At 30.5% G+C, this 72,089-nt stretch overlaps 2 protein-coding genes, 3 long non-coding RNA genes and 1 other non-coding gene across 12 annotated transcripts; 1 reads left to right on the top strand and 5 right to left on the bottom strand.

Annotated features, from left to right (window-relative positions):
* Nucleotides 1-19,273: 19,273 nt before the first annotated feature.
* Nucleotides 19,274-23,763, bottom strand: LOC112710398 (nudix hydrolase 23, chloroplastic). Its single transcript, XM_025762597.2, has 8 exons — nucleotides 23,427-23,763; nucleotides 22,106-22,237; nucleotides 20,934-21,010; nucleotides 20,629-20,764; nucleotides 20,386-20,526; nucleotides 20,240-20,301; nucleotides 19,889-19,977; nucleotides 19,274-19,679 (listed from the first exon to the last, which is right to left on the bottom strand). Exons 1-7 carry the CDS (start codon nucleotides 23,685-23,687, stop codon nucleotides 19,917-19,919), a joined length of 870 nt encoding a protein of 289 aa, XP_025618382.1. The 5' UTR covers nucleotides 23,688-23,763; the 3' UTR covers nucleotides 19,274-19,679; nucleotides 19,889-19,916.
* Nucleotides 23,764-35,943: 12,180 nt separating this feature from the next.
* LOC112710397 (uncharacterized) lies at nucleotides 35,944-39,438 on the bottom strand. 3 transcript variants are annotated; one of them, XR_003156827.2, is made up of 3 exons: nucleotides 38,283-39,420; nucleotides 38,037-38,177; nucleotides 35,944-36,331 (listed from the first exon to the last, which is right to left on the bottom strand). It is a non-coding gene; the product is annotated as an uncharacterized lncRNA (long non-coding RNA). The 3 variants fall into 3 exon arrangements; XR_003156828.2 differs by having other exon boundaries at nucleotides 35,944-36,327; XR_003156826.3 differs by lacking the exon at nucleotides 35,944-36,331 and having other exon boundaries at nucleotides 37,789-38,177; nucleotides 38,283-39,438.
* Nucleotides 39,439-49,333: 9,895 nt separating this feature from the next.
* Nucleotides 49,334-52,061, bottom strand: LOC112710395 (uncharacterized). 5 transcript variants are annotated; one of them, XR_011865406.1, is made up of 4 exons: nucleotides 51,446-52,061; nucleotides 51,248-51,360; nucleotides 51,050-51,168; nucleotides 49,334-49,554 (listed from the first exon to the last, which is right to left on the bottom strand). XR_011865406.1 is itself a non-coding variant. In XM_025762596.3 (3 exons), exons 1-3 carry the CDS (start codon nucleotides 51,835-51,837, stop codon nucleotides 49,544-49,546), a joined length of 516 nt encoding a protein of 171 aa, XP_025618381.1. In that variant the 5' UTR covers nucleotides 51,838-52,060; the 3' UTR covers nucleotides 49,334-49,543. The 5 variants fall into 5 exon arrangements, 3 of the variants coding, with proteins under 3 accessions (XP_025618381.1, XP_025618379.1, XP_072058626.1); XR_011865405.1 differs by having other exon boundaries at nucleotides 51,257-51,360; nucleotides 51,446-52,060; XM_025762596.3 differs by lacking the exon at nucleotides 51,050-51,168 and having other exon boundaries at nucleotides 51,446-52,060.
* Nucleotides 52,062-53,205: 1,144 nt separating this feature from the next.
* On the top strand, nucleotides 53,206-54,853 carry LOC112712911 (uncharacterized). Its single transcript, XR_003157967.3, has 2 exons — nucleotides 53,206-53,646; nucleotides 54,348-54,853. It is a non-coding gene; the product is annotated as an uncharacterized lncRNA (long non-coding RNA).
* A 2,150-nt stretch (nucleotides 54,854-57,003) lies between these two features.
* LOC112712910 (uncharacterized) lies at nucleotides 57,004-60,898 on the bottom strand. Its single transcript, XR_003157966.2, has 4 exons — nucleotides 60,319-60,898; nucleotides 59,730-59,771; nucleotides 58,344-58,431; nucleotides 57,004-57,397 (listed from the first exon to the last, which is right to left on the bottom strand). It is a non-coding gene; the product is annotated as an uncharacterized lncRNA (long non-coding RNA).
* Nucleotides 60,899-68,445: 7,547 nt separating this feature from the next.
* On the bottom strand, nucleotides 68,446-68,553 carry LOC112713672 (small nucleolar RNA R71). The gene has a single exon (XR_003158643.1). It is a non-coding gene; the product is annotated as a small nucleolar RNA R71 (small nucleolar RNA).
* Between the last annotated feature and the right edge of the window lie 3,536 nt (nucleotides 68,554-72,089).

Genomic DNA, 72,089 nt, shown 5'->3' with positions numbered 1-72,089 from the left:
ATGAAGTGGTTTGAAATAATTCAGCCTGAAAACGTTAAAATGGGAAAATATGAGTGGGACAATTGGACCTAGGTAGTTATGTTTAAAACTATATAACTTTGTATTACTTTACTAAATTAACATGGTTGATTAAAAAGAATATTCTTTTAAACTGTAGGACGAGGTGGACCACTATAGAGTAGAATATGCTTCCTGGATTCTATTCCATAAAATGAATCAAGATAAAACTAAAGCCATTAGGGGAAGTGATGCAATAAGATTGTTCAAGCCATCCTCATTGTTATTGAGTCCATATTGTTAAATAGATTATAATGATATTGACACTGATTAATCTAACTGTTATGTACTCTTGTAATAATTTGAACACATGCTGTAAAATTTTACCAATATAATCCAGTTTTATTATGAAATTTTTTTTCATAATTAAACTGTCTCTGCTGTATTCAAAAGGTCTGAATTATATATGCTAAAATATGAAGGAAAATATCAAATAACGAAATTTTACACCCAAAACATGAAATTTTACACCTAAAGAAAGTTGAATATACACCCAAACTTCTATCCCCTGATACTTTATCCCTTAAACCCTAAACCTTAAACCCTAAACCTTAAACCCTAAACCCTAAAATACTAAACTCTAAACCATAAACCCTAAACCCTAAGATCCTAAACCGTAAACCCTAAATCCTAAACCCTAAAACCCTTAACCATAAACCCTAAACCTTAAACCCTAAACTTTAAAACACTAACCCTTAAACCCTAAACCCTAAATCCTAAGACCCTAAACCCTAACTCTAAACCCTAAACACTAAACCTCTAAACCCTAAACCATAAACCCCTAAACCCTAAACCCTAAACCCTAAACCCTAAAACCCTAAATCCTAAATCCTAAACCATAAACCCTAAAACCCTAACCCTAAACCCTAAACCACCCAACCTACTATACACCTAAAACATGGAATTTTACACCCCAATAATTTTAATATACACCCAAACTTCTATCCCCTGATGCTGGATTCCTAAACCCCTAAACCCTAAACCCTAAACCCTAAAAACTAAACCCTAAACCCTAAACCATAAAAACTAAGGAAAATAATAATTTATAACATAAACAACAACATCTGAAAATATATAAATGTAAAATATCAAACACAAAAAAATTCAGAAACACACCCAAAAAATTGAGCTTTACACCCATATTCTGTAACTATACACCCAAAAAAGTATCCCATACTACTGGTTTCCTGAACTGATAATTCATAACATGCCCTTGATATTGGCTGAAATTTGAATGCATCTCTGATGCAGCATCAAAGAGGTTTAACTGAAAATAATAAACTCACATATTAGCAAAACTATTAAAAAGAAAATTAAACTCAATCACCACATATTTAAAGAACATCACTTTTACCTCGTTTAAAGCTTTCGTTTTCTTCTTCTTTGAGGCATTTGCAATCTATTTGTCCAACTTTGAACCTAGCCTATTTTTTGGTTGTCCTCTTGTTCGAACCCTTGGAGGGCTTTGAAGCTCGTTAACGGATTCCAAGTTGGCATCTTCGTGAGATAACGAACATGTCCCCTTCCTTTTGGCTTTCAGTTCTTCCATCTCAACCATGAGGTTATCGTACGCACAGTGCAGAATGGCAGTCAGCTCCTCCGATTTTAATACAAATTTGCAAATATTTTACCAATGAAACACCAATTCGTTAAACCTCTTGCTTCTTGGCTCCAAGAGTGGCTCGTTGTGGCTGCTCTTGATGTGTGTGTGTCGCCTCTTTACCTTCTTGCTCTATCGTTCCAATATATATCTCGGTGACACTTGGGTTACTCATTCAAAGCTTAAAACGCTTAGTGCGTGACAGCACAATATCCCTCTTGACTCGAATAATAAGCATCGGCATTTCACTTGAGCTGGAAACTTGTTATCCAACTTCGTATACTGAATAGCCTAGAGCGGAGTTCGTTAATCTTTTGATGCAATTCGCCTTCACTCTGAAATGTGCTTGGACTTTCCTAAACTTTTGGTGAGTGTACACATGTTGAAACTGAGGTTTAATAGAGGATTTTGTTGCACACAGTATGACCGTATAAAAATCTGCAACATCCGATTCTCTCTCTGCTTGTTCCCTGCTTTCGAGGCAATTATCGTATTGTTTGACAAATTGAATAAGCGAGCTGTTCTGAGTAATAAACTTGTTAAAAAATGAATGCATGCTCTCACTCCTTTGTGTGCTTCACATCCCTGCCCAGAAGTGGTGATTTAGATAAATTAGAACCCATATATGACGGTCTTTGTAAAGATCTGCAGAATACACCCAAATAAGGGTATATTACACCAAAAAACATGCAATTTACACCTTTGCTGCAGATTTTAAACATTACCTGAACGCCACTTGTTGCCCACAAGATCATACTTCAGTAGAAAATCATTCCAATTCCTATCAAATGAGTCTTTGCTATAAGAGTTCCAAACAACTTGGCTCATTTCTTGTTCAATTTCTGCGTGTCCCTTGTACCCATTTAATTTGCTTGGAATCTTCTTCGTGATGTACCAAATACACCAACGGTGAATTATTGTTGGCATACAAGCCTCTATAGCCCTTATCATTGACGCGCATTGATCGGTGAGAATCCCCTTCAGAGCATTTTCTCCCATGCAACGAAGCCAACATTGAAATAACCATTTGAATGATTCAATTTCCTCATTTTTCATCAAAGCGCATCCAAGAAGTGTAAGGCCTACATCGGTTGGGGAGGAGAACAAAGCATGCCATATAAGGGTGTGGATACCTCTTCCTAGCATGACTCGTTTTGACGAGTGAGTGTGTGGGGCCTCGGCTAGCATCCCTATCGTCAAAGACAAAACCGTGAAGCCTTGTGTGCCAAAGCGGATAATATCGTGCTAGCGGGTGGTCTGGGCTGTTACAGATGGTATCAGAGCTAGAACCCAGATCGATGTGCCAGCGAGGGCGCTGAACTCCCTTAGGGGGGTGGATTGTAAGGCCCACATCAGTTGGGGAGGGGAACGAAGCATGCCTTATAAGGGTGTGGATACCTCTCCCTAGCATGACGCGTTTTGACGAGTGAGTGTGGGGGGTCTCGGCTAGCATCCCTATCGTCAAAGACAAAACCGTGAGACCTTGTATGCCAAAGCGGACAATATCGTGCTAGCGAGTGGTCTGGGCTGTTACAAGAAGTGTTGACTGACCGTGGTGATTCACCCCGACAAAAGAACCACAAACCAAATTATACCTGAAACAAATTACGAGATTGCAGAATGAAAATCATTACGTACACCCAAATAATTATACACCCAAAAACATCCAATATACACCTATGTAGCAGATTCATAGAACAAAATTAATTTAGCATCATAAACAAGAACAGCATATTACCTGTTTGTATTGTAGGTGGTATCGAATGAAATAACATTTCCGAAATACTCAAAGGCAGCTCTATTCCTTGCATCGGCCCAAAAAGCCAGCTTAATCGACTGATCGTCCTCGAGTTCGAGCTCGAAAAAGAAATTATGATTCTTCTCTTTTATTTTTAATAAATATTTCTCGAATTCCTTTGCATCTTCTTATTGTGAAACATTCCGCACTTCTCTCGTGATGTAATTCCTCACGTCTTTTTCGATAAAATTTAACTCGCAGTGACCCCCAACTGCTGCAATAAATGATTGGTAAGTTTTGTTTGGTCTAATACCAGCTTCCTTATTATTCTCTATTGTACGACGAACAGACATGCTTAGTTTCCTGTGTTGTTTGAGCATCTCTGCTTGAGTTGGACAGCAAGGATGTGAATGATGCAACACAACCTTCGAAATGATCCAAGCACCAACATCCTTCAATGTGTGTATATAAATTCTTGCAGGACAATTTAAACCAGCTGTGGGATTTGTCTTCTCGGTCAGAGATATTTTAGATTTCTATTTTTCCTCTCTGCTACATGTAATCAATTGATTCTTAATCTCGTTTCCCTTCTTATTTGTGCTCCGAACTCTTGTAGAAAAATCTACAGCCTTGGCATAGTCCTTGTAAAATTTTGGGAACAAACTAGTCATCAACAATACATAGGGGCTGCAAAATACACCATGTTAAAAACAAGGATATACTATAGAGTTTCTGCACGTCATAAAAAAATTAACAATTCAACTAAAATACACCTAAGAATTCCTGATCTACACCCGAATGACAACAACTCAACTAAAATAACAAGAAAAGTCATAAACTGTAAATACACCCAAACTTCTCTTAAATACACTCAAAAAGTTCTAATCTACATCCGAAAGACAACAACTCAACTAAAATAACAAGAAAAGCCATAAACTGTAAATACACCTAAAATTTCCTAAAATACACCCAAAAAGTTCTGATATACACCCGAACGCCTGGTATAAAATGCAGAAAATTAATAAAAACTAGTACATTACATTCAATTCACAGATTATATTCACGCATTAAGTTCAGAGTCAATGTTCACGGATTATTCAGCTAGACAATCATAAACGACTAACTGCATCAAATTCAGATTCAATAATTAACTGAAACTAAATCACACCTCAAAAACTTCGTTCGATTCAAATTCAAAACCCACTTCGCCCTGGTTCAGCTGACAATCTGAAGTTGAATAATCCATTATTGTCAAAACGAGCTCAAAGCTTGATTTCAGAAACCATGAAAATCGAAAAAAATAAAGCAAGAATACAGACAGAGAAACTCACGTAAATGACGAAGAAGAAATCAATGATAAATGCACGTAAAACAACGAATGAAAAGGCAAAGAGAAAACACATGAAGGAGATCGAACATATTTGCCAAGAAACTCAAAAAAGGAAATGATATCTTTTGAAAAATAGAAGTTATATATTCACACATTAGGATGATTTGGATTGATTTAAAAGTCTGTTATAGAGTGCGTAAAACGTACGTAACATAAGCAACGCGTTTAGCGGGTTCGTTCTCTTCAGAACTTGTAAAGCTTGTAAGCGCAAAACACTTGTATGTAGAGATTAATCCTTAATAATAAGAAAAAGTTTTGTTAACTTAGAAACACATCTTATGCATACTATATTAGTGTGTAAGGAAATATTTATTTTCTTATTAAATTTAATTTATTATTTTTTATTCATATAAATATTAAACAAAAATACATAAAAAAATTTATAAAATAATTAGATTAATTAAAAAATGTATAATATACAATAAATTAATATTTTAATTTTTATAAGAAAATATGCATACATAATTTATTATAAACAACCAAAAATTTTATTTATGTCACCAATATTAATCACTGCACATCTCTGTTTCGGACCTGTAAATAAATTAAGATAAAATAAAAAGACAAAAGAATATAAGTAAAAAATTTAGAAAAAAAAATTACATTCAACAATATATTAAACAGGATAGTCATAATAATTATTAATAAAAATATAAATCTTAAATATAAAAGTTTATAATCATTCTAATTATACGCGATTAATTTGTAAAATTAAAAATCTACTATAGTTTTTTAATTAATAATTTTTTTATTTATGTATACGTGTATATTAATTATTTAATTAATAATTTTTATATTCTCAAAATACTTTTGTTTTGTTTAAATAATTTTAAATATTTTTTTATTTATGTATATACCTATATTAATTGTTGGTAAATATATTTAAGTCATATATATTAATTATTTTTAATTATGATTATTTCCATATATATATATATGATTACTTTTGAATCTACAATTATTTGATTATTTTTATTTTTTATTATTAATATTATTATACGTGTAATTTTCATAAATCCTGATAATTTTTGTTAATTACGAGAATCTTCAAAAATTACTACTAAAGACAATGAACTTGTATGCTAATTACTTATGTTTGATAAAAAATTAGATTAATTAATTATTATTTTAAAAGTGTATAATAAAACAAATAACATATTAATGAATAATCTAATTAATATATAATTTTTTTTAATAATGCATTCATGCAAAATAGTGGTATAATAGAAATAATAATAATTATAGATAGTATTATAATTATGTAAAATAATATTAATTATAATTGTAAATTCATTTAATAATAATAATGATAGGATTGATTTGTTTTAAAATAAAAAAAAAACAAAATTTCAATTAATACTAAATTAATTTGATATATATTAATTATAGTAATTAATTATAGTTATTAACTTTTTTTATACCTATATTTTTTTATATATGTCTAAATGTATATTATTAGACAATAAAAGTTTACCTCGATAATCCTATTCATTATAGGTTAATAAATTTTTTAATGTATGTAAAGTAGATTCTCTAGACATATTTATTTTGTTTAAATAATTTTTAATATTTTTTATTTATGTATAGATATATATTAATTGTACAAAAAAGTATTTAAATCACATATTATTATATATACTTTTTATTATATTATTTCCTTTTATAATATATATATATATTGAGGTAATACTCAATTTGGTCCTGAAATTCTCAACTCGCTTCAGATTAGTCCTCCACTTTTTAAAATGACCAAATAAGTCCTTCACTCTCAGAATCGTGAATCTTCTTTGGTCCAAAAGTTAAGAGACATTTTAACGGCGTTGAAGTGTACAGTTAAGTGCCAAGTTGGCACTTAACTAAACGACGTCGTTTAGTTTGCTCCCATAATCTATTCTCCCCAGTTAAAAATCTCCCAAATGGTCCCCATTTACCTTCCCACCAAAAGTTGCAATACGTTCTCATCACCCTCATCACCTCTTCGTCTTCCTCAAGTCAGCGTCGTCGTGGCTCACCGGCGGTTTTCCGTTGTCCCCTCATTTGATCAGTAAAACTCTTCATCTCTGTCAACATCATTCGCCTCAAACAGTTTCTACGGTGAAAAGTAAGGATTTAGGTTTTCTTATTTTTATTTTTTTCACTGTGTTGATGTTAGTTGGGTGATTAACATGATATATTGTGATTCTGTTACTTGCATTTAACTTTTTTGAATGTACTCTATGTTATTCATTTTTTTGGTGGTTGTGTTCTAGGATTTAGGGTCTCTGTTTTGGCCATAGTGCTAATTTCTTGTGGTGATATTCTGACTTGCAAAGTTAAATGTATGTGATAATGCGTAGATAACAGTTTGTTAGTTAATGGTTTGTTAGTATGTGATTGTTTAACACTTTTTTGAAAATTAGAAATTGATGTAATGGTGAATTCTGGTATATGTTGTATTTTTTCAGATGAGTGATCGACTGAGACTTATTTTTCACCATGGAGGAAGGTTCGAGACCCAAGTTTCTGATGGCAGATTTGTATACACATTAAGTCGCACTGATAAATGGCTTAGAGTTGATGCAGATTACCTGGATATTTTTGCCATAACTTGTTACTACAAGGAGTTGGGTTATGATAAAGCTGATGCTTGCTGGTACTTGGACCCTAAAGATGGTTTAGAGTACGGTCTGAGGAGGTTGAACCTGGACCAGGATCTAAGGGATATGATTAGCCTCTGCCGCCAAAATGGTAATGTCATCCATATCTATTTTGAACATGGTCCCTCTGTCTCTGAGTTTATAGATTATATGGAACTGTCTGATGATGATGGATGTGTTGGTAGAGGAGGTGATAAGAATGACTTAGAGCAACATAATTGTGTTAAGAAAACTAACATAATTCTAAGTCAATTAGTGTGCTCCATGTTCTTTTACTAAATAATATTTATGTAGTTTAGTTTAATGTAATCTTTGATTTGTTGAAGCATATTTGTTTGGAGTCTTTTTTTTTTTTTGAGTTTAGTGTATTCCATGTTCTTTTACTAAATCATATTTTTTTGAAATTATTTACTGTATTTATGTAGTTTAGTTTAATGTAATCTTTGGTTTGATAAAACATATTTATTTGGAGTCATTTTTTTATAGTTTAATGTACTCTATTTTCTTTTGCTAAATCATATTTGTTTGGACTTATTTTTTGCATTTATGTAGTTAGTTTAATGTAATCTACAGTTTGCTAAAGTCTATTTGTTTAGAGTTATTTATTTAGTTTAGTGTAATTTGATAAGCAGGTTCATTTTCGGGTGACTCTTGAAAGTCAGATGAGTTGAATACTCCACTAAATTCTGATAACGAGGTGAATTCGGTTGTGAATTCCATTTTCAATGATGCTGCCAAGTTTAGCCATGTCATGTTGGAATTAGGGATGGAATTTACAACTAGAAAAGTTTTCAAGAAGGCTGTTACAAACTATACTTTACAAGAGGGAAGAGGAGTAAGATATTCAGAGAATGACACTACTAGAGCTAGAGTTGTTTGTAAAAATAAAGAGTGTCCTTGGTTAGTCTATTGTTCTTATAACAAAAGGCATGCATGCTGGCAGATTAAGACATTTAATGATGATCATACTTGTGAAAGAAAAATAAAAAATAGGTGTGCAACTAGAAAGCGGGTTACTGAAATCCTAATAAAAAAGGTAAGGAAGTAACCTACTTTTAGGCATTGTGAGGTATTTGACTATTTCAAGAGAAAAATTGGAGTTCAATTGTCTAGGACCAACATTACAAGATCTTTAGGAGATGCTAGAAAGATTGTGAGAGGTGATGAAGCAGCCCAATATGCTAAGCTTAGGGATTATGCAGAGGAGTTGTAGAGGTCAAATCCCGAATCTACTATGAAACTAGGTATAAATACACAATTTAAGGGAGACCATATCTTTCAGAATTTTTATGTGTGTCTTCATGGTTGCAAGCAAGGGTTTGTGTATGGATATAGACCCTTTATTGGTTTGGATGCAGCGTTTTTGAAGACTTTCTATGGAGGATGGCTGATGTGTGCCGTGAGACAAGATGCAAACAATCACATCTACCCCATAGCATGGGCTATTATTCCTGTTAAGAACACAACAACTTGGAAGTGGTTTTTGGAACTTTTGCATGAAGACATTGGTTCTTATCAGGAGTATAACTGGTGTTTCATGAGTGACATGCAAAAGGTACGTATAATGTATTATATAGAAGCACGATATATGATATATTGGACTGTTTAGATTTAATGATAGTTCTGTTAGGGACTATTTGGATTTAATGAATGTATAATCAAAATATATTTTAAGCATTAGGCACTTGTGAATTCTGAACTGATACCATTCTCATGGTCATCCTGAAATCATTATTGTGGGCATGTGTTAAAGCATATACAGTTTCAAAGTTTAACAAAAATATGCAAACTCTCAAGACTATTAATGTGAAGGCATGAGAGTATCTGGACAAAATTCTTAGACAATTCTGGACCAGAGTGCACTACAAAGACACCCCAAAGAACGACAATGTATGCAACAACATGTGTGAAGTCTTCAACTCAGCCACCAAGCCATATAGATCAAAACCAATACTTATACTACTGGAGGAAGTTAGGAGGATTGCCATGACAAGCATGGCTAGAAACAAACTCAAGCTAGCCAGTCATATTGGACATTTACCTCCCATACAACAAAATAGGCTTGCAAAGGAGAGATATTTCAGTAGATACCAAACACCTATGTGGTCTGGTAATGCTGCGGAAATCATGTTTGAAGTTCATGGTGAGCCTCACAATGTAGTAGTTGATTTGGGAAATCACACATGCAGTTGCAGGTCATGGCAGCTATCAGGTAATAAATATGTAGATTTTTTGGATTTATTTTTTTAAATACTGCAACATATTCACTTAATTATCTTCCTTTTAGAATTACCTTGTCGTCATGCCATCACGGCTATTGCATGTATGAATGGTCGGCCTGAGAACTATGTTCATGCATGGTTGACAATGAGATCTTACAATAAGACATATGAGTTTCATATCAACCCGGTAAGAGGAGAAGAGATGTGGGACAAGTCTGAGTACTCTCACTGCTTACCCCCGACAAGACCAAAACCACGTGGGAGACCAAAGCTCTATGCAAGAAAGAAGGATGCACATGAGGCCCCTGTTGGAGGCAGTCAAAAGAGAAAGTCCACAAAATTAAAGAGACAATATGGCAAGTTCACTTGTGGAACTTATGGCGATGTTGGTCACACTACAAGAGGTGCGAAGTTGCAAAAACGTTAAAGGCAGAGGAGGCAGTAACAGCTGCAGAACAAGATGATGATGAAGCTGGTGAAGAAACCCCCAAAAAATGCTCAAGTTGATAATCAAGTTGGTGATGAAGTTAGTGCCTAACAAGGTATTGTTGTAGAAGATGCTGCTGCTGCTCAAGGTATTATTGTTCAAGGTGTTAGTTGCTCAAGGTGCTTCTAAGGTAATTTATGTTACTAAAATTATTTACAAGCCACAATTTGAACAAATTTATTGAGTATTATGATCAATTATTACTATTCATGTTGTAAATATTAGCATTGTGGTTGATTCCCGTTGTTATGATCGACAGTTGCCCAAGCAGAAGATAACTAGACGAAACAAACTTTCAATTGTCAGGCCATCTATTGATGCAGCTAGTTCTCCAAAGTCAAATGTTAGTGTTGCTGATGTGGTTTCAAGGGAGACAATAGAAGGAGCAAGTGCAGGAATATCTAAAAAGATGAAAGCTTTGTTGAAGTTTGTTCTAACACCTGAATTTAAAGCACCAAGAAAGAAAGTTTGATGATGTCATGAAGACTTTAGTTGTTACTTTATAATCGTCAGAACAATTTGGTGTTGTTGCTTTTAATTTGCATTGTGATGGATTAAGTATGAACTTGTATTTTGTTAGTCTTTGTTCATGGTGGTATGGCCCTAACCATAAATTTTTGGCCTAGTTTATATTTTGTATTTTGCATTATGCTATTGCATAATTGATACTATTATGTACTTTTATTAAGATAACACCATTGTCATAGTTATTATAATTATAATGATATACTATAAGTTGATTTAGTTTAAGATGTGTATTTAAGATACAAAGTTGAGAGAAACTTAACTTCATTCATTTATAATCATAAATTATTACATGATGATCATGGATACACTCACACTATGCTATTTTTTAACTAAAAATAAAAACAACCAAATACCAAAACCAAACCCAATAGTTATTACAATACACAACAGCAGCAACATCAACATCTTCAATGTGCTAATACTACTCTTTAAAGATTCTATTTTCCAATTGAGTTCATTAAAAATTTTTTGTGCAACCTGAACCACACCTTATTCTTTATATCCATCAGCCCAACGAAAGAAATTACAATGAACTCCAAACTAGAATAATGCAAAAAAAAAACATTGAACTAATAATCACCAAATCATCCTTTTAAACCCATATCAACTTAACAATTTCATTAAATAGAGAATTTTACCTCGTAGTTGGGACACCCATGAAAAGGTCTTCCTGGATTCTCTGGCGTCGTTGAGTACTTAATCATTGTACGCAACCCACAATTGCAGAATACACCGTTCTTATGCCTGGTTTGAATTTTTCGGTTACTGTAGTTTCTCCCATTAGAGTTGTTCTTGCTTGAGCTTCCTTGACTTCTATTACCACCATCCATTATGTCTCACCCAAAAGAGCGACTTTTCAGAGCTTCACAAGATGAACAACAACGAGGAAGAGAAGAGTGGAGACGAAGAACAAAGATGAACAACAATAAAGATGAGAGGAGTAGAGACGAAGAACAAAGATGAACATTTGGGGGGGGTTAGGGTTTTATAAGTGTGAATGGATCAATTTGGATATTTTATCAAATTTGGGACACCAATTTGAGTTGAACTCATCGTGTGTCCACATTAGCGTACAGTTAAGTGCCAACTTAGCACTTAATTGTACACTTCAGCACTGTTAAAATGTTTCTTAACTTTTGGATGAACGAAAATTCACAATTCTGATAGTTGAGGACTTATTTGGTCATTTTAAAAAGTAGAGGACTAATCTAAAACAAGTTGAAAATTTTAGAGACCAAATTGAACATTAACTATATATATATATATATATATATTTATTATTTTTGAGTCTATAATCCTTCAATCATATGTTTATTTTTTATCATTAATATCGTTGTAAGTATAAATTTGTAATTTTCATAAATCAGGATAATATTTATTAATAATAGTAATTTTCATAGATCAATTAAAGACATAACTTATATGCTAATTGATTGGGTCTAATAAAAAAATAAACTAATTAATTATCACTTTGTATAATAAATAAATAATTTTAATTATGTATAATTAGTGAATAATCTAATTAGTATACGATAATTTTCTTTTAATAATACATTCATGCAAATAGTAATATAATAGAAATAATAATAATTATTATGAAAAAAATATTATGATTACGCAAAGTATTATCAATTATAATTGTGCATCTATTTAACAGTAATAATGATAGGATTAATCTGCTTTAAAATAAAAAATTAATTAATATTAAATTAATTTGATATATATTAATTATAGTCATTAATTATAGTTATTAACTTAGTTTTTTTATACTCATAATTATTTCCTCATATATCTAAATATATATTATTGGACAACTACATTTTAACTTAATGATCTTATTAATTATACATTAATAAAATTTTAACCCAACTAAATACGTCATACTGGACAACTAAAATGTTTAACCTTGCAATTGTTGATAAATTTTAACCCAACTATTAACTATTTTATACAACGTTAATAAATTTTTTAGTACAACTAATAGTATCATACAAAATTTAGTTTTTGTTTGAGTAATTAATAATCTAAAAGTATTATTTATTATTAGCAGTTACTTAACTATTTTATTTTTTTGTCTTAGTAATACTGGGAGTCAGTAAAAATAAAAATCAATTTAAAACTTGAAAAAAGGAAAATTAATTTAAAAATAACATAACAAAAAATAATAATAGTAATATATAAATTGAGGTAACAATTTTAATTCTTCTAAAATTAATTTAATTAAATGTTAATATTAGAACTAAACTATTTAAATAATATTTAAACTGTTTTAAATCTCAGACACATATAGATTAAAGTTATTCTTGTAATGATAACTAATTGAAATAATGTTATTAGTTTGAACATTTAGAATCCTACAAGTTCAGACTATCCTCTTGTTAAATAAGTTTCATCATCCGCTATCTATGTACTATGACAAGATATAAAATAGCCACGACAAAAAATTAAATTGATCTTTTTTTGCATCAATAGCATTGCATTGACACACCAGAGGGTTTGTAGTTTTGGAGAGAAAAATCACAGTATGTTATAAAATTGTTTTTTATTATGAAAGTTTTAAAGAAAAAAATAAACACAGTGCCTATCTTTGAAATTGCATCTTCAAGTCTAACACAATTCTTTGAAAACTAAACTTAAATTGAGAAAACTCAATTTCATTATATACTCCACTTTAAAGATTTTCTGGTAGATATAAAAAGCATAAAGAGGATGATTGGAAGCCATTACTCAATCAAAAATTGAGCTATAATCCTCCTATGAAATTTAATTTTATCCACTTTCTATTAGGTTGGTTATAATATATAAGTAGATTCATCCATCCTTTGGTAAAATTAAGTTTACTGTCTATTTGTTAAACTCTTACGTCCATGTAATTTGAATCTGAATCTATGGATATAACTTGAAGTGGTATTTAATATATAGATGTGGTGTATTGTAAATGATTGTTAAAAAGGATAATTGTGCTGTAACGTTAAACGAAAAAAATAAGTTTGAGTAAAAAAAATTATCAAAACTATAAGAATAATATAATGACAACATAAAAAAAATCATAAAAATTGTAATTTGTACCTTGTAAAGATCAACTTCGATGAAAAATGAATAATACATTCTTATTTTATGAAGTAATCAAGAAAAAATAATAAATTAAAAATTAAACAAAATAATTTGACTCTTAAATTTAGACTCAAACTGCAAAAAGAAACATTGTATATATTTCTTTCAATAGAATAAAATTAATTATAGAAATTTATTATTGATATCAATGTCAATTTGATATTACTAGGATACACACGTGCATAACAGAGAATATTAACAAAACTATTAATATTAATATCATTTTTATGGTTAATTATGTTTGATTAAATATTATATTATAATAATAGATAATTAGAATGATTGACAAATTAATATAATTATAATGATTAAAAATATTAATGATTGATAATTAGTATAATTGTGTATTAAATATTGATTTTTATATAATTATAAAAAAAATAGTTTAATAAAACAAGTTGAAAAGAAAGGTATACATACTGGCACATAATGTATCACGTCAGGATTTTTGGTGCCAAAATGCTACTTGTTATATAATAATATAATAATTTAGCGAAATTGAACCTAAATTTAAAAAATTTAGTCTTATTATATGCTCCATTTTAAAAAATTTCAAGCAGACGTAAAAAGCATAGAGGAAATAAAATATGAACTTGTCCTATAAAGTTCTTTGGAAGTAATTGTTCAATTAAAAATCTAACTCCTCAAAAAAAAAACTAATTTTATCCACATTTCATTAAGTTAGTCATAATATATGAGTAAATTCAATTATTCTTCAATGAAATAAAGTTCGTTATCCTTCGTTGAACTCTTACATCCATGTAATTAGAACCTAAATCAATAAATACAACTCGATATGGTATTTGATAGATATGGTGAATTATAAATGATTGTGGTAAAAGACAATCGCGCTGTAACGTTAGACAAAAAGAATGAGCTTGAGTAAGATTAATTATTAAAAGAATAACAATAGAATGACTAAATAAAAAAATAATAAAAAATGTAATTTGTACCTTAAAAGGATCAATTTTAATGAAAAACGAAAAATACATTCTTATTCTATGAAGTAGTCAAGAAAAAATAATAAATTTAAAATTAAACAAAATGTTTTGACTATCAAACTTAGACTCATGAACCACAAAAGAAACATTATATATAACCTTTAGTAGCACGAAATTAATTATAGAAATTTATTATTGATATCAATATTAATTTATCATTGATTATGTTTGATTGAAAATTATATTATAATAAAAGACAATTAAAATGATTGATAATTAATATAATTAGAATAATTGACGATTAGAATTATTGATAATTAATATAATTATTTATTAAATACTAATTTTAATATAATTATAATAAAAATATTTTTTAAAAATAAATTTAGAAGAGAGAGATATGCATACTGACACCAGAATGTACCACGTCAACATTTTTAACGCCAGAATGCTATCTGTCGTAAAATATTATAACGATGATACTGATGGTCAGATTTTTAACTCAACTATTTTATTTTTTCTTAGTTATACTTGGAATAAATAAAAATAAATCTATAAACTAAAAAAATTTCATATTAAAAAAATTTAAAAATAATATATCCAAAAATAATTATCGTAATATATAAATTGAGGCAACAATTTAATTTTTTTTAACTAATATCTTCAAATACTAGTATTAGAACTAAATTATTTAAATAATATTTAAGCTATTTTAGACCTTATAGACATAGGTTGCGTTTGTTTTTGTAGATAGGACATAATACGACATTGAGACAGAAAGAGACACTAAAAGTTCTTTGTATATTGTATTTGGATATAATATACAAAACATTAATGTAATGTCCAATATTATATTTGAATACGCATAAACAAAACTAAAATATTATACAAAATAGCTAAAATAAACATATTTCTCATACCCTTCTCTCCCTTCCTGTGTCTCTCATTCCTTCCTTGTCGTTTAGCCCTTTTCCAATTGTTAAAGAGCGGTGGAGAAATTATACCTGCTATACCTATTAAACTATGCTCCCGCCAATTCAATTTTTCTTGAGCAACTCAACATTCAAAACTTTTTGGGTACAATCCATTTTTATATTTCTTTAAAATTTTTTATTTGTCTGTTTCTAAATTTTTTATTATATAAATTGGGAGATTCAATAGGTACTTTTTACCCCAATTGAAAGAAGAAAAACACAATAAAAAAACACAAAAATAGAGAAAGAGAAGGAAAAAGATAGTATTTCTTCATATTCGCTGAGTACCTCTCTCATAACCTCTTTGAGGATGACGATATAGAAAAGAAAATCAAACTAGATTTAAAAAAAAAAAAGTAATTATCTATGAAGAAAAAGGGATAATTTTTTACTAAAAATCCGTGTCTACCCTCCTAAATTCCGTGTCCATCATATTATCCTTCATTTAAAAGTAGACACAAAAATGAAGAAAATTATCCTAGAGACACGGTGTCTTCTAGTGTCTATGTCTCTCTATCCAAACACTCTTTAAATATTTATTGTCCATATTTCTGTATCCTGACCACAAAAACAAATGCGCTCATATAGATTAGAATCATTCTCGTAACGATAACAACTAACTGAAATAATGTTATCAATTTGAACATTTAGAATCCGTGTAAATTCAAATCATTCTCATATTAAATAAGTTTCATCATCTTCTATTCATGTAATGTGACAAGGTATAGAATAGCCACACTGAAAAATTAAATTGACCTTTATTCCCATTAGTGGCATTGCATTGATGCACGAGAAAGCCAGTAGTTTCTAAAAAGAAATCGTAATATGTTATAAAATTATTTTTATTATCAAAGGTTTAAAATACGAAAATTTAAATACAGTACCAATTTTTAAAATTGCATTTCCAAGGCTGACAAAATTCTAGCAAAATTGAACCTAAATTGAGGAACTCAATCTCATTATATGTTCTATTTTAAAGATTTTCCAGCAAACATGAAAAGTATGAAGGAGATGAAATTTGAACTTGGCCTATAAAGCTCCTTAGATGCAATTGCTCAATCAAAAGTTGAGCTCTTTCTAAGAAAATTAACTTTGCCAACATTCCATTAGGTTGGTCATAATATATGAATAAATACATCCATCCTTCGTTAAAATAGTAAATAGAGTTCACTGCACCTTTATTCAACTCTTACATATATGTAATTAGAACCTGGATCAAGTGCATACAACTCGAGGTGGTATTTGATGAATGTGATGTATTGTAAATTATTGTGACAAATGATAATCGCGTTGTAACGTTAGGCGAAAAGAATAAATTTCAGTAAGAATAATTATCAAAAAAATAATAATAGAATGGCCACATAAAAATAATATCGATCATAAAAAATTATAACTTGTACCTTTAAAAGATCAACTTCGATGAAAAACGAAAAATAAATTCTTATTCTACGAAGTAATTAAGAAAGAATAATAAATTAAAAAATTAAACAAAATATTTTGACTCTTAAACTTAGACTCATAAACCATAAAAGGAATAACTATATATAACTTTTAGTAGCATAAAATTAAGAGTAATTACCCAAATCAGTCTCCAAAAGATTTTAAAAGCAGACATTTTAGTTCCTAAAAAAATTAATACACAAATCAATTCTCAAAGTTTTACTCTGACAAACAAATCAGTCCCCAATCTATTTTTCGACAGAATAATTATCCAAATCATTCCCAAAAAATTTTAAAAGCAAACATTTTAGTCCTAAAAAAATTAATATACAGATCAATCTCCAATATTTTTTTCTGTCAAACATAACAGTATTCCATCTATTTTACTTTTACTATATGTCAACATTTATTATTAGCTTAGTTTTGTGCATGTGGACGATATTACTAGCATATTGATACACTCTTTTTGTTGTAACAAGCAAGGTCAATAATAATACTTTGAAATTCAAATTAAAATATTTTCTTTTAATACAAACATGTTTTTTAAAATAAGACATCTTTTGATTATATTAAATACAAAAATATTAAATAGTTTTGATCCTAAATTTTTTATAGAATAATTTTTAATAATTTTATTGAACATTATTATTATTATTATTGAGTGACTATATATATCTATATACTTTTTATATTTTTATGCAAAAAAAATTTTATATTATAAATACATATATAAGAATCTAATTAATAAATTTATCATTATTTTTGTTCAAAAAACATAAAAAATATGGTACATAATTATTGTGCAATTAATAATAATAATAATAATAATAATAATAAATTTATTTTTTTATGGACGAGATTGTTATGTCTGACGGAGAAAAATTATTGGAAATTGATTTGTATATTAATTTTTTTGTAGACTAAAATGTCCGCTTTTAAAATCATTAGGAATTGATTTTAGGTAATTACTTTGCTGGAAAATGAACTGGCTGACTGATTTATTTGTCGGAGTAAAACCTTAGAAATATTTTTGTGTATTAATTTTTCTTGAAGACTAAGACGCTTTTAAAATCGGACTGATTTAGATCATTATTCTAAAATTAATTATAAAAATTAATTATTGATATCAATATCAATTTGATACACACATGCATTAGAGTGAATATTAACAAAGCTATTAACAATTTCGATCATATTTATGTCTAATTATATTTTATTAAAAATTATATTATAATGACAATTCATATAATTATAAAAAATATATTTTTTTAAAATAAGTTTAGAAGAGAGGCAAGCATATTGATATTAGAATACGTCATGTCAGCATTTTTGAAGTCAAAATAATACTAGTTGTAGAATTATACTATAATAAAAAAAATATTTTATAAAAATTATTGTAAAAATTAAATTTTTTTATGTTTTTAATATACATCAAAAGCATTAAAACACTTTTTATTATATTTTTAAAATGTACCTTTAGAATATAAATTAGTTAAATCCTCATAAAAATAGAAACGGTCACTTATAAAATATTTTTTTATATTTTATTTTATTTTAAAATATTTTTATTCTATAATAAAAATATAAAATTTTCAATTTTTAATAATAATAATAATAATTTTTAATGATTAGATGTTTATTCTTAAATATGGTAATTAACTTTAAATAAAACTATCATATTCAAGAAAAAACGTCTAGTCATTAAATTTATTGAATTCTAAATCATGAATATTCTGACCTAATACTAAACCTTTAATTGAAGGTTGTGACATGGTTGTCATTAATATTCTAACCTAATAGTCTAATACTAAACCTGTAATAAAAATACATGTTTTTCAATTTTTAATAATAATAATAATAATATAGTAGACACTTGTAAAAAATTTATCTTAAGAACCGCCAAAAGACAATTTTATTCAAAGTTATCTACCATGTGCATGTCCAAGGGAAAACATGTAGTCATTAAATTTATTGAATCCTAAACTATAAATGTTCAGGAGTAATTGACTAAGGGGCTTGACAGGAAGAGAAGATAAAATAATTTTGAATAAAAAATATAATTACGAGAAAAATATGAAGAAATTCAGTAATTATTTTTGACATTCCTCTCTTAAGATTGTAAAGTTTTTGGCGGCAAAAAGTAAACTTGTTCTGAAATTAAAAAAGGTTCATTATTATTCAAAAAGAATCAGTTTTGATTATTTACAGCAGCTCCAAATTCCAACTTCCAACCAAAAGTGTCTGAATCCTTTCTTCTATGAGAATAAGGACACATCACTCCAATATATGAAAATAGCATATATTCATCCATTATTATAGTTAAAATCCACGATTGTTTTTTTCCCATAATTTTTTAAAAAACAGAAATAAAGAGAAGGGAAAAAAAAATGAAATTTGGAGATCCAAAATTTTTCCGTAATCAAGAATTGCTTCACGCTATCACGTCTTGAATCAAAGCAATTACTCATCAATCTTAAACCAATGGTGACATGTGATCTTGGTGTTGCAGAAGATACAAATCGTTTCATATATTTATCTTATTTAGATGTCGGCTGCAACCAAAAAAAAAAAAATTATTTGATAAGTTAATGTAACATGGAAAACTAAAAAAAAAAAAAAAAAACAATAGTACAACATTATAAGGTATAATAAAGAAAAAAAGGATCAATTTGCATTATCTTTATAAACATGAAGAAGTACACATTGTGCATGATCTTTTGTGTAATGTCATAAAGCAGTGGACACTGGACAGTGGACTTACCAGTCTGTTAGGACTCATCATCGATGAGTCATGACTGCATATGATCCTCCAGTGTAAACGCATCAATATCGGAAGGACTAGTACCCGGCCTACACATAATCATAGGACAAAATCAAACTTGAGCAAAAATAAAGGATCCGGTAACCATGTGGCAGAAATAATGAATAACTTATGCAACCTTTGCACAGACAATATATTTAGACTATCATAAGAAAATTCATGGTGATACTTTAAGGTTGGAAGAAAGGATAGTACTTATTTTGGAAAATAATTATTCTTCTATTTAGACTTTCTTCCCCCGAAAAAGACTTAAGATGAACTTTCGGATACTTACATAGGATGAAAAATTACCTTTTGTTAATAGTACCATAATGGAATTTGGGATTTCTTCCTGCCTTCATGTCCTCAACATACTGCAGCCACGACAAACATCATATAACACGAGAAACGATAGCGAACTGAGATTATGCAAATAATTTCAAATATCTGAATCATACCAAATTTAAGGTAACCACCATTGACGAGAAAGATAAAGAACTGAAAGGTATTTCATCAAGCGAGAAAAGCTTGCATTCTGATGATTCTGAACCTGGCGAAAAGTGGGGCTTCTTTAGCTTTGCCAAGAAGATTATGTAAGTCTGCCTCAGACATGCGTAATCATGACCAAAAACATGAACTTAGACATATGAATAATAACAAAAAAGGAAAATAATTAAAAGAAATTAGTGCTTCCAGCTCACTTGGCCAATTAAAGGAATATCCAATTGAGCAAAAGGAGAAATCACTTCCACATCTGCATTGGCTTCTTCCCTTGTTTCCCTAATAGCACCTTCCATAGCCGACTCTCCGATTTCCAAATACCCAGCAGGAAGCGTCCTTGTTGACACCAATGCATGAAATTACCATAGCTCAGCAAGGATAAGGTACATTTTTTATCAAAACGAGAAACTTTTAGCATCTTTGTGAAAATTTCGAGGAAAGTAATGTAACACGTATGCAACCTATACCAATAAAAATAGGCAGTTCATAAGAAGTCCACTCTTACCAAAGGCCATAAGATGGTTCAATCTTCCGCTTGCAAAGCAGGACCTTGTTATCATGTTCAATAAGACAGCCAACTACCTACTTTGACAATTTAAACTCATGTCATGTTCAAGTGTGTAGCGGCTAAGCCAAACACATTACTATCAGATTATATATTCCAGGAAAAATATTCAGAAAACACATCTCAAGAAAATAAAAAAATAACCTGCACTGTTGAAACAATAGAATGACATCAACAAATGAGGTCCGTTAGTTATATGCTAGTAAAAATACTATACAACTAGTATAATAATTTTCAAGAGAAAGTCAGAGAATACAAATAAAAAATATGATCTTGCTTCAAAACCTCCCCGTTTTTCACATGGGAACTACCATGTTTGCAAACATAGCCAATTCAGAAGATGAGATTCATTATATGCACATCAGTTTAAAACATGTTCCATGCAGAATTGCAGATACTAACATCCACATGGCCTACAAAATCAAATGAGCAAAATAAATAAAATCTTAAAGCTAATATAATTATAAATAATTCTGTTAATTTGATCAATGAGTGCTTGGCCACTTGAAGATTGAACCATTTAATTTATTTACGGAATGTCTTCTTGAAAATCATCTTATGCAATGATAAGTTTAAAATAGCAGGAAAGAACTAAAACCAAGTAAACCATTCTACTCTAAATCAACTTGGACAAGATTAGCCAATCCACAAAGCTGTGATAGTCTACATGTAGTTGTACAAACAACTGGTTCCAAACTCACCTTGTCAAAATTTCAACAGCAGCAAATAATTTTTCATAAATTAAAGAGATATAATTAGATGAGAGAGGGAGGGAATTTAAAATATAAATAGAATGAAGCCCTAACTAAACTAAGGTACAATTGTCTGATTCCTTTTTAAGTATTTTGAATTTGCTGCCAAAACTCACTTTTTTCAGCATATGACACATGAAAGAATGAGTAAACCGAATTCGTTTTGCATATAACAAGATTATTGGATAGCTTCCATCATGCACATGACAGAACATCTGACATTCAACTTAAGAACACTATGTTATTGTAAACCAGTCACATGTTGAAGAAAGTTGCTAATAAACTATAAGAATCTCTTATTTCTGCATAAGCACAGTACTAAATTAACCAAAAGCTCATTTGCATTTTTTAGGCAGTTACCATTTTTGGGTTCTGATAGGCAATCTTCCCACAAGTTGTACATATAGCTCTCAACCTTTCTTCTCCATCAGGTATATCATGCTTTGTTGTACCACCACACCACTGACAGAACTTAATCTTTTGAACATCTCCCTACATCGTAGTGGAACTCAACTATATAAGCAAACTCCAATTTTGAATATTAAGGAGGTTTTTAGAAGAATACAAGAACATCAGTTATTGCTGTTCAAGATATATCCTTTTAATTATGAACAACTTGAGCATTATGCAGAAAAGGGGGATCTTATTTGTTTCAATTTACAAAGTACTTTGGCTTAACTTTATCATCGACAAAGTCAAAAGCCAATCTATTATGGACTATTTTCTCTGGGATACTAGTTACATCCTACCTACAATGACTAACAAAAAGTAAACACCAACCACATCCACATCCAACTACCACATAATAATCAAACTTAAAACTTTATATGTTAAGTTTAAACAGAAGCACACTAAAACAGAGAATTGCATGTGCAACAAAGTAAAGAATATGAAAAATGTCTGTGGATCTATTTTTCCTCATCCACTAAGCCAACACACACACTTCCACCATTGGATGGAGTATACAATCATAGGAGATAGGTCCAACAGCACATACAATCATGGAGGGGTGTGTGTCGGTACTATGTTCAAGGAAAAATGAGTACAAATAACATATCTCAAAGAAAATAACTAAGATTGGTTTTGTATGGCTTAAATACAAATATTTGTTTTGACTAATACAGTTAATGATATGAGGATGTTCGCAGTGGAGACTTAACGATGCAATTTGCTAGTTAGGATCAAATATATGAATAAAAAATGGGAGCATTCAATTTACATTCAATATAAGTATCTAAATCTTCCTCACTAGTTCCATATATGGTTATTACAGGTTTCACTATACCTATAGTTATAGCACTATCCTCCATTAGATACACTATACTGTACCAGAGAGGCAGAAACTCTACAAGTTGAAAGTGAAAAATTACAAAATTCTCCAACACTGCTATTCCAGTCGCAGTAAATAATTGATTATAATTGTGAATTGTGTTTGATTATAAAAAGAAGAATATATAGAAGAGCGTGAATCTTCTGTGGTTGAAAGTTGTTGATTTTGTAGTGTACATAATACAATTTTTTTATTCAATCATAATTATTAACACTATAATATTATTTAAATTGAATCCAAATGAAAAGGAAACAAACGAACCTACCAAAAACCCATCACATAGAAGTAATTTCAATTTAACTTTAAACATGTAAAAGAATTGACAAGAGCGGAAGGAATTCGAAAACTCACGGCGGAGTGAAGTGACGAAGAGGGAGAAGACGAGGAGTCATTGGAGGTAGATGAGAGAGAAGCCATGGCTACGGAGGGGAAGTGTTTGAAAGAAGGGTGAAGAGAAAATGATGACGGGATTGAAAGGGAGGAGAAGAAGCTTTGACTTATACGAATACGAATACGGTGTTTCCAATGTTGAGTGGTAGCAGCAAAAGCAGATGAAGAAGGCAGGATCTCAATAGCTTTCAGTTTCAGCATCATTATTACTGTTGTTATCATTTGCGACCATCACCCTCTCAAGTAGGGCTGGAAGTGAGCCGAGCTAGACCAAGTTCAAGCTCGGCTCACGAAAATTGAGCTTGGCTCACGACTCGACTCATTAACAATCGAGCATATTTCTTAAGTTCATACTCGGCTCACCGAAAGCTCACGAGCTGGCTCGAGCTCACGAGCTAGCTCAAATAAAAGAAACATAAATACATAATCTATAATTCTATATCAGTAAATTATAACTTATATATTTTAAAAAATATTTAAAAAGATCAATTTTTTATATTGTTTATGTATCAATAAAATATAAATTTTTTATTTATGTCCTATATTAAAATTATATGTAAAAAATAAATATAAATATTAAATGATTAAGATTGTTATAATATATATATATAATCGAGCCAGCTCACGAGCTAATGAGCTGAGCTTATCTAAGCTCAAGCTCGGCTCATTTAATTTATGAGCTCAATTCCAGGCTCAAGCTTAGCTCACCAGCTCACGAGCTTAGCTTATCGAGCTGTTAACGAGTCGAGCTCGAGCTGGCTCATGAGCTGGCTTGACTCACTTCCAGTCCTACTCTCAAGTCAAGAATCAAGATTACTACTACACTTAGCATGTTAAATTGTTACCATTATACCCTTTTTTTCTTTTGAATTTTACTAAATGTATAAAATAGAAAATCTTTTATTAAAAATCAGAAATGTACAAAGGATAATATTAATTAATATTTTATTTTTATAGTATTAAATTTAAAATTTAATTATTAATATTTAAAATTAATTAAGTAATAATTAATTTGAATACTGTTTTTTAAAAATAGATCTCTCAATTTATGAGTTAAAACCTAAAGTAGTCCCTGAAATTCACGAAATACACCGATTTAGTCACTGACTTTCTAATTGCACTATTTATGTCCTCGAGATTGGAAAAAAAATGCACCTATTTGGTCCCTTCTCGTTTTTCCGTGCAAACGGATTGCCATACTAGCTAGTACTCAACGATGCTGTTCTCCCCAAACTACTAAATTCATTCAAAGCAATCTCCACCAGATTGTTATTGTTTTCATCAACAAAAGTAACAATATCTTCAGAGAAAGAAGAAGAAGAACAGTTACACTTTTTCCTCATGGCCTTTATGTTCCTCTGCTGCTTCTCAGAGCGCTTTCTTCTTGCTTCCAACCTCCTCAGCGTCTGCAACTCCTTCCTCTTCCTCCACTTCTCCTTTGTCTCCGTTCATGTTCTTATCAGATTCGTTGTGCAAGGCATTAGCATGTTATTAGAGTAACCGCCAATATCTTGATTATTATTATTGCTGTTGTTATTATCTTCATCTCTGATGAGGGGCTTTGGGAATGAGAATTCGAGTATTGATGATGTTATCTTGATCTTCTTTGCTGTTGTGTCCACACCAAAATGACCGTTCATTGAGAGACCAAGGCTCAACTCAATTTCTTGTTCTGTATCTCCATCACCATGGCGATGTTGTTGTTGTTGTTCATGATGGTGATGATGGTTCACGGACGTGAACCTTTTTAGCAGATCTCTTGGGAAATCGTTCATGCGAGTTCTGCTGTTCTCTCTTTCCTCAACAATTTGTGCCATTGAAGAATTTGGGATTGAAACAATAAAAAAGAAGGAAAAAATTACCAATTTTAGGGAAGTAAAAATACCTAAATGATTCAAAATTTACCAGGACTTGAAAATTGAAGTTTGTTTTTAGTAGGTAACTGAAGATTGGTGATGAACCAGAAAAGAAACAAGGTCGAATCAATTGATTTTTGTACCCATTCAGTGAGTAAAAACGAACCGAAAAGAAAACGACAAGAAAGAAGAAGAAGTGGTACACTACTTCTGCAGTTAGGATTAAAAAGGAGTTCAAAAATCAAATTGGGTTAAACACTTTCAATTACCACATCATGTAACCGTTAGACATTCTAGTGTGGTAATCTATTGCCACATTATTGTCGCCGAAAAATAATTTGAACAGAAAAACCGGAAGAGACTAAATAGGTACATTTTTTCAATCTCAAAGACATAAATAGTACAATTAAAAAGTCAAAAATCGAATTGATACATTTTATGAATCACAAGGACTACTTTAAAATTTAACTCCTCTATTTATCTTTTTCAATTATTACTCTAAAGTGTGTTGTTTTGCTGTATATTCTTTAAAAGTGAGATAAAAATAAGAAAGGCATTTTTTCCTCTCACACTTCATAGTTCCTCTTTCTCAGGGTCTCACCACCGCCACTTCACACCACCACATCCCCATCCCCAAATCACGTAGAACTCCCTCCTATTTCCACTTTGCTGTTCCAAACTATCCAATTTCTTCAAGTCCCTCTCCAAAATCGCGCTCTTCACCTTGATTTTCTTGTCCAGCAAATCACCCGCTTTTATACCATCCTCGTCAAATCATCAATGTCGGATATCCCGTCCTCGAATTCCGGTACATAACCACCAGCTATAATAGCTTCTTCCCCTTCGAAACGAGCTTCCTGGTTCGCCGCTCTGGTGCAGCGGTGGAATTGTCGCCTCCAGTGGACCCTTTCTTTGTCGGGACCAAATCGTTGGAAGTTCGGTGGAGGATGACGTCCGTGTGGATCGATTGGTGGATGAGGTTGAAGCCTTCTCTGGCAGAGGAAGGTTGCCTTCCTTCCGGGTAGTCCCGACGTCAATGGAAAATGCTACAGACCAAATTGTTGCACCAGGCCGTGGAAATGCTCCCCAATTTCGATGATGGTGGTAGCCTTCTTGATCAGGCGCTAACGAGCTTCCATATTCATGGCCATAATAGAGACTGGAGATGCTGACATGTGAATATGCTGAGTAGGAAGAGGAAGTGGTGGCTGTGGCGGGTGTGGTAGGAGCTGGTGGTTGTTAGACACTAAGACTGAAGAACAGAGAGAGTAAGTGCGAGAATGGTACCGTTTCACTTTATTTTTGGTAACTTCGACAGAGACAAAATCAAGCATTTCAGTTTGACTTTTTTTAAAAGGAATGAATTCGATAGGAGAATTATTATTAATGTCAAAACAAACTAGGGTAAACTATTAGTGACAAATCATAACAAAGAAAAAAAAAAGAGAATATACCAAATAAATGAAAATTTTAAATAAATGAAATAATAAATTTAAAATTAAAGAAATCACAATAATCAATAACAATAAAATATTTAAAAGAAAGAAAAAAATAGAAAAAAATACAAAGGACAATGAAATAAAAATGGGCTTCTAATACTCACGCATACTTACATTTTATGATTTTTTGTGTGTCATGGAAATTAGAAATTTTGAAAGAATTTTGGTGTGATGATCTAATATTTTTTATTGAAATCTCTTCTATCCTTTTAAATTTTTATTTATAAACCTTAAAAATGGTCTCACCTTTAACGAATTTTAACCATAATCTAGTTTTTTATTTTTTAAGGACTACATCTTACTTTTGACCCTTAAAAATTTTTTTAGTAGACTACCCATATTTTGTCTAACCTTAGGACTGGAAGTGAGTCGAGTTGAGTCGAGTTAGACCAAACGCAAGCTCGACTCACAAAAATTGAACTTGACCCATGACTTGCCTCTTTAACAATCGAACATATTTCTTAAACTTAAACCCGGTTCACCGAAAACTCACGAGCTTGCTCAAATAGTAGGAATATAATTTATAATTATATATCAATAAATTATAATTTATATATTTTAAAAAAAATATTTAAAAAGATCAATTTTATATATTGTTTATCTATCAATAAATTATAATTTTTTTAATGTCCTACATCAAAATTATATATAAAAAATAAATATAAAATTTAAAATAATCAAAGATCATATATATATATATATATATATATATATATATATATATATATATATATATATATATATATATATATATAATCGAGCTAGCTTACGAGCTAATGAGCTGAACTTATCCAAGTTTAAATTCGACTCATTTAATTTATGAGCTCAATTCCACGCCTAAACTTGGCTCCCCAGTTCATAAGTTTAGCTTATCGAGCTATTAATTAACGAGTCGAGTTCTAATTAGCTTAGGAGCTTGTTTGACTCACTTTTAACCCTAGTCTTGATCTCTAAACTCTACATTCTTACATCGTGTTCACATTTAACTACGTGTTATACGTGATTTCGACCTCAATTCTCGACTCATCTCGAAACACCAAGCTTTTAACCTTGATTATTATTCTTTTCCTAATCAAAGATAGATTTTTTTACATCTAAATATTTAAGCCGTTGATCTCCTTCTAAACTTCTTGAATTGTAGGTCAAAATTTATACCAACAATACTAAAATTAATAACGCTTTCAAAGGTTTGAGTTGATGATTTTTTTATAAAATAATTACTAATGCCACATAATTATGTTTTGATGCCAATTTAGCCTTTTAATTTCGTTAATCAATTTAGTGTTTTCTATAAACAGAAGCAACATTAGTCAATGTTGGTACGTTATTTTTTGTAGAACTTAATTCTTTCTGGGAGTAAATTTGTCTTTTACGTCTTTTAAAATTATTTTTATTAATATAAAAGTTTTTTAGATATTATTTTATTAGTTTACTTTAAAAATTAAAATTTATTATTTTTTATTAAAAGTCAAGCTACGGTTAATATAAAATTTTTTTGTATATTTATTTAATTATATATTATTATTATGTCAACAGAAATAACTATTTTTTCACATCTATCATATAAATGATAATTTAAATAAATTAATATAATTAGATAATTAATAATGTAAAAAACTTTTACATTATTAATAATCAAAATTAAAATTAAAAATTTTAGTTTTACACTCTTTAGGAAAATCTCAATAGTTTTACCTAGTGAACTAATTATTTATCAACAAATTATTAGTTTCATATATATCAGATTGAATTTTGATTATTAATAAGATCATTATAATAATTTAAAAATTTTATTAATTAATATCTAATAGTTTGTCAAGCTTTTAAGTTTTTGTATACTATATTTAGTTTTAACACTGTTTAACAAACAAGTAAAATTACTGCATGATGGTTATTTTTTTGAAATTTGTTGAAATCAAGAGGCAATCCAAAACTTAATTGAAATAATTAACTATCTTAAGACAACACTTCTATTTAACCAAAAGGTATTATTTGATTTATATTGATAATTTTTAACTCTTAGTGTAAGGAAAGGACACGAACTAAGCAAAAATTTTCAGGGTTCTAGAATTATATTGCATATAACAATATAACATGGAAGAGTTTAAGCATATATGAAACATGGTCTATATAATAAACATATGATTGCACGAGAGAAAAAAAAAGAAAAGAGAAACCTATGGCAAACAATAATGCCTATAATGGTGTTACACATGCAATAATTGCAATGTTAATAATTGGAATAGTGATGTGTTTCGCCAGTAATAAATCTTATAACACCACTCATCAATCGATTAATATTACACTCATAAGTGAGTATGTTTCAGATACTATGATATCATGTATAACACGTTGTGAAAAACGTCATCTGTTTAATCCAATAATGAGAGTAAAATGTCTTGAGGCATGTTGTGACATTGAATGTCATAAATGGTATCCAAATGATAACAAAAGGTTTAATAACTGCACTAAGATTTTTTATAAATTGTACGTTAGATAATTTAGTAATGGTAAGTATCTAGTTGATTTTTAATAAGTCTTTTTAATATTTTATTAGTATATTTTAGTTTTTGTTATGTTAATATTTTATTATATGAATATGTATTGTAGTAAAAAAAATTTAATATTCTATCCAATCATGTCTTCACTTTTTTGCAAGTGTTGTGATATATCAATGTATTATTTATGCTTTCGTATGTTCATTAATATGATTTAAAACCACAATTATAAAAGAAAATTTTAAACTAATCGTGATACATAAGAGTAGCCTAGCCTCTAATAATATATTAAAAATATAATTCAAAACTTTAGTTTAGTTTTGAACTTTTCTTTTCATTGCATTAGATGTTATACTATGTTTGTATGCATATTATTTAATTGAAGTTTATATTATAGTGTTAGTTCTACCATTAGTGTAAGGCAAATATCCGAATGTGGTTCGCATATTCCAACTTGTGTGTCAAGACCAAGTTTGCTAATAATCAAAAGTTCATTCAAGTTTAATTGAATTTAAATCATTTTCGACGTATAAAAAATTAAGCATTTAATTTCAGTCAAACTAGGAAGCGATTCATACCACTCAATTTGAGTATTTAATGTTTTCAATTACTATTTTATTCTGTTGTTATATGCTTCAATTAACCTTGAGTTTTATAAGTCCAATCGAACAAATAAGTTAATATTGACCACTTAAACTATAATCACATATATATAAAATTCTTGTGAAATGATATAATTGTCACACGTACATATGTTTATGTTTTTCCTAATTAAAATTTATTTAAAATATACATATTCTAATGAATCAAACATAATTTGAGATCTTTAAATAGACAAAATAGGAAGCAGTCCCTAAAACTTAATTTTACTCTTATTTATGATATTTACTTTATTATCACGCATTTCAATCAGTTTTAAATATGAATACTTCAATTATACTCTTTATGAGATGATAGTAACGAACCATGATCAAATTTAGTAAAATGTTGTTCTTTGTGTGAATGAATTTTTAAGGTGTAGTTTGTTTTTTGTAATGTTGTAATATGTTTTTTTTTTATGAATTGAGTATAATTGGGATGTTAACGAATATTGATGATTGGTACTTGCAAAAAATACTCTAATACTTAAGTCAATAATTGTTTAAGAGGTATATAATAAATCGGTAATACTAGAGAGATAATAAAAAAATAGCCTAAACAACCTAAATTTATTTTAAGTATTGTTTTCGTTCCTAACGTCTTGGGTCAAAATCAAAATCGTTCCCGACCTTTTTTCGTTATAAAAATCATCCTCAATGTTTAAAAACACTTTAAAATCATCCTTTCCCGAATTCTTGAACCAAAATACCCTCATCATCAACATTCTTTTCTTCACCTTTCTCACCCCACCACCTCCACTGCCACCATCAACACCAACACCACCACCACCAACACCAACACCAACACCAAGAACATTAAACAACAGTAACAACACCATACCACCACAACCACCATCAACACTAAAACCACCACCACCACCACCAACACAAACACCACCACCAACACCAACCAACACCAAGAACGCCAAACAACAACAACAACACAAAACAATACCAAACCAAAAAGCAGAAACAAAAAGCAAAAAAGCAGGAAAGCAAGAAAGCAGATGCAGATGGTGGAGGCAGCGAGGAACGGCGACAAAGACGCGGCGGCCTCCCTCCCCTATGCGCACTCTGTTCCTGACGGCAATGTGGCGTGGTGCGGCGCGATGGACGGTGGCTATGGCAAGGCGACGATCCTGAGTAACGCGGCGGTGACTGGCGCGATGGCGGCGATAGGACGCGGCTCCTCCAACGGCGGCGATCCTAAAAATGATGTTGTAATACGGCTTTTTTTTTGTAGATTGAGAATAATTTGGACGTTAAAAAACACAAAGGATAGGTATCTGCAAAAGACACTTTGACACTTAAGTCAGTAAATATTGAAGATGTATATAATAATTCTATGAATATAGAATGTTAGACATAAGAAATTATAAACTTATTTCTGACCAAATAAGAGAAAACAGAAAATTAAATTGAAAAATTTTTAAAAATGCTATTTATATACTAAAATTATCTACTGGCATGTATTTTTATACAAATATATCGTAATGTATTGTTATTTTATTTTTAACGAGCATTTTTGTATTTCAATAAATATTTTACACTAGTTATTGATTTTATTGGTTAATTTTGGTGTACACCTAATATGGTTAAAAAAATTTTATATTGTCCATAAATCGCAATTAAAATTTTATTTTTACACTTTAAGAAAACATTAATAGTTTTACCTAGGGAATCAATTATTTGTCAACAAACTATTATTTTCATATATATTAGATTGGATTTTGATTATTAACAAAGATAATTATAATTTTAAAATTTTATTGATTAATTTCTAATAGTTTGTTCTAGCTTAGCTTTTAAGTTCTTTGTATTCTATATCTAGTAGAATTAATGAATGATGGCTATTTTTTGAAATTTGTTAAATCCAAGAGGCAATCCAGCTTAATCTAAGTAATAAACTATCTTAACCAAAAGATATTATTTTGTTTATATTGGTAATTTGTAACTCTTATAGTAAGGAAAGGACAAGAACTTAGCGAGAATTTTCATAGTTATAAAATTATATTGCATATAACAACATTATGGAAGAGTTTAATTAAGCCAATATAAAACATAGTCTATACAGAATAGTTTAAGCATATAACTTAAGATTGCATGACAAAAAAGAAGAGAAACCTATGGCAAAGAATGGTGTGACACATGCAATAATTGCAATGTTGATGATTAGAATGGTTATGTGTTTTGCCAATGATGAATCTTATAACACCACAGATGAATCCATTAACATTATAGTCGTCAATGATTATCTTTCAGATACAATAAAATGGTGTATGACACAGTGCAAAAAACATCATTCATATAATTCAGTAAAGAGAAAAGAATGTCTTAAGAAATGTTGCGATGCTGAATGTCACGAATGGTATCCAAATGATAAGAAAAAGTTTGATAAATGCGCTGAGCTTTTTTATAAGTTGTACGTTATATAATTTAGAAATGGTAAGTATCTATTTAATTTTTGAAAAGTCTTTTAATATTTTATTAGTATATTTTAGTTTTTGTTATTTTAATATTTTATTATATGAATATGTATTGTAGTAAAAAATAGTTTAATATTTTATCCAACCATGTCTTCACTCTTTTGCAACTGTTATGATATCAATGTATTATCTATGCTTTCGTATGTTCACTAATATAACTTAAAACCACAATTATAAAAGAAAATTTTAAGCTAATCATGATACATAAAATGTATGTCAAATAATTTAGTAACGATAAGCATCTATAGTTAATTTTTAATTTTTTTAAAGATTTTATTAGTGTTTTTTAATTATTTTATATGAACAAAAACCATACGAGAATGTGAAATAGGCAAAAGAAAAATATTTTCAACATCAATATCATCTTCACAAAACTCAGGATCTCCTGAAACGGGTTTTGGTGTAAATATTTGAGAATGTGAAAAAAATACATACTCTCTATATATCTAGAATTACGTGCATCGAATTTAAGAGTAGTTTTCAATAACGACATCATTGTGTAGTTTTCATAATGACTAGCAAATCCGAAAGGGATAATTTGGAAAAAGTAATAGGATTATGTATGAGATATATGTACAACTTTTGAGATCATTAACTTGCTCCAAAATATTAACACTTGGTAGGAACTACTCAACTATGTGTTTGCTAATTTAGTATAAGATATACAATGAATCAATTTGATTATTAGATTTGAAGGGTGTCATAGCACCCAGTGCATTAAACCATTTGGTTTGGGAATCATTGCTCAAAAACTACTCTAAAGAGTTACTATGAATTAGAGCAACAATGAATTCAAGATAAGATTAGATTCAATGTGTTAAGCATAATTCTTGTCACTATCTCTTCAAATTCACAAATTTAATTTATATATTTTAGTATCAGTTAAAGAACTTTAATTTATATATATAAATTAAAGTTCTTTAACTGATACTAAAATATATAAATTAAATTTGTGAATTTGAAGAGATAGAATAAATTTAGATAACAGCCATGAAGAAGAAGCTACCATTTATTAAGAAATTTTTAAATTTTATTCTCCAATCATGATGGAAAAAGATCAGTCCATAATACATAGAACAATAGCATATGTTATTACTATATCTCATGTAACTTTATTAGAAATAGTTAAAACATATTTTTCTTTGTTCCTAATAACATGCATAAGGCACTTTGCAGGAATTTTTTTTAAATAAATTAAAATAATTCTTTATGTTTCAAAATAAATAAAAACATAATTACGTAATTCAATTTTTTGGACTACATATCGCTTAATACCTAGGAAAATTACATCTCAAGGTGGTCTTCACCTAAAAAAATATTTTTTTACGGATAATTAAAAAATAAAAATTTTTTAAATCATATTAATTATATAATTTAAGCTTTGAATAAGTTATATACAATCCAATTCAATTTAAATAGTAACAAATTATATCAATTTTTTTAAACTAATCCAAATATACTATAAATACTTTTTTTTATTATTCCGAGGGATATATATTCCTATACCTACAAACACCCATGTGTCATTTACATTGTAAATAATATATATATATATATATATATATATATATATATATATATATATATATATATATATATAATTATGTTATTTACACTAATATCTAGGTGAATGACATTCCGATCTAAAAAAAATAGATTTACATAGTTAAAGATGTTTCTATTTGTTTTGGAAATGAAAGAATGGTTTTATTTTTTTTTTTAAATTTCCGAACTTTGTATTCAAATGATATTTCAGTTTATATCATTTTGACTTATTTGTAACCTAAATCTAGTTTTAACACTATTTGTTATTTGACAACCAATTAGCAATACTATATGATGTTTATTTTTTCTTTTCTTTTCTTTGGTTTGAATTCAAGAGGCAATCCAACTTAACCAAATGAATAAACTATCCTAAATAACACTTTTGTTTAATCAAAAGTTGTTATTTTGTTTATATTGGTAACCCTTAATATAACGAAAAGACATGAATCAGGCAATAGTTTTCATAGTTCTGAAATCATATTTCATACAACAATATTAAGGAAGATTTCAAGCCTATATAAAACGTGCTCCGTCATAAACTTATCATTGCATGGAAAAAGAAGAAAAAACTATGGCAAAGAATGGTGTGACACATACAATAGCAATGTTGATAATTGGAATGATAATTTGCTTTGTTAGTGATGAATCTTATAACACCATTGGTAAATCGTATAATATTGTAACAGTGTATTATTCTCTTTCACCTACGATGATAAGCTGTATGATACAATGTCAGAAACGGCATCCAGATAATCCAGTAAAAAGGAACTGTTGTGTCGAAGTATGTCATGACTGGTTTTGGTATGATAAGGAACAATTTGACAAATGCATTAAGAAGCTTTCCGATTCATACGTCAAGTAATTTAGTAATATTCAGCATCTAGTTAATTTTTGAAGTCTTTTAATTAAGTCTTAGATATTCTTATTTTTAAGAGTTTTATGTTTTTTCCCCTTGCATTTAATGTCTACTGCAATTATTGGTGGTGAAATGTTAGTTTTTCAAAAATGTTTGAAAGATAATAAAAACCATTTCAAAGTTGACTTATTAAAGCTGCCTTATCACTTCAATAAAATAGCACTTTTGCAATAGTTTTTTTTATTGTTTAGTGATAGTTTTCGGTTAAAATTGTCACTAAATTTTTGCCATATTTGAAAAAGCGTCACGAATATAAGCGTCGCCAGATGACATAGTGACGATTTTGGACTATCGTTGGTAAAGACTGTCAGTAAATTGTTTGTGACAATTTTTTAAACTATAAAATCGTTACTAATTTGTAACACTTGCCAGGATACTTTTTATTTTATATTAAGTGATGGTACAATTTGAAACCGTCACTAAATTACTAAATTTTGTGACAGTTTTTTTCCGTATTTTGTGACTGTTGTAAATCGTCACAAAAATTTTAATAACATTTTGAAACTTTCACTAAGTTATTAGTTTCTATGACAGCTTTTAAATATATTTAATGATTATTTAAACTATCACAATATTTTTAACACAATTTGAAATTGTCACTAAGTTACTAATTCCTGTGACAATTTTTTCTGTATATGGTGACTATTTTAAATTGTCATAATCTCTTTAACATAAAAGTTTTCTTTTATTAATTATTACAAAAATTATTTCTATTATAAATAATAATTTATGTGTCTACTAACATGATGATAATTTAAATATATATACAAACATTACAATATCAAAAATTTCCTTTTCAAAAGTTGAATTCTACAGAAATAGTGTAACACCCCAACTTTCAACACGTCATGACCAATGCAAAATGTTCAGGTGCTAATCATCGTATGGACTTACTTAGCTCTAGACTCGGATTTCATAAGAAAATGTTATTATAAGCCTTTATCGGTTTAATCGTGAATAAACAATTATTCGTGAATTAGCGTTTAGTTACTCGCAAATTTAGTTACTTTAAAGTTATGATGTAGGAAAACACAACACAATAGAAAATAATATATAATCATATATACAGATATACACATGAGTTAAGTTTAAGGATACGTTCCGTCTATCAAAAGCCGAGTATCACACCAAGTTATATGTACAGATACAAAAGAAGAAGTCAGTCCCAACCCTCACACGGGTTTCCTAAACTGGAACCGAACTACTAAGAGGTCCCACCTCTCTAAAAATACTACAAAAGCGAGGGGAAAACAATACTAAGATCATCAAAAAGGAGCGAAAGATCCACTGCGATTAACTCTGGAGTGATCTCCGAACATCGTCCTAGAAAGTGGTCCTAAGCCTACTCCATACGAAGACTCCGCCGAGCGCCGGAACCTCATAGCTCAGAATAGAATGAAACTCAAAGAGCTCCTCTGCCGGACCTGTCTAGGGAGGGGGAAGAAAGAAACGAAAGAAGGGTGAGAACCTAGAGTTCTCAGCAAGGTAAAAGGGAAACCTAGGGTCTTTGTCTCTAAGTTGTCGCGAAGCAGGAAGAAAAACAAGCACAGAGACTAAAGGCACAAATAAACATATAACAAATAGATAGCATAAACAAATAGGAAAATAGCAGTGGATAATTCACAAGGAATACATATGCGCAAACAAGATGATGCGTGCCTGTTCCTGGTGTAGGCCATGAGCTCATGCGTCGGTTGTCTACCCGCAACCCGATGTTACTCGAAGTGAACCTCGAATATGGTCTATTTACTGTGTCAATTAGACACCTAGGCATCACGGTTACCCGTGTCAATTAGGCCTCATTATAATAACAGTTCAATGTGTATCACAGTAAGGAACGGTGCTATCAATTAGGCGAACATTTCCGCATTAGCAATCTCAGGCTATCCATTAGGCGAGCACTTTCCCATTAGCAGCTCGGCACAAGGCCCATTCAATATAATTTTCAACTTTTATTTCGTTCCTTGTTCCTCATTCTTCTTTCTTCTCTTTATCTCTCAATATTGTTGTTTTTAACTTTAACCCTTAGGGCAACTTACATCCCTTTTCATTTCCTAAGCATATTGAATTTAAAACCTTCTTGTGTTGTGAATAATTATGCACGACCTATTTTTTCCCGTAAGGTAACTCTAGAGATCCTAATCTTCAATTTAAGTAAGGTTTTGCTAAACTTGGATTAGAATTGATTTTTTTACAAGATTTAGAATTTTGCTACTGCATTTACAAAAATTCAAAAAAGTAGACAGCAAGCAATATTTTTTTATAAATTCCACAATAATTCCAATTCTAATGCATTGCTTCTAAATTTTGGTGGGATTACAGTCAACATTCTCAAGTTTAAAAACCCACAAGTTTCAGGTTCATATAACTTCATTTGGGTAATTAATTATCAATTGGAAGAGGTGCCCTATTTTCATAAATCAGTTCAGAATTTTCAGCAAATAACCCATCTTCCAAATGACTTATCTAAGTCTACAAAATAGATATGGACATAAAACTTGTTCTCACTTAAAATAGACTGATAAATATTTAAAATCGTTTGGGAGCAACTCAAAATTCCATTTAAATAAAAAGTTATAGCTTCTGGAAGTTGGTACTGCACAACCAGAAAACCAGAAAATTCTGCAGCAACCACTAAACTTCAAAAATTCATCTCTTCCAAACCACTTGGTCAAATTCCCTTAAATTTTTATTGAGTAATCTTGACTTATATAAATTTGTTAGAAAAATAGATTAGTTCAAAAATCATGTCTAGATTATTCCCAGTTTTCGTTTTAAGTTGCTGTCCAAACATATTAAGAATTTCTGCAGCAAGACTTCTCAATTTCACTAACCAAATTTAGTCCTCTAGGTTTCCAACTTATACTAATCCACCATTGCTCTCATTCATCACCATATCTACTTTAATTATATCATAACCTTATCCCAAAACCTCAGTTTCATGTACCTATCAGAAATTACCATGATTTATATCATACAAACACACTTTAAAGCATTAGAATTCTGCACTTCTTCTAACAATAATAAACCAACCAATCAACAGAATTTCAGCAACATCAATCTTACTAACTCATCATCTTCAACTAGAAATTGCATCTAACAATTATCCATTACCCATAATTCTAACCCATACCTCTTTTGAAGTTGGAAATTCTATTTTTACTTCTTTCCGGAATCAGAATCCTAACCGTACGGAATTGGAGCTTTGGCCTCTCTTCCAAGAACGAATGGCCGACCTCAACTCGAGCAGGGGAAGAGTTCTTGCCTACGGTCACTATATTCTAGCAAGAATTAGAATTAGAATGGCAGAGGTGGAATAAAAGGGAAGAACAGAATTTGAATCTGAAGAAGAGGAAGAAGGAGAGTTGTTGGTTCTCACCCAGCAAAGAAGCTTCGAAGATTCAGAGTGATGAGAGGTGGGGTGCCTTCCTTCTTGCTGCGGATGGCTTCTTCCTTCCTCTTCAGTTTCGTTTTGCTTCCCTTCTCTGTTCTTTTCCTTCGTTTGTGTGTGTTTTGGTTCAAAGAAAATGAGAAGCACTATTAACAAGAGATAGAAAAAAATGAAGTGGGTTGAGGTGGTGCATAAGGCTTCATGGCTTCTCCTCACCTCAACACAGCATCAATGCATGCTTGAAGAGGTGTGACCATGGTTCCAAATTGCGCTAAGAGGAGAAGTGATCATGGTTAGATTTGAGTAGGAAAAGTTTGGTTCGGTTGAACCGGGAAAAGAAAAAGAAAACCGTGCTTTTGAAAAAGAGGAAGGAAAAACCGAGTTAATAGTTGAAAACGCTTTTAGGCTAATTTCTCAACTAATTCATTATCCACGCTTTATATTTTCATGTATCTAATCCTATGCGCGCCAAGGAACGCTGTAAGGAATCAGAAATAACAGACCTCATGAGGTAGGGTGGTTACAAATAGTAGTGTATTTCAAAAAATTCAAACTTAATCTTACATACAAGTTTTACAAAGTTCTACAAACTTATTGAGTTCTTGATAGTCCATTAGTTGTAGTAGATTGCATAAATTCTCTTGAGTGGAACAAGGATTTAATCACCTAAGATAGATGAATACTGAATCTGATACCTCTAACATAGCTTGAATGTTCGTTGCCAAATACTTTAACATATGCTTCATTTTCAGAAGCTACCAATTCCCTTTTGCAAATCTTCTTAGATGACATTTTATAAGCAAATAGTAACAAATTATATATATTGAATTTTATTTAAACCAATCTAAACTAACATAATACTATAAATATTCTTTTTATCATTTTGAGAAGTTATATTTTTATATCTACAAATACTGATATGTCGTTTACACTAATGCCTAAGCAAACTGTGTCCCAGCCCAATAAATTGAATTTGCTTAGTTAAAGATGTTTTTATTTGTTTTGGAAAATATTTTTTTTAATTTATTTCAAAAAAGTTTTCTGAACTTTGCATTGAAATAATATTTCAGTTTATATCATTGTGACTTATTTGTAACCTAAATCTAGTTTTAACATTATTTGTTATTTGACAACCAAGTAGCATTACTATACGATGGTTATTTTTCTTTTTTTGGTTTGAATTCAAGAGTCAATAATTCAACTTAACCAAAATAATAAACTATTCTAAATAACGCTTTTGTTCAATCAAAAGTTCTTATTTTGTTTATAATGCATGGTAACCCTTAATATAACGAAAAGACGTGAATTAAGCAATAATTTTTATAGTTCTGAAATCACATCTCATACAACAATATTTAGAAAATTTCAAGCCTATATAAAATGTGCTGCATCATAAACTTATCATTGCATGAAAAAAGAGGAAAAACCAATGGCAAAAAATATTGTGACGCATACAATAGCAATGTTGACAATTGGAATGATTATTTGCTCTGCCAATAATGAATCTTATTATAACACTATTTGGGAATCGAATAATAGTTTATTAGCGGATTATAAACCTATTATGAGAATAAGCTTGCTAAAAGCATTAAGAATCTTTACGATTTGTACGTCAAGAAATTAATTGACATTCAGCATCTAATTAATTTTTGAAATCATTTTAAGATCTTATTAGTTTTTTATGTCATTGTTTCTTCTCTCTCCTACAAGTGTTACGGGATCAATATATTGTCCATAAAATACCTTGTATATATTATTATTTACCTATATGAAAAGTAGCCTCGCTAACAATATATGAAAAAAAATAAAAGTAAAATATTTTGATAAATCAAACATATTACAATATTAGATGATAATCTCAAATCAAGTAAGGTTATATGTATGTTTTTTGTTCATAATTCTATATAAATCGAATTTATTAAATTTAAATTATGCATTATATAGTATTAAATCGAATCAATCTAGCAAAAACTATAGCAAAAGAAGTTATTCTAGATTCTTGGAAAATAAATCTTCAATAAGACCTTTATGTCAAGTATGTGACAAACTAGGACACACAAACATTGAATTGCCATTGTAAGTTTTAGAATATGAATTTTAAGTTGCGTTTATTTATTAGGACTCTGAGATAGGAGCATAGAGATAAAAAAATTATATTTGATAAATAAAATATAGACATAAATATTATGTCTAGAGATAATAAATTAATATATTTTATATCTTTCGTAATAAAAAATACAAAAACACTAATAAAAAATACAACTTATTTTTTTTATTATTATTCATATAAATTTTTTATAATTATATTTTTTATTATATTATTTTAAATTTTTGTATAAAAAAATAATAAATTAAACTTTTATAAATTATTTTTTTATATTTAGTTTATTATGAAATAAAATATAAAATATTAATTTTTATATTTATGTCATTTATGTCTTATTTTTAATATCTTTTTTGTTTACATAAAAATAAATTTAATTTTTATATATTATAAAATAATTTTTAGTTAGGTTGTTTATTTTTAATTAAGTAAGACCACAATAAGAACTAAACTTAATTTCTTCTAATAAAAAACAAAGAGATACTTTAAACTTCTATTTACTGTTTATAATGCAAAAATTAATATAAAATTATTTTTTATAATAAATGAACCATAAATAAAGATTATAATAAATTCTCTATTAGAAATGGTTTTACAAAATGATGTTAAGAATGCTGTTTGTTTTTCACATACAACACCGTACAAGAAGAATAAGCATGCGTTTCATTCTGAGCCTGCATACAAGGGGTTTAATTGTTTAAATGGTGGGAAAATCATCTAAATGCATGGATAAGGCACCACTTTGTTTATCAACAATTTATGTGTTTTAATTGTCAGAATAAAATTACTGTAAACTAGCGCTAAAAGTGATGAATTAAGCCAGTTCATGAGTTAGTTCGAGTTCGACTCATTAATAACTCGATAAGTTGAACTTGTTAGCTGGTGAGCCGAGCTTGAGCTTGGAATTGAGCTCATAAATTAAATTATCTTAATTATATAAATTTTTATATTTATTATTTACATATAAATTTGATGTAGAATATAAATAAAAATTTTATAATTTATTGATAGATAGATAATATATAAAATTGATCTTTTTAAATATTTTTTAAAATACATAAGTTATAATTATTGATATAGAATTGTAGATTATGTTGCTATTATTTGAGCCAACTTGTGAGCTCGAGCCAGCTCGTGAGCTTTCGGTGAGCCGAGCTTGATCTTAAGAAATTGGCTCAATTGTTAATGAATCGAGTCGTGAGCCAAGCTCAATTTTCGTGAGCCGAACTTAAGTTTGGTCTAACTCGACTCAACTCGACTCACTTCGCTACTGTGAACCATGGATACACACTTCGCTTTTGAGATAAAAATAAAGAATAAAGTGAAGGAAAGAAAAAACTGAAAACTTAAAAAGGATCAACACTTGTTCTCAGATTTAGATTTATTCTATAATGTTTTAAACCACTTAATTAATTAATTTAGGGATGAAAAGTATTGCTATGAAACATAAACACAAGCGAACAAATGAATCTTAGGAGAGCCGAACGCAAAAATTTCACAAGACTCTAAGCCCTAATGTGCTAAACGGGCTAAATAGTGTAAATAATTATTAAATATGTGTTTCTTTGCATAATTATACCATGAATCAATTTGATTATTATATTTGAAGGGTGTCTTAGCACCCAGTCCATTAAATAAGCCATTTGGTTTGGGAATCATTACTCAAAAATTACTCTAAAGAGTTGCTATAAATTAGAGCAATAACGAATCCAAGATAAGATTAGACTCAATGTAATTGGCTCAAACTAAGCATAATTCTTGTCAAATTTATATTATTAGGTAGCTTTTTATATATTTTGAGTCTTGTACTTAGTCTAGTTATATATATACAAATTAAAGTTCTTTAACTGATACTAAAATATATAAATTTGTGAATTTAGATAATAACCATGAAAAAGAAGCTACCATTTATTAAGAAATTTTCAAATTTCTCCTATCACGATGGAAAAAAATTAGTCCATAATACTTCTAACAATATCTTATGTTATTGTTGGATCTCATGTAACTTTCATTAAAAATAGTTAAAAACATATTTTCCTTTGTCCCTAATAACATGTTATAAGGCACTTTGCAGGAATTTTTTTTAAATAAATTAAAATAATTCTTTATGTTTCAAAATAAACAAAAACACAATTACGTAATTCAATTTTTTGGACTGCAAATCTCTTAATACTTAGGCAAATTACGTCCCGGGGTGGTCTCCACCTAAAAAAATATTTTTTACGGATAATTAAAAAAATAAAAAATGAACATTTTTCAAACCATATTAATTATATAGTTTAATTAAACTTTGAATAGGATATAAACAATCAAATTCAATTTAAATAATAACAAATTATATTATTTTTTTTAAACTAATCCAAACATATGTACTGAATATTTTTTTTTATTTTGAGGGATTATATTTCTATACCTACAAACATCCATATATAAATAAAACATATGTATAATTATGTTGTTTACACTAATGTCTAGGTGAATGACATTCCAATATAAAAAAAAATTACGTAATTAAAGATGTTTCTATTTGTTTTGGAAATGAAAGAATGATTTTATTTTATTTTTAAACAAATTTCCGATCTTTGTATTCAAATGATATTTTAGTTTAATATCATTTTAACTTATTTGTAACCTAAATCTAGTTTTAACACTATTTGTTATTTGACAACCAATTAGCAATACCATATGATGGTTTTTTTTCTTTTTTTTTTTGTTTGAGTTCAAGAAGCAATCCAACTTAACCAAATGAATAGACTATCCAAAATAACGCTTTTGTCTAATCAAAAGTTTTTATTTTGTTTATATTGATAACCCTTAATATAACCAAAAGACATGAATCAAGCAATAGTTTTCATAATTCTAAAATCATATTTTATATAACAATATTAAGGAAGATTTCAAGCCTATATAAAACGTGTTTCGTCATAAACTTATCATTGCATGAAAAAAAGAAGAAAAATCTATGGCAAAGAATGGTGCTACGCATACAATAGCAATGTTGATAATTGGAATGATTATTTGCTCTGCCAGTAATGAATCTTCTAACACCATTGGTAAATCGTATAATATTCTACCAGTGTATTATTCTCTTTCACCTATGATGATAAATTGTATGATACAATGTCAGAAACGACATCCATATAATCCAGTAAAAAGGAAAAAATGCCTTAAGGACTGTTGCATCGAAGAATGTCATGACTGGCATTCGTATGATAAGGAACAATTTGATAAATGCATTAAGGAGCTTTCCGATTCGTACGTCAAGTAATTTAGTAATATTCAACATCTAGTTAATTTTTGAAGTCTTTTAGTTAAGTCTTAGATATTCTTATTTTTAAGAGTTTTAGATTTTTTTTCCTTGTATTAAATGTCTACTGCAATTATTGGTGAAGAAATGTTGGTTTTTAAGACTTTTTCTTTTTAAATTTTGAAAATGTTTGAAAGATAATAAAAACCAATTCAAAGTTGACTTATTAAAGCTGCCTTATCACTTCAATAAAACAGCACTTTCGCAACAGTTTATTTTATTGTTTAGTGATAGTTTTCGATTAAAACTGTCACTAAATGTTTTTGCCATATTTAAAAAAGCGTCACGAATTTGAGCGTCGCTAGGTGACAGTGACGTTTTTCGACCATCGTTGGTAAGAATCGTCAGTAAATTGTTTGTGACAGTTTTTGATCTATAAAATCGTTACTAATTTGTAATACTTGTTAGGATACTTTTTATTTTATATTTAGCAACAGTACAGTTTGTAACCGTCACTAAATTACTAAATTCTGTGACATTTTTTTTGTATTTTGTGACTGTTGTAAATCATCACAAAAATTTTAGCAATGTTTTGAAACTGTCACTAAGTTATTAGTTCCTATGACAGCTTTTAGGTGTATTTAATGACTGTTTAAACTGTCATAATATTTTTAACACAATTTGAAACTGTCACTAAGTTACTAATTCCTGTGACAAATTTTTTTTGTATATAGTGACTATTTTAAACTATCATAATCTCTCTAACATCAAAGTTTTCTTTTATTAATTATTATAAAAATTATTCCTATTATAAATAATAATTTATATGTGTCTACCAACATGATAATAGTTTAACATTACAATATCAAAGCTTTCCTTCTCAAAAGTTGAATTCTACAAAAATGGCAGTGTATTTCAAAAAATTCAAACCTAATCTTACATACGAGTTTGACAAAGCTCTACAAACTTATTCGGTTCTTGATAGTCCATTAGTTGTAGTAGATTACATAAATTCTCTTGAGCGAAACAAGAATTTAATCACCTAAGATAAATTAATACTGAATCTGATACCTCTAACATATCTTGAATGCTCATTGCCAAATACTTTAACATATGCTTTATTTTCAGAAGCTATCAATTCCCTTTTGCAAATCTTCTTAGATAACATTTTATAAGCAAATAGTAACAAATTATATATATTGAATTTTATTTTTAAACCAATCTAAACTAACATAATACTATAAATATTTTTTATTATTTTGAGAGGTTATATTTTTAATACTTATATATCGTTTACACTAATGCCTAGGCAAACCGTGTCCCGGCTCAAAAATTTGAATTTACTTGGTTAAAAATATTTTTATTTGTTTTGAAAAAAAATATTTAATTTATTTCAAAAAGTTTTCTGAACTTTGCATTGAAATAATATTTCAGTTTATATCATTGTGATTTATTTATAACCTAAATCTAGGTTTAACATTATTTGTTATTTGACAACCAAGTAGCATTACTATATGATGGGTATTTTTCTTTTTTTTGGTTTGAATTCAAGAGGCAATAATTCTACTTAACCAAAATAATAAACTATCCTAATTAACGCTTTTGTTTAATCAAAAGTTCGTATTTTGTTTAAATGCATGGTAACCCTTAATATAATGAAAAGACATGAATTAAGCAATAATTTTCATAGTTCTGAAATCATATCTCATACAACAATATTAAGAAAAATGTCAAGCCTATACAAAACGTGCTACATCATAAACTTATCTATCATTGCATGAAAAAGAGGAAAAACCTATGGCAAAGAATGGTGTGACGCATACAATAGTAATGTTGACAATTTGAATGATTATTTGCTCTGCCAATAATGAGTCTTATAACACTTTTGGAATCGAATAATAGTTTATTAGCGGATTATAAACCTATGATGAGAATAAGCTTGTTAAAGCATTAAGAATCTTTACTATTTGTGTTAGAAAGGGTAATAGAGAATAATAGAGAAAAGATTTGTATGTATTCAAGTTATATGGAATGATGTAATATAAAATAATATTTATAGGTGTTAAGAGAATCAAAATAATAAAGACTTAATATCGTATAATAAATATTTAGATATATTAAATAATACTAATTGATCTAATTGATCCTCATTATACTCTAACATGTAAGTCAAGTAATTTAGTGACATTCAGCATCTAGTTAATTTTTTAAATCATTTTAAGATCTTATTAGTTTTTTATTTTAGTTTTGTTATTTTAAATGAATTTTAAATTGTATAATAAAAATGTTAATATTCTATGTCATTGTTTCTTCTCTCTCCTGCAAGTGTTATGGGATCAATATATTGTCCATAAAATACCTTGTATATATTATTATTTACCCATATGAAAAGTAGCCTCGCTAACAATTACAACAACAAAGCCTTGTCCCACTAAGTGGGGTCGGCTAGCCTCGCTAACAATATATGAAAAAAAATAATTTAAAAGTCTATTTTAGTTTTGAATTTTTCTTTTTATTGCACTATAATTTGCACTAAGTTATGAGCTAAAGTCAACTATTTATTTATTAAATATTCGTCCAATTTTAAATTTAAAAAACTCCAGCAAATACAAAAACAACAAGTATTTCAATTAAACAAGGAAGTGTTTTTCATATGATTTAATTTGAATATTAGACGTTTTAATTCTGATTTTACTATATTGTTATTTGCTTTAATTATTATTGAGTTTAATTACTCCACCAATTGAACAATCTATAATATTATGACCTTATTTTTGCAAATGACTTTGTTAGGTAGATAATAGCTTTTGTGAACAATATGAACAATGAGTTTTAAAATTGGCCCAATAAAGTAAAATATACGACACCTCCAAATTACCCATCTAAATCTTAATATTAGGATAATCATCCGTACACATTGTAAATTGAACATCCGATATATCAATTGTTCACATTGTTTAATATTTTCATTGTCTACCTGTACTTTTCCTTTTGCGAATACAAACTCTGTGTCCTCATCCTTTTGAATTTACGTTGCTTTTGTCAATAATCTTTAATGTGATAAATTCATTACCTTGTATTAATGTTAGGCGTTAATATCAATAGATTATTGAAAACGCAACTAAATTCACAAGAAGTAGTTGAAGTTCAATATATATAGGAAAGAGTAAATTATTATTTTTACCCACAAAAGTTGAAATTTTAACAGATTTACCCATAAAAAAAAATTATCATTTGTACCCATAAAATATGGATTTTATATAATAAAATTATCCAAATATTAAAAAATCACATAAAAAATCCAAATTACTCTCATCATCATTGTTTTCAACTTTTTATTAAACTCAGAACAGGGTGCTACCACCTAATGCCCCAACAACAAATCAATTTCCAAACTCAAACAGGATATGTAGGGGATTGAACAAATTGAGCAATCCTCACCTGGGCCAAACTCTGAGAGGCAGGGGTGAACTTGTTCTGTTTTAGCTCTATTTCAGCAAGAGAGATGCTAGCTACGACAGTTGCTCTGAAGGTTCGGCGACTGAGAAGTTAATGATGATGGTGACGTCGTCGGCAGCTCGTTGGAGTAGAAGAGAGAGTGAGAACAGTGGCTGAGTTAGGGTTCGGTGGAGGAAGTGCGAGACTGATGAGTAGCTCACTGGCGGTGGTCTGGACCGAGAGAAAGAACGACAGAGACGGTAAGGGTGGCTAGGATTCATCGCTGATGGTAGAGACGACGGTGGTTCACAGCAGTTCTGGCGGCTGGAAGTGCAGACGGCGATGATGCCAGGATTGTGCTGGTGGTTGGGAGGTCTCTGGTTCTTGAAGAGGAAAGAAGAAGGGGAAGAAGAGGAGAAGGAGAAGTGAATTACGGTTCGGTGGTTTAAAACAGATAGCGAAAGAGACAGGAAGGGAAAGAGCTCGCCGCAGTTTTGGTTTGCAAAGGGGACCGCGGTGGTGGCGGCTGTGCGGTGGCCCATCGGCGGCACTGATTTGGTGATGAGGAGAAGGTAGCCATGGTAATTGAGGGTGGTCGGCGGTGAAGAGAGAAGAGGTAAGGTATTGCGGCTCTAGGGTTGCTGGCGACGGCAAAGCAAGGGCTGGTGCGAAGATCCTTTGGTCGGCAAGGGTGAGACAGGAGAGGAGAGAAGGAGGGGTGGCCACGGCGGAAGGAGGACGACAGCGGTGATCGCCGACGCTGAAAGCTGCAGGAACAGAAACAGAGGCCATGACATTTGTCACAGAGGAGCGAGGAGAGGTGGCTTGCAACTGAAAAGATTGCTGCTAAGATTGTTTGAAAAATCAATTGATTATTAGTGAGAGATAGATGATGGGATTAGTGGTAGTAGTGGTGGTAAGGTGATGAGCAGATGAGGATGATAGAGTAGTTAGTAAAAAGAGAAAAGATAATGTAAATGATGATAAGGGTAATTTGAAATTTTTATACGATTATTTAGTATTTAAATAATTTTATTATACAAAACTCATATTTTCTGAATATAAATAATTTCTTTTTTTAATAGATAAATTTATCAGCGTTTCAATTTTTATGAATAAAAATGATAATTTATTCTATAAAAAATTAAAACCCATTTACGAACAACTCCTCTCTTGTACAAGAGGAATGATTGATAAATTCAAGAAAGCTGAAAATTAATGCCTTAGGGAATAGAGACAATGTTAGAGAATAATTAATGCAGTTCTGGGTTTAGAAATGGCAGAAGCTACAGCAAAGGAAGTTGTTCCAGATTCTTGGAAGATAAATCTTAGTAAGACCTTGTGACAAACTAGGACACATAAAAATCGAATTGTCAATGTAAGTTTTAGAATATGGATTTTAAATTGCGTTTTTTTATCAGGGCTTTGAGATAGGAACATACCGATAAAAAAATATGTTTAACAAATAGGATATAAACATAAATATTGTGTTTAAAAATATTATATTAATATATTTATATTTTTTATAATAAAAAATATAAAAATATTAATAAAAAATATAATTTTTTATTATTTATATCAATTTTTTATGATTATATTTTTTGTTATTATATTTTTTTAATTTTTGTATAAAAAATAAATTAAATTTTTATAAATTATTTTTTAATATTTAATTTATCATCAAACAAAATATAAAAATATTAATTTTATATTTTTATCATTTATGCCTTATTTTTAATATCTTTTTTGTTTACATAAAAAATAAATTTAATTTTTATATATTACAAAATAATTTTTAATTAAATGAGACCACAATAGAGATTAAACTTAATTTCTTCTAATAGAAAAGAGAGAAATGCTTTAAATTTTTATTTATTATTTATAATACAAAAATTATATAAATTTACTTTTTATAATAAATAAACTATAAATAGAGATCAGAATGAATTCTCTATTAGAGATTCTCTATTAGAGATAGTCTTACAAAATATTAAAAACAGTTTGTTTTCGCATACAATACTGTATAAGAAGAATAAGCATGAGTTTCATTATAAGCCATGTACCTATTTAGGTACTACACCTGCATACAAAGGTTTAATTATTTAATGTAACCCCCTCATTACCAAAATGGCACGCTTTCGGCTGCACTACTCTAATAGCAAGAAGTATTACAACTTCTTTATATACTCAATATTAAAATAGGAACCTGTGACTCGACACCATGTCGCTGATTCCTTTGAAAACCGGAAATAGATACTAATTCTTTAAAAAAAAAACAAACAAGCATAGATTCATATACAAGATTTCTTACATAATAGCTTATAATATAATATACATATAAAACACAAAACTCCTATCCCTCTTTCAAAATTGTAATAACAAAGACGAGGGAAGAAAAATAATCTAATTAATTCAACATCATATAAATCTAAACGCAGTATAACTCCTCATTATGTTTCTTCATCTGATTCCTGAAAAGGTTCGGTTGTAGGGGGTGAGAACCTAACCACACGGTCTCACCATGGAGTTTCAGAGTTATTATAAGACGATACTTAATAAGAAAACTGTTTTCAAACTCAGTGATTATCATTGCTTTATGAATCTTTTAAAACCAATAGCTAATCATTTAAAACCTTTTTAAAGAGACAACATTTAATCTTTCAGAAATCCAAAACCTTTCTTTTCTTATAAGAAAATCTTAGTCATAGACCAACCACACAGACAATCAACACAATCATCAATTCAGCACCAAAGCTCATTCTCAAAAGTAGCACACCAGGATAAACACAGGCAAAATAGACAAGGAAAGCACAGGTTTAGGTAGCAGTTACAGCAAATAGTTGAGGTAATAGTTAAGAACAGTTTAACAATTAGGCACACCAAAACACGTTCAAATCCAAGCAAAGCATACAAATGCATATGATGCATGCCTGTCCTATGGCTAATGAGCTCATCTGTCAGTTATCCAGCCAACCCAACAAGTCTGAAAACTTTAGACTGTCCCCCGACGCGTATCCCCATGAGTCTATGCATAGCTTTTTCTCATATATATATTAAATCGCTCAACGAGGGTACCATTCCCGGAAATTTATAGTGCCCGGTTACCCTTAAGTCGTAAGGTCAACAGAATATCGAGTTTCAACCTGGAGCAAGTGGTGACAAGCTACTGCGTCTACCCAAGAAAACTCGTGTCTCAAATAATTCAAATTCATAAGCCATATGAATAATTCATTCATCATTTATCAATAACTAAGTCATTCTCAATTTCATCATCATTTGTCAATCCATATCTCATTTCCAAATTCATTCAAAAATCACATTTCAAAATCAATCCTCATCATCTTTCTTTTCATTCCATTAATCAACGTCCCAGTCCAAAACATAAGTCTTTCTTTTTAAATAAATCAATCTTAAAACATATAATGTTTAAAACCAAATCTTTTTAAATAATTACTTCAAACAAAACTTCCAATTTTATAAAATTTCGGCAACATCTCCTCTAAAACTCGGACTCTACCACCCTTTTTGGGTCCCATCCAAACATTTCTCAAACCTTTTCTCAACCATTTCCAAATTGAACCAATTCTAATAATAAAACTCTTTTTAAAATCAAACCAGCTCAAATATTAAGTCATTTATAAAATCAGACTAACTCAAAATCAAACCGCTTCCAGAATCAATTTATTTTCATATTTCAAATCATTTCTAAAAAATCGATTCATTTACATTACCAAATAAATTCCAAAACCAAGAAAATCCATTCTTCATAATAATCAAGTAAATAACATTTCAAATCAATTTCTTATCAACAACCATACACCACTCACGCAATCAAGCAACCAATAATTCAGTCTAACAAACCATCACATCCACAAGACAAATATAATCACAGAAATATATCTTTTTGCATCAATATCTATTTATAACAACTTTATAATATGAAATAGATTTTAATAAAACCCCTACCTCGACAAACCGAAACCCGAAAACCAAACGCGTCAACTGAACTCTTTTCTCTCCGCCCAAAATCAGCGGCCACAACTACAGCAACTCTAATTACGGCACGTAAGGACCGAAACTCAAACCTAAAGCATTAATGTTGAAAGGACTTTAGAAACATACAAGAGCAGCGACTGAGAGAATTCGAAACACGAAACAGCTTACCGAACTTACGAATAGCCGAGAAAACTGAACGGCGGTGACTTCGTTGGCGACGCGGCAGCTCGATGTCGCATGCACGACTACTGAACTCAGCATGCGAGAACCAAAACTCGACCCTACATTACCATCCACATCACAGTTACTATAACAAGCTATGATGAAAAACTTATTTTCAAAGGTTTTAGAGACGATAACGCTTACCAAAGGAAAAAGGACTTCAGTGGCGGTTTCCGGCGACGACGTGGCGTGGTGCGGCGCGGTGGACGGTGGCGGATCTGCGGCGGTGAAAGGCGGTGGAGGCACGGCCGCTCGAACAGAAACCCCCTCCGTCGATCTCTCTCTCTCTCCTCGAGCTTCTCTCTCTTTGAATCATGCCGGCGGCAACAACACACGGTGGCGCAGTTTTGCGCAGCGGATCGCGCTCCTCCTCGCGGCACTGGCCCGCGTATTCTCCTTCTCTGTTTGTGATTCCAGCGGCGGCGGCAAGAATGGGTTCGGCGGCAAGGATCCGACGAAGCTGACGGCGATGACGCGAGCAGCAGGACGCCAAGGCGGCGGCGCCAAGCTACTCCCTCCCCGATGCTCTCCCTCATCGGTGTGACATGGCGGCGCGGCGGCAATGACGCCCGCCGGTGACGTCCTTCTTCTCTCCCCCTTCTTTCCTTTTTCCGCAGTCCCCCACTCCTCTTTTCCTTTTCTTTTTTTCTTTCTTTCCTTCTGTTGGGATTTTTTGTGGGTAAGCGAGGGTAGGGAAGGGGTGCGGCTGTGTGTGCGTGTGAGCTGAGAGATGTGAGTGTGAGTGTTAATGAAATTAGGGTTCAGGTTTGTTTTAAAAAAAAATTAGGATTTTATTTGGGAATTTAGAATTAGAATAAAATTCATATAAGTAATATAATAATTTTATAAAATTAACGGTAATAAAATAATTAAAATTTTATTTTAATCCAATATTAATATTTATTAAAAAACATTATTTAATTATTAATTTATAAATTATTTTTAAATAAATAATTTTAATTTAATAATTATAGATAATATAATTTATTTTTTTATTTATAAAAATTAAAGTATTAATTTTTAAAATTATAATTATTTAAATCAAATCATATAAATTCTTATTATTTTAAGATTCTTAAATTTTTTAATTTAAATATAAAATTATTCAATAATTATAAAATTAGATAAAATTTTTAATTTAGTTAATTTTAATAAAATAATTTTTAAAATTAAAATTTTTAATAAATAAATAAATTAAAATTAGCTTATAATAAGATTTTTTCGAAAATTCTTTGTCTAACATTTAAATGGTGGGAAAATCATCAAAATGCATGCATAAGGCACCCACTTTGTTTATCAACAATCTGTGTGTTTTAATTGTCAAAATAAAATTACTGTAAACCATGGATAGATACACACCCTTTTGTTATTAAGGTTTGAAAATTATTTGAATAGGTCAATGAATTCCTAAATATTAAACTTTTTAAATAAGTGACATTAAAAAATTTGAGTTCCAGCTTCTTGCCTTAATATAAAAATAATAAATTGTCAAGAGATAAAAAGAATATATCAATTAGATGACAACTATATTATAAAAAAGAAAGTTATCATATTTGAAAATTTTCAATTCCTCCACTCAATGAAGCCAAGTATGCTTAAAACAACAATATATTACCATATTGTATCTCAACCAATTTTTATAAATAATTATTAATTAAATATTCTCAATTAATTTTTAAACATCATATAGGAAGCTTTTCACTTTTTTTAACCTATAATTTATTTTCATCACCGTCTAATGTGCAATATATTATTTATGCTCTTACTTTTTATCTCAATCCATTAAAATGAAGAGACACACAAAATTAAAACAATTAACTATTCCAAAACAATACTTTTCGACAATGAAAAGTTCTTGTTAATTTATATTAATAATGAGTAACTCATTGTATAAGGAGGGGACATGAACTAAGCAAAGAATATCCTAGTTCTAGAATCATATAACATATAATAATATCAGGGAATATAAAATATATATGGTCCATTGTGTAAACTTATGATTGCAAGATTGAAAAGAAGAGAAACAACATACATATGGCTAAGAATAATATTGTTCATGCAATTGCAATGTTAATTGTTGGAGCAATTATTTGTTCTACCATTACTAAATTTCATGATGAAACCACCTCTAAAGAATCTTGGACTACATCTTATAACGTTGTACGTACCCTAGACGGTTGTATCAGGAAATGCAAGGCAAGCTTTAAACGTAGAACAATAGAGAGAACAGAATGCATTAAGGAATGTGTTGTTGTGGAATGCCGAAGACGTCATCCGATCTTTAAAAAGAAGAGGAGTGTATGTTTTGACTCTCTTTTTAAACTAATTATGAGTAATTAATTGTGGTAAGTATCTAACTTATCGTGAATTTTTGGAGTATATATTTTCTTATATGAATATTTGATGTGGTAATTATTTAATTTCTTCACTTTTTGTGTGTGTTTTAAGATTTATGAATTATCAAAAGTATTTAACTATATGAAATAATATGCAACTAATGAAGAACAATTAGGGAAATTAAATTATTAACCGCTAAAATAGGACTGATCCTTAAATATTTTTTATTAATTAAGAAATGTTACACTATTAGTTAATTAAAAATTTAAAAATTCAAAAAAAGAGCATTGCACTTCTTATTATTATTATTTATTTAGAATGTATATATTAACGTTCGCCTAAAAGTAGTACACTGCTTCAAACATAAAGAATAACCATTGTATAAATATTTCATTAACTCCTCATACTTTCTCATATTATATGTCATCACTACTCATCAGTGTTATTAATAAAAATATATATTAAAAATAAATTAAACTATACATATTTTATACATAAATATATAATAATTAATTTTAATAGCTAATTTTAATATATAAATAATATTTTTTATTATTAGTAGAGTTGAAATTTAGATAATTCTCTGGGAAAAGGCTTCAACATTTCATTAAAATCTTAAAAGCATTTTGCATTGTTGAATTTGGATGGTTATACAGTCACTCATCACTCATTTTTGCAATTCGTTTTCTTTTTTCATTTCCATCACCAGAGCAACACAATTGAGGAAGAACAAGAAATAAAGTTCATTAAACATTTAAACGTGAAGAAGAAATACAAGCAAGAAGGAAAAAAAAAAACAAATTTATCAAACCAAAAGAAAAAGGACGTCGAAGATAATCAGCTCTTTGTGCCATGGGACTGTTTAATTTTGTAGTTTGTGTGTGGGTTTTGCCATTTTTATGTACAAAATTTATTAATTAGTATTATATCAAAAATAATATTTTTGACAAGTTGTTATTGAACTCTTCTATAAGTTAATGTTCGACAAATTTAAACTTTGATTAGATTTTAAGTGTCAAAAATATTGCTTTGTTAGATCAAGTTTACAAGTTGGAATGACTTTGGAAGTAGTTATGTATTCAGAGTTTGAAGGGCAAATTGGAACCTTAGTTAGATACTCTATTGAAGTCATAATGGTATAAGTGTAATAAGTCCACCAGAAACATACAGTTATTGGTATTTATTAGATATAATTGTAATTTTTAATTATTATAATTCTCTATAAATAAGAATTTTAGGATCAAAATAAAGGGTTAAAAATTCTACTCAGAAACACTCTCACAAAATCTCATATCCCTACCAATTTTATGAGATTCTTAATCTTGAGTTAGTTTCTATAAATTTTCTTCCATGCTTTTAGATTCTTTTACAAATTTTGCACTCTACTTTCATATCATTTATTTTTTAAATTTAATTTCAGATATTTTACATTTTAAGTTTGCCTTTAATTCCTTTTATTTACTTTTGCAACAAAGTTTACGTTCAGACAAATTGTATTTGCATTTGAATATTTAATTTTCTATTTTGATTTTACTTTAATTTCTTATTTCATCATTTCAATAAAATATAAAAAAAATATTTACTTCTTCGTCATGACAAAGTAAAAGACTTTTGATGTATGATAAATTAGTATCTACAAATAAGAGTAGATTTTGTTCTCAAAAATTAGATATTGAATGAATCCAATAATTTCACAACAATTAAATTTAGTTTGCTTGGATCTATGAAAAATCTGTTAAACAAATTGGCACGTTTGATAAGACAATTTTTGTTGTGTCAAAATTAATTTGGTAATTTTATGCATGTTAATGTTTTAGGTAGTGGATATGAAATGGTAAAGTCTAATGTCTAAAGAAGTTCCAAATAGCAACATGGAATCAAACACGTCTATGATCATTGCAAATTCATCATCATATGTAGAGAAAAGTATTTAGAATTTGAAAAATGTTGCAGTTGTTAATACAAATACTGGGGGGCAATAGACAAAATTTATGTAACTATAGAATTTTCCCGTCTTCCTCCTATTATGTGCTGCCACCTTCAGGCATTTATGCGCTTCCAATTAGATTTAGAAATGTGATAGTTACACTAAATAACCAACCAAAATTTTCTCATTTGGTATGAGTTGAGATTATCAAGTTGGTTTCTCGTCGAATAGCTCAAGATCATTATTAGCGGTTTTTCAACAACATATAAATGAGAGTCATTACGATTTAGTTAATTTATCAACTCAGCAAATGACTACAATTTTAAATTCAATCATGAATGATAATACTGTCAAGTATGATCAGTTAGATGGACATGGTCAACCTCAAAATATAGGTTACAATAACAAGAAAGGTTTCCATCATAATTTTAATGACGAAAACAATCTCATGCCATTCAACGTGGTCAAAATGCTGAAGATATTTTGAATTAAATTTGAGTCAATCCGCATGACAATCATTATCAAATGATAAGGATTGTTGAAAGAGTAAATAGTCAAATTAGTCTCTGAAAGATCATTCATTCTCTAAATTGGTCATCGAATTTTTTTTTTTAATCAAATTTGTCCTTCAAAGATTTTAAATTAGTCATGTTAATCTTTTTGTTACTTTCATTACTAATGACGTCAAAATTTGCTAACGTAGCACGTTAAGTGACATCACAATATCTACCTAATAGTTCTAATTGGCGACTAACATGATAAGTTTATGAAATTAGATTAAATCAACTCAAATTGAAAGATTCTAATGCCTCAAGTTCTCCCACAACTAGAAAATAGATTAATACAGACAGATTTAGTCCTTATTACAGATGAATTTTTGGTTATCGACGAAATTACTGACAGATTTTGTCCCTCTGTAAAAGCCTCGTCGAAAATTATTTACCAAAAGATTTTTCCGTCGGAAAATTACCTACGGATTTTTACCTGTTACCGACGGATTTTTCTCTGTAAATTCTCCATCAACTTCCCTGAGGCGTTGAACTTTTCGACGAATTTTCCGTCTATAATTACCGACGGATTTTTTGACGAATTTTTCATCTGTAATTACCGACGGATTTTTCGTCTGTAATTACAGACAGATTTTCCGACAAATTTTTCGTCTGTAATTACAGACGAATTTTTCGTCGGTAATTACAGAAGGATTTTTCAAACTTTGAATACAGACAGAAAATTCGTCTGTAAACCCATAAGTAAGATAAATTTTTTTTATTTTTCATTACAAAATACACATTTTTTCATACAAAATAAATATAAATTTAATAAATAAATTTTTTTTATCTAGTTTGTATTCGAATATTTATAATATTTCAAAAAATAAACAAATTTATTGTATTATCAAATTAAAAGAAAAATACTATAAACAAAGAAGCCAAAATAATTCAAAAAATAAACAAAGTGTATTGATACATCAACTCTATAATAATAAATAACAACTATATATCAACAAAATGTGTTGATACACCAACTATAATTCAAAACATAAACTCAGTGTATTATTCTTATAGCATCATATAAATTTTGAATGCAAACATCACCTAAGAAGCCATTAAAGAGGTCAAGAAGCTAAGGTTGAGAGTTCCCATAAAATCTGGAATCTCAGATTGCTAGATTAATTTTGTCATTACAGCCATCATTGATATTTGGAAACTCCATTGATAGTTACATGCCTTTTTTCTTTCCTAGTAATGCAATTCTCCAAAAGTTTGTTTAGGCTGACAACCGTTCTAGCTTCCTCGATTAATATTCAGACACACCTTAAGTTCCTCGTTAATCTTCAATGGAGATTAGTTTGTATTATTAAGGATTTAATTGTAACAAGCTTTAAAGCGTAGTAAGCTTTAGCTTTAGGGGGAGTGTTGGAATAAAGAAGATATCATATATTTAAAAGGAAAAGACAACAAATACAAAATACTTGAAAAAAAATTAAATTATATATATATATATATATATATATATATATATATATATATATATATATATATAATTGATTACATGGATTTCGTATAAGTTTTTGTTGAATTTTTAATTGGATCCTTCTTTGTCTATTCGGGTGAGCTTTACTTCCTTTTAGTGGAAGATAGTAGCATTGTGTTATACCATATTTATCGTTACCATAATAAAAATGTATGCATATTACCACACTCGTCATGAGAATTTGCCACATTCTTTAAGAGTGTCCTTAAAAATACAATTATATGTAAGATCATTCTAGTATGTTTATACTATACGACAATAATGGTAGCTATAGTATTTTAAAAAATATTATTAAAATAAAAAAAATATTTTTAAAAATATATTATTAAAAAATGTTATCAAAATATAAAAAAAATATTATTTTAATTTAACAATACTTACATATATAACTATCGTAGTCATTATAAACATAGATATGCTAGAATTCACCCAATATGCATATTACTCAAGATCTACTGTGATGAACAAATTTCTGTTATTATATTAGAATGTTCTATTAAATTTTATTTCTTAAATTTATCAATAAAAGGTAAGATTATTTGAATCTAACTTTTGATTTATGTATATAGGTGGCACTAAACTATCTACTGGAAAACTTGCATTGGGAAACAAGTATTCAAGGACGGTGGGAGTGGTTGATCTTGGAGGTAAAGCTTATAGTCATTATTCTCTCTTCTCCTCCTCTCCAATCTAGTCCCACAATCTTAACAGAAAATATTAAGCTAAACAAGGAACAACACATACCAAAACCTGAACTCCACCAGCTGCTGCGATGGCTTCGCTGTTTTTATCATCAAATGACAAATTCCAAAGGACACCAGCAGCTTCTTGCCTGTAATAATATAGACACGAAAAAAAAATTTTATTAAGAGAGGAATTGATTTAGCTTTTTCTTCACAAACTCACGCATCCCAGAGAGAGAGAGAGAGAGAGAGAGAGAGAGAGAGAGAGAGAGAGAGAGAGAGAGAGAGAGAGAGAGAGAGAGAGAGAGAGAGAGAGAGAGAGAGAGAGAGAGAGAGAGAGAGAGAGAGAGAGAGAGAGAGAGAGAGAGAGAGAGAGAGAGAGAGAGAGAGAGAGAGAGAGAGAGAGCATTGAACAGCTAAATTAGCCAATGCACGAGCAGCCTAACATGTATAAGAAGCAACATTAGTAGCCTAACATGTATAAGAAGTAACATTAATTATTGAACCCCACTTTTATCATATTCCCTATATGGAAAGGATAAGAATCGACAAAACATACAACCGAAGAATCAATATTTATTTAGTGTTCATCTTGGCTTATATTACCAAGACAAATGGCATAGAGAATGGCATAAAGCACCCCTTAACTAGATTGATCATCATTATTGTTAGCTCTGTTTGTCAGATCCTTACTAAGACATCCTATCCTTGTTTTGCAATTTTCACATGACCATTGACCAGAATAAGCACCATTTAAAACACAATTAGATTACTAATTAAAAAAAATACCATAAGTTCTAAGCTTTATTTAGTAGGCATAATATGTCTTGTGTCTATCTTCTATCCTTGTATTTCTATCCTGAGACACCTACCAAACACAACCTAAAGGAAAACCCTCACCCTTAACCAAGTCTAAAGCTACATTGTTAAAATAATTAATAACTTATGATTATAATTATTATGTACAAATCAGAATTCAACAAAATATAAAACATGTACTCAAATGAGTTGATGCTTAATAGAAGAGCATATCTAAATATATATATAGATGTAAACACTGTGACTAATTGAACCCAACATATTGTTTTGTTATTTTTCCTTCACTCAAGCTAATCTAGATCCTCTAGAATGTGGATATAAGCTGTAATAGAATCTTGATAAATAAATTGAAACCAAACTTTGACAAATAAAGACAGACTTCAACAAATTCAAATGGTTTACTTTATTACTTGACTTTGACCAACCCACTCCATGCTACTCTTTACCACCCTCCTAAGGAAATCCTAACTATTGTGATAAAAATCCTTTTTTTTTTCAACATCATCAAATAGAAAATTACTACCAACATCAATATTTTTTAACAAAATAAGATTATGTTTTATTTTTTACAATTTAATGTGCAACACACTATGCAAAAAGATAAGCAATCCAAGCAATGCCTGCATACCTGAGAATAGGCTCAACAGATAGCCTTGCTTTCAAGTGCAACCTAGAAAGAAGTTTTGAGATTAAGTATTCCTTGTGCAAGAGAACCAAGGTCAACTATTGTGTACAAGGTAGAATCTCTTTATACAATGGAAGGAAACTAGATTATAACAAACTAGATCATAACAGTCAAGAAACTCTCACGAGAATATCACTGTCAGCATCCATACCCTTTAACTACTAATATAATAACTATCCCTAATACAATGAAGCTGCAAAAAACACTAAATCCCATGCAAAACATTATAGAAGCACCATGCACTAACTATAGCTAAGGTCCACATTATTTTATCTTTAATGCACAAAAGATCAATCAATTTCTACTCCAAAAAAAAAACAACTTATTCAAGCTATTATGCAACTCCATCTAACAAGAGCAAGACCACTGTCGACTACTCGAGATAATTAGTTAAATTAGTTAAATATAGTAGTTAGCAAGGTAGGATTTCTTCAATAGCAAAGGCCTAATGGACATGGAAACCTTTCATACATAAAGGCAAGAAAATAGCAATCGCAGCAACTTAAATGTATCATAATAAACATAACCATACCCTCCATTCTATAAGACAGTCTCTGAAAAATGAGGAACCCTCAGACGGCTCAGCTTTAACCTTCTCAAGACTCCGATAGACGTTGATATCAATCTCATCTACTCTCTCAGAAAAGGATTTAAACTGCACAATTCAATAACCCAGTAAATGAAATATAAAATAAAAACAAAAAGTGTCAAGCAAGCAATTCACACAAATTAGCAGCACGTAAGAACAAATTTTCAACCCAACCAAATAAAACAGCTTTCATCAATAATAACAAATATTTTTTAAAATTAAAAATAAATAAATAAAACTCAATAAAAGTAGGCAAGGGTTTAGGATTTAAGCAGAACCGGGACTAAGCTTAAGCACAAAGTAACTAGGTAATTAAGAAAAAATGTTACTGGTGTTGCTGCTGTATTTTGGAGGAATTAAGAACAAAGATAAAGGTTAATTCAGAGGGAAGTGTGAAGGCTGGTTCGATTTCGAAAGAAGAGAAGCTTAAAATGAAGCGGCGGCCGCCGGGGGATTTGTTAAGAAACTTGACAGCTTGAGTGTGCGATGCCGTTGCCATGTTGAGAGACTTTTCCTTCCTTGTTTGATCTTATGCATTATTTTTTACACTTAGAAACTGAAACTTTGCCATCAACAAGAGAACATTGTAAATTAAAATAAAAAAATAACTCACCAGTAAATGTGTGGCCAAACTAGGCATCACATTAGATGTATTCATAATAAAGTTACAAGGTCATATTCTTGTACAAAACTGTCAAAAAGAAGAAACGCACAGGATTAAAAAATTTAAAATTTTGAACCTCATCATTCTATTCAAGTAGTACGTAAGAAAAATTGGAACAAGTAATACAATGCAACTGTTTAGAGATTAATTTCATAAACTTATTATATTAATAATCAATTAAAATTCTTAGGTGTGTGTTGTGATGTCATTTACCGTGCCACATTAGTAAATTTAGACACCATCAACAAAGAAAGTGATAGAAGTACTAGTGTGATCAATTTAAAATCTTTGAAGAATGAATTTGATAAATTAAAAAAATCTTTCGAGAAATAATTTGGAGAGTAAGTAATCTTTTAGGAACAAATTTAACCATTTACTCATTGTTAAAAATGTCTTTTAATCGAGTAGGTATTAACGTAGGGTTTATGCATTGACCTTATTTTTTTTTCAGTTTTTCCTAAAATAATTCAAATAATTGAAGTACTCAGAGGGATAAAAATTCCAAAGTAGTTACCAAATTTGTTGGAAAAACAGGAGAATCAACTATAAAGGATATTGCTTGATATTTGGTCGAACTCGAAAATTTAGTAAACTATGAAGATTTGAAAATAATTTTTTTTCTAACAAAAAATGCCTCTACTTGGTTTTTAAATTTAAGATCCAATTCGATTTTAGCATGGGATCAATTGAAAAATATTTTTCATAGTCAATTCTATAAAAGAGAATTGATAGTAACTTTAGTTGACTTGTTTGATTGGAAAAAGGATGACGATGAATTGATAAATAATTATATTACTCAATTAAAGAATGCTCATAATCGATGATTATATTGTTTCTGTGTGAAGCTCTTGGCAAATAGTGGTGGCCAGAGCACCATGGATGTTCTGTCACACAAAAGAAAAGAAAAAGCTTCACCATAATAATCGTGTCGTTTAGGTGAGTCTCTTCTTTTTTTTGCTTGGCACTACTAAAGGAAAGTGAATTGGAATTTTGAGAGAGAGAAAAAGGGATAATTTAGAATTTTTGAATAATTTTTAGAATTTGAATAATTTTATCGTATAAAAAATTTTTTACGAATATAATTTTAATTTTATTTATTAAAAGTATTTGGTTGCGTTTGTTTTTCACATACAGCACCCTACAAAAAGAAATAAGCATGAGTTTCATTTTGAGCCGTGTACTTATTTTGGTACTACACCTGCAAACAAGGGGTTTAATTGTTTAAATGTCTCGCACATGGTGGGAAAATCATCAAAATGCATGAATAAGGCACCCACTTTAATTTGTTTATCAACAATTTTTATGTTTTAATTGTCAGAATATAAGGTTTGAAAATTATTTACATATAGGTCAATAAATTTCTAAAAACATCTCTAATGTTAGTTCTAATTTTAATTTTATTTTGGTTCTTGCAAAAATATTTGTGGAGCCGTATATTATAAATAGTGATTTAAAATTCAAAATAAAATTTACTCTTCTAATATTTGGTCTTAGTTTATTTAAAATTTTATATTATTTTTAATTATTTTATCAACATAATTATACGAATAGCAAAATTTTATTAGTTTTCTATTAAAGAAATATAATAATGTATCTCTATAGTAATATTGGTTTCATTTTATATATAAATTCCGATGCGAATTTCAATTCTAAATCAACTCACTTCTTGAAAATATAAAAAATAATATTCTAAAAATACTTTATTGGAGAATATTAAACTTTTCAAATAATAAGTGATATTAACAAGACTTGAATTCTAGCTTCTTACCTTAATATAAAAATAATAAAATTTCAAGAGATAAAAAGAATATATCAATTAGCTGACAACTATATTTTTGTTAGAAACAAGATACTAGACTGGAGAAAGGATTTGTGTATTATTGAGTGTATTCAAGTTGTGTGGAATGATAGAATATAAAAGGGTATTTATAGGTACTAAGAGAATTGTAATAATAAAGATGTAAGCTTCTATAATAAATATTCAGATATACTAAATAATACTAATTGATCCTAATTATATTCTAACATTCCCCTCAAACTCAAGTGACAACTTGAGTTTGAAACTTATTTAAAACAACGAAATGAATAGAAAAAAATGCATAAACTGATAAAACGGATGCAGATGGAACTGTCGGAAGGAAGCGCAGACGGAAGGAATTGACGCTTATCTGAAGGAAGCGCAGACGGAATTGCCACTATCAAAAAGAAGCGCAGATGTAACTGCCGAAAAGAAGCGGACGAAACTGCCACAAGGAAACACTGAAGGAATTGCCACAAGGAAACGCAGACATAACTAAACTACCACAAGAGAACGCAGACGAAACTGCCACAAGGAAAGTGAAAAATAGCGAATGATAGTGGTGTTTGATCATTCGACTCGGAAAGACATAAGACGGAGAGAATAGGCTAGTCGATAAGGTGAAAAAGTATAAAAAAAAAAGTATGAAAAATACAGTAATTTCAACCGAAAAAAATAACCTATTCGAGGATACCATGACTCTAATACCATGTTAGAAACAAGATATTAGATTGGAGAAAGGATTTGTGTATTAATGAGTGTATTCAAGTTGTGTGTAATGATACAATATAAAAAGATATTTATAGGTGCTAAGAGAATTGTAATAATAAAAATGTAATCTCCTATAATTAATAAATATTCAGATATACAAAATAATACTAATTGATCCTAATTATGTTCTAACAATTATAAAAAAAAAACTTATCATATTTGAAAATTTTTAATTCCTCCACTCATTGAAGCCAAGTATGCTTAAAACAACAATTTATGTTACCACATTGTTTCTCAACTATATTTTATAAATTAAATAATTATTAAATCTTTTCAACTAATTTTTAAACATCATATAGGAAGCTTTTGACCTTTTTTTTACCTATAATTTATGAAAGAAAATTAGAAACTAAAATAATTCCACCATAACTAACCAAAAATTTTTTAATTTGACTTTATTTATATAACTTTTTTATATTTTGATTTTTATCTCACTGTCTTATCTTATCATTATTCTTAACTATTAGAATAATATATATATATATATATATATATATATATATATATATATATATATATATATATATATATATATATATATATAGAGACTTTTTATAATTTGATTTTTATATATACTATTGTATTAAAGACTAATCATAATAATATATTTTAAATGTCATTAATGTTAATTAAATTTTTTTGTAATCACTAATTTATTATTTTTTCATTGTTTCACTACACCTGCTTAATATTAATATTGTAGAGGTTGGAGTAATCTAAATTTTAATTGTCATTAATTTTAATTAATTTTTTTATAATCACTAATTTATGTCTCACTTATGTAATATTTGTTTCATATTTTTAAAGTGGAATAATAATTTATTATAATTTTTTAACAAAAATATTTTCAAATTTTATCATAATTGAAATTAAAAAAATATCAAATACTTAAATTAATTTATTCAATTAACAAATTTACTCATAACATCCACAATTTCACATTAATAATATCCATAATTTTATAATATGATTGATGAGCGGATAATTTGTATACTTTTCGGCATTGTTTTTAGTATGTTTTTGATATGATATAGTTAGTTTTTGGTATATTTTTATTAGTTTTTAGTTAAAATTCACTTTTCTGGACTTTACTATGAGTTTGTGTGTTTTTCTGTGATTTCAGGTATTTTCTGGCTAAAATTGAGGGACCTGAGCAAAAATCTGATTCTGAGACCAAAAAGGACTGCAGATGCTGTTGGATTCTGACCTCCCTGCACTCGAAGTGGATTTTCTGGAGCTACAGAAGCCCAATTGGCGCGCTCTCAACGGCTTTGGAAAGTAGACATCCTGGGCTTTCCAGCAATATATGATAGTCCATACTTTGCCCAAGATTTGATGGCCCAAACCGGCGTTCAAAGTCACCTCAGGAAATCCCAGCGTTAAACGCTGGAACTGGCACCCAAATGGGAGTTAAACGCCCAAACTGGCACTAAAGCTGGCGTTTAACTCCAAGAGGAGTCTCTGCACGAAATTTGCTTCATTGCTCAGCCCAAGCACACACCAAGTGGGCCCGGAAGTGGATTTTTATGTCATTTACTCATTTCTGTACACCTTAGGTTACTAGTTTTCTATAAGTAGGACCTTTGACTATTGTATTAGAAGTCTTTGGATCTTTATATCTTTTGATCACTTTAGATCTTAGATCATTGGGAGGCTGGCCATTCGGCCATGCCTAGACCTTATGCTTATGTATTTTCAACGGTGGAGCTTCTACACACCATAGATTAAGGTGTGGAGCTCTGCTGTACCTCGAGTATTAATGCAATTACTATTGTTCTTCCATTCAATTCCGCTTGTTCTTTATCCAAGATATCACTTGTTCTTCAACTTGATGAAGGTGATGATTGACGCCCATCACCATTCTCACCCATGAACAAAGTGACTGACAACCACTCTTGTTCTACAAGCATTTGAGGCTTGGTGAATATCTCTTGGATTCCTGATTGCACGATGCATGGTTGATCGCCTGACAACCGAGTGCTCGCCTGACAAACGAGCCAGCCATTCCGTGAAGTCAGAATCTTCGTGGTATAGGCAAGAATTGATGGCAGCATTCAAGAGAATCCGGAAGGTCTAACCTTGTCTGTGGTATTCTGAGTAGGATTCAATGACTGAATGACTGTGACGTGCTTCAAACCTGTAACCTACCGGGCGTTAGTGACAGACGCAAAAGAATCACTGGATTCTATTCCGGTAGGGGAGGGAACCACACCGGTGATTGGCAGCACTGTGACAGAGTGTGTGCATTAGCTTTCACTGCGAGGATGGGAGGTAGCTGCTGACAACAGTGAAACCCTACACGAGCTTGCCATGGAAAGGAGTAAGAAGGATTGGATGAAGACAGTAGGAAAGCAGAGAGACGGAAGGGAAGGCATCTTCATACGCTTATCTGAAGTTCCTACCAATGAATTACATAAGTATCTCTATCTTTATCTTTATGTTATTTTCGTTCATCACCATTATCATTTGAGTTTGCCTGACTAAGATTTACAAGATGACCATAGCTTGCTTCAATACTAACAATCTCCGTGGGATCGACCCTTACTCACGTAAGGTTTATTACTTGGACGACCCAGTGCACTTGCTGGTTAGTTGTGCGAAGTTGTGTAATGCCATGGTATTGAGCCACCAAGTTCTTGGAGCCATTACCGGGGATTATGAGAGTTGTGAAAAAGTATAGTTCACAATTTCGCCCACCAAGTTTTTGGCGCCGTTGCCGGGGATTGTTCAAGTTTTTAGCAAGCTTTTGGTAACATCAGTGCCAAGATCCGGCAACAACATCAAGTTTTTGGTGTTATTGCCCGGGATTGTTTAGGCTGGACAACTGACGGTTCATCTTGTTGCTTAGATTAGGTATTTTTTTTCAGAGCTCTTAAGAATGAATTCTAGTGTTTCAAGGTGATGTTCTTATCATCACCAAAGCTGATTGATCTTCATCAATTTAGCTCTTGAATGCAATGTCCTGCTGAAGCTTGGCCGGCCATGTCTAATTTCTTTAGACTAAAGCTTTAGACTAACATTGCATGATTCCTGGAATTCTCATTAAGAATTTTGATACCTTTATTTTCTTTTTCTACATAATTTTCGAAAAATCCAAAAAAAAAAATTTATAAAATCATAAAATCCAAAAATATTTCTTTTTTGAGTCTAGAGTCTCATCTTAAGTTTAGTGTCAATTGCATGTTTCTGTTCTTATTGCATTCATGCATGTGTCCTCATTGATCTTCAAGTTGTTCTTGATGATTTCCTTGTTCTGATCTTTGAATTCTATTGACTTGAGTGTTTTGTGTGTCTCATATGCATTTTCGTTTTGTTAGTGTCAGTAGTATACAAACTGCTAAGTTTGGTGTCTTGCATGCATTGTCATTTGATTCTTGTTGCATTTTGGTTTGTCCTTATTATTAAAAATCCAAAAATATTTTTAATTTGTGTCTTTTCAAGTCAATAATACAGAGAATTGAAGATTCAGAACATACAGCAGAGGAATTGCACAGAAAAAGCTGGGCATTCAAAACGCCCAGTGAAGAAGGACAGACTGGCGTTTAAACGCCAGCCAGGGTACCTGGTTGGGCGTTTAACGCCCAAAAGGGTAGCATTTTGGGCGTTAAACGCCAGAATGTATACCATTCTGGGCGTTTAACGCCAGGATGGCTAGGGGAGGAAGATTTTGTTTTCAAATCAGATTTTTTCTAAGTTTTCAAAATCTTTTCAAAATCAAATCTTTTTCAAATCAATTTTCAATCAAATCTTTTTCAAAATTAACTCCTTTCCTTTTTCAAAGATACTTACTATCAATTAATGATTTGATTCAACATTTCAAGTATGTTGCCTTTTCTGTTGAGAAAGGTTTAATGATTGAATCATATCTTTTCTTGTTAGTCAAGTTTTTAATTTTCAAATCAAATCTTTTTAAAATTGTTTTCAAATCATATCTTTTTAATCATATTTTTTTTCAAAATAAGCTTTCAATCAAATCTTTTTGATTTCTAATTTCAAAATCTTTTTCAAAAATCACTTGATTTCTTTTCCATTTTCATTTTCGAAAATTAAGTGATGTTTTTCAAAAATGTTTTCAAATTTCCCACTTAATTTTCGAAAATCACTTCCCTCCTTCTCACATCCTTCAATTTATGGACTAACACTATCCCTTAAGGCAAAATTCGAACTCTATCTTCTTTGTTAAGTTCGAATTTTCCACTTCTGTCTTCTACTCTTCTTTTCCTCTGACACCTAAAGGAATCTCTATACTGTGACATAGAGGATTCCACATTTTCTTGTTCTCCTCTCTATCTTATGAGCAGGAGCAAGGACAAAGGCATTCTTGTTGAGGCTGATCCTGAACCTGAAAGGACCTTGAAGAGAAAGCTAAGAGAAGCCAAAGCACAACTCTCTTTAGAGCACCTGACCGAATTCTTCAAGGAAGAAGAACACATGGCAGCCGAAAACAACAACAATACCAACAATGCAAGGAAGGTGCTGGGTGACTTTACTGCACCTACTCCCGACTTCTATGGGAGAAGCATCTCTATCCCTGCCATTGGAGCAAACAACTTTGAGCTTAAGCCTCAATTAGTTTCTCTAATGCAACAGAATTGCAAGTTCCATGGACTTCCAATGGAAGATCCTCATCAGTTTTTAGCTGAGTTCTTGCAAATCTGTGACACAGTCAAGACTAATGGGGTTGACCCTGAGGTCTACAGACTGATGCTATTCCCTTTTGCTATAAGAGACAGAGCTAGAACATGGTTGGATTCTCAACCTAAAGAAAGCCTGGACTCTTGGGAAAAGCTAGTCAATGCCTTCTTGGCAAAGTTCTTTCCACCTCAAAAAATTGAGTAAGCTTAGAGTGGAAGTCCAAACCTTCAGACAGAAGGAAGGAGAATCCCTCTATGAAGCTTGGGAAAGATACAAACAATTGATCAGAAAGTGTCCCACTGATATGCTTTCTGAATGGAGCATCATAGGTATTTTCTATGATGGTCTCTCTGAACTGTCCAAGATGTCTTTGGATAGCTCTTCTGGAGGATCTCTTCATCTGAAGAAGACGCCTACTGAAGCTCAAGAACTGATTGAAATGGTTGCAAATAACCAATTCATGTACACTTCTGAAAGAAATCCTGTGAACAATGGGACTAGTCAGAAGAAAGGAGTTCTTGAGATTGACACTCTGAATGCCATATTGGCTCAGAATAAAATATTGACTCAACAAGTCAATATGATTTCTCAAAGTCTGTCTGGGATGCAAAATGCACCAAGCAGTACTAAGGAAGCTTCATCTGAGGAAGAAGCTTATGATCCTGAGAACCCTTCAATAGAAGAGGTGAATTACATGGGAGAACCCTATGGAAACACCTACAATCCTTCATGGAGGAATCATCCAAATCTTTCATGGAAGGATCAATAGAGACCTCAACAAGGTTTCAACAATAATAATGGTGGAAGGAACAGGTTTAGCAATAGCAAGCCTTTTCCATCATCTTCTCAGCAACAGACAGAGAGTTCTAAGCAGAATACCTCTGACTTAGCAACTATGGTCTCTGATCTGATCAAAACCACTCAAAGTTTCATGACTGAAACTAGATCTTCCATTAGGAATCTGGAAGGACAAGTGGGTCAGCTGAGCAAGAAAATTACTAAACTCCCTCCAAGTACTCTTCCAAGCAACACAGAAGAAAATCCAAAAGGAGAGTGCAAGGCCATCAATATGGCCGAATTCTGGGAGGAAGAAGAGGCAGTGAACGCCACTGAGGAAGGCCTCACTGGGCGTCCACTGACCTCTAATGAGTTCCCCAATGAGGAACCTTGGGAATCTGAGGCTCAAGATGAGACCATAGAGATTCCATTGGACTTACTTCTGCCATTCATGAGCTCTGATGAGTATTCTTCTTCTGAAGAGGATGCGTATGTCACTGAAGAGCAAGTTGCTAAATACCTTGGAGCAATCATGAAGCTAAATGACAAGTTATTTGGAAATGAGACTTGGGAGGATGAACCCCCTTTGCTCACCAAAGAACTGGATAACTTGTCTAGGCAGCAATTGCCTCAAAAGAGGCAGGACCCTGGGAAGTTTTCTATACCTTGTACCATAGGCACCATGACCTTCAAGAAGGCCTTGTGTGACTTAGGATCAAGTGTAAACCTCATGCCCTTCTCTGTAATGGAGAAGTTAGGAATTTTAGAGGTGCAAGCTGCAAAAATCTCACTAGAGATGGCAGACAACTCAAGAAAACAAGCCTATGGACTTGTAGAGGATGTTCTTGTTAAAGTTGAAGACCATTACATCCCTACTGATTTCATAGTCCTAGAGACTGGGAAGTGCATGGATGAATCCATCATCCTTGGCAGATCCTTCCTGGCCACAGCAAAGGCTGTGATTGATGTTGATAGAGGAGAGTTGATCATTCAAGTGAATGAAGAATCCTTGGTGTTTAAGGCCCAAGGATATCCCTCTGTCATCATGGAGAGGAAGCATGAAGAGCTTCTCTCAAAACAGAGCCAAACAGAGCCCCTACAGTCAAACTCTAAGTTTGGTGTTGGGAGGCCACAACCAAACTCTAAGTTTGGTGTTGAACCCCCACATTCAAACTCTAAGTTTGGTGTTGGGAGGGTCCAACACGGTTCTGAGCACTTCTGAGGCTCCATGAGAGTCCTCTGTCAAGCTAATGACATTAAAGAAGCGCTTGTTGGGAGGCAACCCAATGTTTTATAATTAATTATTTTCTTTTGTTATTTTATCTTTTTTGTAGGTTGATGACCATAAGAAGTCACAAAAACAATGAAAAAAGCAAAAACAGAGTGAAAAACAGAAAGAAAAACAGCACACCCTGGAGGAAGATGCTGCTGGCGTTTAAACGCCAGTCAGCCTAGCAGTTGGGCGTTTAACGCCCAGTCTGGCACCCATCTGGGCGTTTAACGCCAGAAAGGGGCACCAGACTGGCGTTAAACGCCAGTAAAGGGCAAGAACCTGGCGTTAAACGCCAGGAATGGGCACCAGCCCGGCGTTTAACGCCAGAAATGGCTCAAAACGTGGATTTTGATGCCATTTGGTGCAGGGATGCCTTTTCCTTGACACTACAGGATCTGTGGACCCCACAGGACCCTACCATCACTCTCTCTCTTCTTCCCCCAGTCACCAATCACCTCAATACCTCTTCACCACTCACATCCACCCTTCATTCTCACACAACCTAAACACCACTTCTCCCCCTCTTTGGCCAAACACAAAAGCCATTCCCCTCTCCTCCATTTCTTCTTCTTCTACTCTCTTCTTTCTTCTTTTGCTCGAGGACGAGCAAAGCTTTTAAGTTTGGTGTGGTAAAAGCATTGCTTTTTGTTTTTCCATAACCATTTATGGCATCCAAAGCCGGTTCAACTGAGAAGGCATGACCTCAAGCCCATCACTAAAAAAAAAAAGATGGAGCAAACAAGAGACCCCCCTCATCATGAGATTCCTGAGATACCTCAAGGGATGCACTTTCCTCCACAAGACTATTGGGAGCAACTAAACACCTCCCTAGGAGAATTGAGTTCCAACATGGGACAACTAAGGGTGGAGCATCAAGAACACTCCATCATCCTTCATGAGATTAGAGAAGATCAAAGAATCATGAGGGAGGAGCAACAAAGACAAGGAAGAGACATTGAGGAGCTCAAGCACTCCATAGGATCTTCAAGAGCAAGAAAGAGCCGCCATCACTAAGGTGGACCCGTTCCTTGATTTCCTTGTTATTTATTCTTCTGTTTTTCGAATTTTATGCTTATGTTATCCATGTTTGTGTCTTGTGATCATTAGTGTCCTAGTGTCTATGCCAAAAAGTTATATGAATCCATCACCTTTCTTAAATGAAAACTGTTTTTATCACAAAAGAACAAGAAGTACAGGATTTCGAATTCATCTTTAAAACTAGCTTAATTAGTTTGATGTGGTGGCAATACTTTTGTTTTCTGAATGTATGCTTAAACAGTGCATATGTCTTTTGAATTTGTGGTTCATGAATGTTAAAATTGTTGGCTCTTGAAAGAATGATGAAAAAGGAGACATGTTACTGAGGATCTGAAAAATCATAAAAATGATTCTTGAAGCAAGAAAAGGCAGTGAAAAAAAAAAAGGGGAGAAAAAGAAAACGAAAAAAATAGAGAGAAGAAAAAGAAAAGAAAGAAATAAGAGTTGTGATCCAAGGCAAATAAGAGTGTGCTTAAGAACCCTGGACACCTCCAATTGGGGACTTTAGCAAAGCTGAGTCACAATCTGAAAAGGTTCACCCAATTATGTGTCTGTGGCATGTATGTATCCGGTGGTAATACTGGAAGACAGAGTGCTTTGGGCCACAGCCAAGACTCAATAAATAGCTATGTTCAAGAATCATCATACTTAACTAAGAGAATCAATAACACTATCTGGATTCTGAGTTCCTAAAGAAGCCAATCATTCTGAATTTCAAAGGATAAAGTGAGATGCCAAATCTGTTCGGAGGCAAAAAG

Source organism: Arachis hypogaea, chromosome 9 (genome assembly GCF_003086295.3).
Source record: "Arachis hypogaea cultivar Tifrunner chromosome 9, arahy.Tifrunner.gnm2.J5K5, whole genome shotgun sequence".
NCBI lineage: Eukaryota > Viridiplantae > Streptophyta > Magnoliopsida > Fabales > Fabaceae > Arachis > Arachis hypogaea.
Note: the sequence above shows the minus strand (reverse complement) of the source record. Positions and strands in the feature narration are given on the sequence as shown.

What these genes read in the sequence shown, in the direction of transcription:
- LOC112710395 (XM_025762594.3), bottom strand. Translation starts at nt 51,837, where the DNA reads ATGAGGGAGAGCATCGGGGAGGGAGTAGCTTGGCGCCGCCGCCTTGGC. An exon ending in CTGAAGTCCTTTTTCCTTTG is followed by an intron (nt 51,361 to 51,445) that starts GTAAGCGTTATC and finishes ATGGTAATGTAG; the next exon opens with GGTCGAGTTTTGGTTCTCGC. An exon ending in CTCGGCTATTCGTAAGTTCG is followed by an intron (nt 51,169 to 51,247) that starts GTAAGCTGTTTC and finishes TTAATGCTTTAG; the next exon opens with GTTTGAGTTTCGGTCCTTAC.
- LOC112710398 (XM_025762597.2), bottom strand. Translation starts at nt 23,687, where the DNA reads ATGATAACAACAGTAATAATGATGCTGAAACTGAAAGCTATTGAGATC. An exon ending in CCTATCAGAACCCAAAAATG is followed by an intron (nt 21,011 to 22,105) that starts GTAACTGCCTAA and finishes TTGTCAAAGTAG; the next exon opens with GTAGTTGGCTGTCTTATTGA. An exon ending in TGGTGGTTACCTTAAATTTG is followed by an intron (nt 20,302 to 20,385) that starts GTATGATTCAGA and finishes TCGTGGCTGCAG; the next exon opens with TATGTTGAGGACATGAAGGC.